Source organism: Salmo salar, chromosome 10 (genome assembly GCF_965601325.2).
Source record: "Salmo salar chromosome 10, fSalSal1, whole genome shotgun sequence".
NCBI lineage: Eukaryota > Metazoa > Chordata > Actinopteri > Salmoniformes > Salmonidae > Salmo > Salmo salar.
The window spans coordinates 43,435,220-43,507,308 of NC_138300.1; the positions used below are offsets into that span (position 1 = coordinate 43,435,220).

Here is a 72,089-nt window from a genome sequence, read left to right on the forward strand (position 1 = left end):
TAGATCCGGTGGAGGGCATAGGGAAACAGAGAAGACTGTCTGTCATGCTGAGTTTTGATGCAGTCTTTGCCAGATAAGGTCAAGGTAGGAAGTGTCAGTTATCCTGTGAGAGCTTTTGTTCTGAAAATACTATGGTGTTTTAGATGACAAGTTTATGGGTATGTTGCAGCAGAGTTTAGGAGGGAGATGCCTTGATGTGAGAAGTGTGCAGGAGGGCATGAGATGAGGGAATGTGTGGTATCAGTGGAGAAAGTTGTGTGTGCTAGTTATGGGGGTGCCCAGCGGGCTGGAGATTGGAGGGGTCCATTGAGAGAAAGGCAGATTGAGGTTGCCAGGGTTAGATTAGAAGAGAGAGTGTCATATGCCAAAGCAGTAAAGAGAGTGGTAGAGGAAGATGGGTACAGGGTGAGGGATCCTGAGAGGATTCCTGTGAGTAGGCAGAGACCAACAGAGAGTGATGGGAAGAATGTGTTTCAGTAAAGTGGGCTTTTTAGCATTTATAGCCATGGTTGTTCATTGTACTGCAGAAATGGATGGAAAGTCACAGAAAATAAAAGGCTGTGGTGGCAGCGGCAGACAAGTACTTGGGATTGTGAGGATTTACTGCAGAACAGCTGAGGGGGTGTTGAGTGGTAGTGTTATGTTGGTCTGGAGTAGGGTTAGATAGGGTTAAATAGTGGAATTGAGTGGTGTTTTTAAAATATATATATTTTAGAGAGGGCTAATAGTTGATAGTACAATTTTCCTTTGTCCCAATTTTGTATTACCGTAATACAATTTTGTATTACCATATTTTATGTAGGTAGGCCGTGAATGGCCTCACACACCAGTACACCAGTACAGTAGATGGCGGTGTATGCACCAAAAGTTTCATGCGCTCTGCCAACCAAATCCCCAAGAAGAAGAAGAAGAATTCTCATCAGCAGCCTATACTTTAGCCTAATGCACCAAATGAACATAGGCATTAATATTTAACAGACAATGAATAAGTTAAACTATATATGGGAATAGAAATTTCATTTAAGAAAATGTAGCCTATTTCAGAACAATGTAGCTGTCACGTTCTGACCTGTAAAGGTGTTATTTGTTAGTGTTTAGTTTGGTCAGGACGTGGCAGGGGGTATTTGTTTTATGTGGTTCAGGGTGGTTGTGTGTATGTGTCCATGTAGAGAGGGGTATTTTATTTATTAGTCCAGGGTTTTGGTTATTGTTCTGTTAGTTTATTTCTATGTTCTGTCTAGTCATTTGTATTTCTATGTTTAGTTAATTGGTGTTGGGGCCTTCAGTTGGAGGCAGCTGTCTATCGTTGCCTCTGATTGAAGGTCCTATAATTAGGGGTGTGTTTGTATTGTGGTTTGTGGGTAGTTGTATTCTGTTTTGTGCTTGGCACATGACAGAACTGTTAGTGTCGTTTCTGTTAATTGTATACGTGTTAATTTTTGTTTCTCCTTCTTATATTTTAAAAAGAGAAGATGAGTATACACTTCCCTGTTGTGTCTTGGTCCTCCACACACGACACTCGTTACAGTAGCCATTTTAATTCGCTCTAGAAATACATGGGAAAATGTAAATACCGAGGATATGGCTTTTGCAGCACCAACATCCTTCTCGAAAAAGTTGACATTCCCAAAATGTGCACATTCATTAATAACACACATGTAAAAACGAAGGTGCAGTCTGATAAAAAAAAAACGAAAGCGTCGGAAGAATGCACTGACACATAAGACCAATATGTTCTTCATGTTTCGTAGAAGAGCTGGCTGAAGACATTAAAGTTGTTCTGGCTGATACACTGTAGTTACAGGCAGTGAACTATTCAAGTGTCAGAATATCATTCAGAGTACCTGCACTTTTACGCTTGCTTTGTGGAGGCAGAGAAATGTATCCCTCCAGTATCTCTCCAAATACTGCGCCTTAACCAAGTTGGAGAAGTTGTTGGGTTGTAATTTCTACAGTGAATAAAAATATGCTAGCCATTTATGTTCTGAAAATAGTCAACATTTCCCCCTCTACATTTTCTGATATAAAATGGCAATCATACTCATATGTTCATAACTATGTGTTGATTGATGTGGTCTTGTTATTATACCTACACACTGAAGATGGCTGTGAAGCTGAAAGTATGTGTGCACTATCATTGAGTAATGAAGTAAGCTTTAAGCAACATATTTTTGAGTGAGGACCCATTCCACATTTTTGTTTGTCTGAATTTGCAGATTTTACGCACCAGCAAGCTTCTGGGAGAGCGCACTGGTTCTCTTCTGATTAGCTATATCCTCTACAACCTTCTACGGTGGAAGCATTCTTCTGAGACAGAAAAAAATGTTTTTTTTTATTTCCAATGGCTGTCTATCCTGTCTTTGTGTTCATAATTTAATGTTTAATTTAAGGTTTTGATGAATACTTGTCTGAAAAGAGCATCCCAGTGCGGTGTTGGGGGTTCTTTTTTCAAGCGATATTTTGATTTGAATTTTTTTCGGGTTGGATTCATAGCCTCTCCCCTTTAACTGTCCTAATTGCCCCATTGTTATAACCTTTGATGGTCAGGGATTGAGTCTGTTGGAGAGGATCAGCTTGAGCAAAGTGAGGTGTAGAATCACTGACCTACAAATACAGTAGTATTCCCTTCCAAATATTAGGTTTTGTGCAATTAAGATTTGTATGCTACGCCTCAGTATTAGGCAACCGCCCCCCACACACACAACTCTTTAAATAAGTTCCTCATTGCTTTAAGCCACACCCAAACAAGAGCATACGTACAGTACAGTACCTCAAAGTCCGTACAAGAACGTTCAACAACATTTTTGGGAAATGTGTTGTTCAGTACAAACCGTTCCACAACGTAGCAAACCAAGCGAACTGAACACACCACAGACATTGAATGATTGATTGGAGACAGCTTGTTAAAGAACATTTCTGCCTGCAGTAAACCCAGTGGATAATGCTGGAAATACCGGTCAAAGAAAATACCCCCAAAAAACGACCAAAACGCCTGGCACTAGTCATGTAGTAGCCTCAACCTATCGATGTTACATTGAGCTGGGTGAATGGAATATGTATGACAGTCATCCAATATGATCATCATTTTTTTTAAATGTCATCGCTAATCTTGAACTGCACTAACCACCACCGTATTATATGCATGTACTGTATGTGAGGGGCTGAAGGTAGTAGGTAGGCTACTTACCATAGTGTAGATATGTGAGGGGCTGAAGGTAGTAGGTAGGCTACTCACCATAGTGTGGATATGTGAGGGGCTGAAGGTAGTAGGTAGGCTACTCACCATAGTGTGGATATGTGAGGGGCTGAAGGTAGTAGGTAGGCTACTCACCATAGTGTGGATATGTGAGGGGCTGAAGGTAGTAGGTAGGCTACTCACTGTAGCAGTGGTGTAAAGTACTTAAGTAAAAATACTTTAAAGAACTACTTAAGTCATTTTTTGGGGAGTATCTGTACTTTACTATTTGTATTTTTAGACCGCTTTTACACCATTACAATTCTAGAAAATCTGTACTTTACTCCCATACATTTTCCCTGACACCAAAAAGTACTAGTTCCATTTGTAATGCTCAGGCAGGACAGCATGGTCCAATTCACACACCTAGGAACCTTACGCCTCGTCATCCCTACTTCCTCTGATCTGGTGAACTCACTAAACGCAAATACTGCATTTGTAAATGATTTGACTGTTGGAGTGTGACCCCGTCTGGCCGTATATAAAATAAATGCAAAAATGGTGCCGTCTGGTTTTCCCTTATATAATGAATTTGATGTATAGCATTTAAATTGTACTTTTACTCAAGTATGACAATTGTTTTGCTTTTTCCACCACTGTACTTAAGTACATTTAAAACCAGATACTTTTACTCAAGTGGGCTCCCGAGTGGTGCAGTGGTCTAAGATACTGCATCTCTATACAAGAGGTGTCACTGCAGTACCTGGTTCAAATCCAGGATGCATCACATCTGGCTGCGATTGGGAGTCCCATAGGGCTGTGCACAACTGCCCCAGTATCATCTGGGTTTGGCTGGGGTAGGCTGTCATCGTAAATAAGAATTTGTCCTTAACTGACTTAGTATTGACTAGTAAAAAAGTTGTATTTTAACGCTCCCGTCAACTCATACGCCCTGCCTCCACACGCAGCCCTTCTAACCTGGGAATTGACGCCCACTGCCCCACCTGCTTCTACACCAGCGACTGACCTTATGAGCTAATTGTCTGTAGCTCAGTGTCAGACTAACGCTGTCAAACCAGGAGAGTCGGAATTTAATATTCAACACTATTAATATGAACACTATCATCACTTTTGTTTTGGAAGTTAATTGTTGTGTTTCCATTTTCCAAACATGCATATCATGCATGTGAACCTCAAACAAAATGTCAAGGAATTTAGTTCTTACACAGTTACTGTTTTGTTAGGAGGTTAATATTTATTGTCATGAGTTTTGCTCTGGAGTCAGCTCTGCGGAGTGGTCACTAGCTGGCACAGCAGTCACTAGCTGGCACAGCAGTCACTAGTTGGCACAGCAGTCACGAGCTGGCACAGCAGTCACGAGCTGGCACAGCAGTCACGAGCTGGCACAGCAGTTACTAGCTGGCACAGCCACAAAGTCCTAAAATCAGATGTTAAATCTAACCTTAACCACACTGCTAACTAATGCCTAACCCTATCCTTAAATTAAGATTAAAAAGATCATTTTGTGATAGACAATTTTGACTTTGCAGCTGGCCCATCTAGCGGAAACCGCTCAGTTCTACCTTCAGGGGAAGACTCATGACAATAATCGCCAACCTGCATTTTGCTACTCAGAGACACCTACCAACAAACTGAAGGCTGTAAAGCAGAAACGTCTGTGTATGATATCCCTGATGCAGTGAAAATAATATAACAAATCAAAAAATGAACTAAGCTGTGTGAATTTTTTTTAACTTTATGCGAAATAGAGTCCAGACCTATTACATTTGTTTACTCAGAGGTTCACTATAATTAATCATGTATATGGCCTTCGTCTCTCTCTTTGGTAGATGTCCAGTAGTATGTGTTCAGAACATTCTGTTCAGTCCAGTTCCCTGTCCTGGAGATGTCTGTTGCAGACTGTGACTTTCGGTCCCTATGCATGCTGGGAGAACTGGTCCAGGAAGTGCAGGTGGAACGAGCCGAGGCGTGCCAGGACCTTCTCTAGAGTGGCAGAGGGGATCAGCACGCACAGTCTGGGAGGGATGACGCACAAACAAACATTTTAATTTACACACACTCAGGGGTGTCTTGCACCACAAAAATCTGAGAAGGCAAATCGTAGGCCCCATGTCCATAACTTTTTTTTGCGTTTTTCAAACAAACACCTGAAACGTTTTTTTTTTCTTCAATCTAGAGCCATAATCATTATGCTTAATTATATGTAAAAAATAATATATTTATTTTTCTGTATATCTAAGCATAGCTCTTGAGCTCTCTATATCGTCCTGACTGGTGGTTATGTTGTTAAAGAAACTACAAATCTGGGTAAAGAATGAAAGGACTGAGTCTTATTCAGTACATTTAGAAATTGCTTGCTTTTCTAAAGTCTACCAACCTTGCCAGCAGGAATGCCAATTAAGATAGTTATACAAGCTGTCTAACTTTATTGATAGCCTCAAGTGTCTTCTTTGTAGCTAGTTATGAGGTTGGGAACCTATCTGGGCTAGCTAAAGACAACTTCATACAATTACTAGGTGGCAAGTAGTATTACAGAGAGAAATATACAGTACCAGTCAAAGGTTTGGACAAACCTACTCATTCAAGGGTTTCTTTATTTTTGCTATTTTCTACACTGATTGTGTAACATCTCCTTCTAACTGATTCACAAACACTGAACGCAGCTCACTCTCCAGATCCCAATCAATTGAATTCTAATCACCTGTTCACACACCTGTATGTCATTATCACACACTATTTAGTTCAGTTTTTTTGCACTGCATCCCTGTGAGGTATTGTTTGTTTTGTGACACTTTTTGGAGTGCTGTTTCTCCTGTGTTTACGCCTCCCGTGTATGATAGTGAGGCAGGCAGGCAAAAACTAACGGTGCCTTTTGCCTATACTTTATTGGATTTCCCGTTATCTACCTATTGCCTGATCTCTCGGACTACGTTACTAGCCTTTTCTAGCCTTTTCCCTGCCTGTACTGTTGCCCTTTTGGATCCCCTGTGTATGACCTTCTGCCTGCCCCTGGACCCAGCTACCTGCCTCCTCCTGTGGTCCTTTGCAACAAACACCTGCTGCGCCCTGCGCTTGACACCAGCTCCGTCTCCCCTCGTGTTCATTACAGATTGAGCCAATCAGTTGTGTTGTGACAAGGTAGGGGTGGTATACAGAAGCTAGCCCTATTTGGTGAAAATACCAAGTCCATATTATGGCAAGAACTACTCAAATAAGCAAAGAGAAACGACAGTCAATCATTACTTTAATAAGACATGAAGGTCAGTCAATCCGGACATTTAAGAACTTTGAAAGTTTCTTCAAGTGCAGTCGCAAAAACAACCAAGCGTTATTATCAAACTGGCTCTCATGAGGACCACCACAGGAAAGGAAGACCCAGAGTTACCTCTGCTGCAGAGGATAAGTTCATTAGTGTTAACTGCACCTCAAAATTGCAGCCCAAATAAATGCTACAGAGTTCAGAGGACACTGCTTGAATCAGGCCTTCATGGTTGAATTGCTGCAAAGAAACCACTACTAAAGGACACCAATAAGACACCTGGAGGTATGTTGGGTCATTGTCCTGTTGAAAAACAAATGATACTCCCACTAAGTTCAAACCAGATGGGATGGCGTATCGCTACAGAATGCTATGGTAGGCATGCTGCTTATGCTGAGCACTATTGTTTAACAAAACAAATCTGAGGGGCATGTGCCCCTGTGGGCATGGTGCCTCTGCACACACTCACAATTACCTGATGTGGTATTTGTCCTCTCTCTGCCCATGCTCACACCCTGCTCCCACACACACACCCTCCTCATCGAGTAGGGTCTGACTGTATAGCACATCTGCCTCCAGTCCGTCAGACTACAAAGAGAGGGAGCGGAGAAAAAATGTAATTAAAAAAAGAGGGAGATGAAGACTACTACCTGTAACCAATCACTGTAAGACGAATGTGACACTTGATAAAAGGCAGCTAATGTCACGTCCTGACCAGTAATAGGGGTTATTTGTTATTATAGTTGGGTCAGGACGTGGCAGGGGGTGTTTGTTTCATGTGGTTTGGGCTATGTATTTAGATAGAGGGGTATTTGTTTTATATGGTTCGGGGTGTGTGTGTATGTAGAGGGGTGTTGGATTTATGTGTTCTGGGGTTTTTGGTTTATGTTCTTGTTTTGTATTCTAGGGTTTCTATGTTGTGTATTTCTTTGTTGGCCTGGTGTGGCTCTCAATCAGGAACAGCTGTACATCGTTGTTTCTGATTGAGAGTCATACTTAAGGAGCTTGTTTTCCACCTGTCCCTTTGTGGGAGATTGTTTTTGCACTGCTGTGTATAGCCTGCGAAACTGTCGTTTATAGTTTTTTCGTGTTCTCATATAAAATAATGATGAGCACGCAACCCGCTGCGCCTTGGTCTAATACCTTTGACTATCGTGACAGCTAACCTAACATAATTTGACAACCTGCAGGTTAATACTGCAATATTAGTTTTACTGTTGTCATGTGTAGGTCGGCAGTGTATTGGTGCTACAGAGGGGTATAGTGGAAGTCTATGTGCCCACCTTGGCCTGTTCCACTGCCTCAGGGGGAAGGCTCAGATGGGGGTAGATAAAAATACCTCCCGTCACTGGCTGACAGCTCACCCCCGGAAGACCAATCAGAAACTCCCAAGCCCGCTGAGCATTCTGGGCCAGGGTGATCCGATTGGTCAGAATCTCCTTTAGTGGAGACAGAGAGAGCAGTAACTAACACATCACACCTTAACACAGTTAATATATAATACTGAACCTGTGTAATGATTACCTCCTAACATTCGAGTGACTATGAGACTAAGAATTATAGGAGACTACTGTGACTAATGCAGGAATTCCTTACTCATAAGTACCTGTGTATACTTGTTATGGGAGGGGTCTCCAGGTCTGGGAGGGTTAACCATTATTTCTAGGGCGATCTGTCCTATGACGGGAGTACTGATGTCAGTACACAGGAGGGTCTCAGCAAACACCATCACTGCTGGGTCCACATTCACCAGCTCCATGTACCCTGCACGCAGCCCACACCTACACACAGCCAGGGGGAACAGGAGGCAAAGGGCATGGGGCACATAGGGGACACAGAAGTTTAACAGGGCAGAAAAGCTACAATGATTATAAATCATCAGAAGGGTTAGGGCTAAGCATTTGCCTTTTACTTTAATTTGTAAACATTTTGGTATTTCATTTAATAAATCATCTCCAGACATTGATCACTTTTTGACATGGCCAACTATAGTATGTGGATGAAGTGGATCTACTGCAAGACTCACTCTCCCATGATGCCATTGGATATGGAGTGAAAGGAGGCCAGCTCTACCATCTCAGAGTACTGCTGACCCATTTCAAACAGGACCCTCTTATAGGACACAAACTCCCTGCCCTCCCCATACACACAGTCCTGATACACCTAGACAGAGCAGGAAGGACAAGTAAAGAGATGAAGGCTGGAAAAGTGAGAAACAGTGAAATAGTGAAAAAAGCCATCAAGCCAATTCTCTCCCTCTGCTCTTCCTAATGTGTTACAGGTGTTCAGGCAACTGTAAAGTAGACCTACCAGTTGTTAATTTCATGCACTACCAAACCAAAAGTGTAGTTCTGATATTTGGACATCCTGTGTAACCTGCACCCACAGCCTAACCCCCAGGACCTCATTTATAAACTATGTAAATACAAAAAAGACCCCAAAACATGTTTGTGCCAGTTCACACAAAAGCTGGCATTCATAAAACTTTATGTGACAATGTGCTCACCTTCCCGCAAACTTAGACCATGCATACGCACAGTTTCTAGTGGTTGAGGTAACGCATTGAAAGCACTCAAGTAGATTGGTATTTTGTGAAAATGGGGGATAGCCTATGATGGACACACTTACTCATAACAATATACAGGTTAATAACAAGATGCAATCATTTGCTGTTAGTGAGAAGAGAGAAAATCCATTTTGTTTATATTTGCATTTTTTAAATAATTAGAAAGGCATCTACTGTATTTCCCAGGCTATTATTTATTTCCATGATCATTGCATAATACATTCATCACCTTTTCTGTGATGGTTTCAAATTCACGAGGTAGCACAGGCCTACAACAAAGATAATATTCGTCCCATCTCTCGTTTAATTGGACCCCCTTCACAGTAGCAAATAGATAAGCCATTTCAAGTACTTTTCTCTATGCCATCTGATCCGGAGTGCAGCTTATTAAAGGTAGATCGTCTGAATACTGTAATTTCAAATTTTACCAGGAAACAATATTGCATTCATACACATAATACATATTTTCATAACCATTGCAGAATAAATTATTCACCTTTTCTGGCAATGATGGGTTCATATTCCCGAAGTAGCCTTAGCCTACAACAAATTACCATGTCATCTCTGATTTAATTGGGCCTATTAGATACGCTATTATTTCAAGTATGTTGCTCTACGCATCAGAAAGGAAGCGTGGTTTATAACATACAGTAGAATTTAACAGGTGAACAGACAGTTGATTTGTGTGTAGGCTGCCACTATAAGTAGACAATGTTTTAGGATTCGCCCACTGCAGCATAAGTTGGATAAAAAGTAAACTCATAACATTAGGCCCTATTAAATTCAAATGATCTGTTTACAGGTCCACAGCAATTTGCAAATGTGGTTGTCTTTCATAAACTTTTTGTCTGTTAGATAGCCTAGGCCTACAGCAAACGTCACTGCAAAAGTTGAACATTCTTCCATCACCTCCAAATAAATGTAGGCTATTTGATCAAGTTTGCTATTGCCTTTAGAAAACTACATCGGCCTAATTCGAATACTTCCAAAGTATACAACAAATAATGGCATTATTGTTACCATGAAAGGGGAATGATCAGCATTTTAGTGCTCGTTAACGAGCCACAGTTTCAGGACAGGTCTGATTTATAACAGGGAAAAATGCATATGTATGGCCTGCACCAAGATAATAATTCTCAATATTTTTGTACTTGTGCAGTCCATTCAGAAATGGCGCATGCAGATACTTAGTGTGCAATTTACGCAACGGTTATAAATGACCCCCTGATCTCCAATAATTATCAATATCACCTCATTGACCAATAGGAAGAGCCTCTCTTCTGCAGCAAACTGAATCACCCATTCTATAGATTTCCTGCTCTGTACATGACCTGTTAGGAGGGAAAATGACAGTATGGTGAGATAGTGATAATATCATCTTAAAGATAAAATGTCACAGGAAACTTTCAAGGGCATGTTGCCAAAGAAAACACCTAGCTATCACACAATACCAGGGCTGGCTCGAGGAATAAGTGGCATAAGTGGTTGCTTAGGGACCCTGGCCGCTTACTGTTGAGAGTTAGAATAGTTGGGGCCCTGACCTCCTGGGGCCCCCCCATTTATTTTGTTAGGCACTCACTCAGATATCATGGTTTAAGTCATGTCAAAACGTGTAGAATTGCAGGAAATTTGCTTTAGAACGACAAAATATGTATTTCTACCCCATTGCAAAATGAGTAGAATTGCATGAAATTAGTTATAAAATTGCAAAAACCTATCCCCGCCTCATGGCAAAATTTGTAGAACTGCATAAAACATGCTTTAAACCTGCAAAAATGTCTAAGCCGCATGGCAAAATGTGTGAACTACAGGAAATTAACTTACATTTTTCCCTCCAATGTCAACCGAATCTTGCTTAAGGCCCCCAAAAGGCTAGAGCCCTGCATGCTACGATTAAAATGTGATCTATAGAAAGACCTATGGGCTCAAGACTTTGTTAAACTTCAAACTATTTGGCTAAGTCAATTTAATAGCTTATAATTTAATAAAATCTATTTCAAAGCATTACACACAATGACATCCAAACTTGACTACAGACCAGTGGGGTTACCAGGGTTGCTGATGTAGAGCGCTCTGGGCCTGCAGTGTCCTCTAGAGGCGGTGAGGGCTCGGTGCAGCTCCCCCAGCTCCAGGGCCCAGCCCTGCTCCTCTCTCAGCTGGTAGGGCACCAGGACAGCCCCTACCTCCTCCAGCAGCATGGGCAGGGTGTGGGGGCAGGGCTGGGGGGTCAACACACCCGTTTGGGACACACCCTCCCCTCTCACCAACAGCTTTACCATCACCTGTAGAAGGGTCGTGGGGAGGATGGGGAATTATAAGGGCATCATAAATGCTCATCACAAATCTTACTATGCATTATAACTGCATCATAGTGCATTATACCTGCAGGCTGTACAATCTTACCAATATATCTATTGAAAATAGAAGTCTACAGTAGACATCTGGTTGGTATGGTCGTACAGTTTAGAGTGAAGGGGTTGGGGTTGTTATATTCTTACTTTCAGAGCTGTCTGTGAGCCAGCAGAGATGAAGATGTTGCGGGGATAGGAAGGCACTCCTCCGTCTCGCCCAGTGATGAACTCTGCAACGCTGCGCTGAACATGAGGCAGCCCACAGGAGTCTGTGTATGAACCTTTTACAAAACAGCCAATTAATGAATCAACCAACCAGATTGATCACTAAAACAAATAAAACCTTTAACAGAATTTAAACCAAATATACCATAAGTTGGCCTACTGCTGTATTCACTGCCTAAGTGATGAGATGAGAGTATGACGCATAAACAACCAACTTACCCACACTGCCCCCATCACACTCTCCCAGCAGCCTCTGGGCTCTCTGCCTGACGTCCCCAGGAAGTGTGTCATCATGCAGGAGCTCAGGGTACAGACAGACCGACAGGACCTGACAGACAGCACACAGACACAGAGCTGAAGACAGAGACTGCAAGATACTTGGTCATAGACAGATATCCACAGCGAGAGCAGAAAAGAGTGAGCGTGAGTGAGCAAAAGAAAGGGCAGAAGAGCAAGTGTGCGTGAGAGGGAGTGAGACAGAGAGAAAGATAGAGACCACACCTGTCGCACAAAGGAGATTGGTTTTATCCCGGTCTTGTGTGAATCACCTGAGCTAATGTCAATAACTTCCTTGAATGGTTTCTGCTCTCCCTGTAGAGAAGACAGAAAGGGGACTACATGGAACAAAAATATAAATGCAACATGTAATGGGTTGGTCCCATGTTTCATGGGTTGAAATGTCCATACACACAAAAAGCTTCTCTCAAATTGGGCACAAATTTCTTTACATCCCTGTTTGTGAGCATTTTTCCTTTGCCAAGATAATCCATCCATTTGACACGTGTGGCATGTCAAGAAGTGGACTAAACAGCATGATCATTACATTGGTGTATCAGTATACAACAGTATGACATGACTAAATCTATCCTTCAACACGTTATATGCAGTTTAATCATTTTGGAGAAAGCTAATATTTAACAGAAATTAAATTAAATTAAAACCCACATCCTGGTTTGGTAACCTGAATATAAAAAAAATATTTATGGTGTGTGCAGGGCCGGCCCCAGGCATAAGCAACATAGGCAATCGCCTAGGGCCCCTGGCTGCTAGGGAGCCCCCAACTCCAACAAAACTCAGTTGGGGTCTCAACTTACTGTTGAGAGTTTGACTTACTATTCTCTCTCACGCAGATGTCATTAATATGACATAAGTCATTTCAAAATGGTTAGAAAACTGCAAGTTGTTTCTCTTCCCTATGGCAAAATTAATAGAATTGCATGATGTGTTATACAGTACAATAGCAACATTCTCTCCTCACCATTGCAAAATGTGAAGAATTGCAGAAAACATGCCTAAACAAATATTTCTTAAAAAAAAAAATAAGTATGTGCGTGATGACAGTGCACAAAAATTACTTGTGGTTAAATTCCCATGTAATGATCTTTTTTTTTAATGGGTTTCAATCACATTTTCAACTCTGATGGTTGTCACAAAAACTGTTGCATTAAAACCTTTTAGGGCTAGTTGTCCCGCTAGCGGAACTGGAGCGCGCCCTCCAGTGGAACCCACGTGGGTGACTGAAAGATGAACGAGGTCAGTGGCGGTAATGCACCTAATTTATGAAAGTTGCCAATTGCATTATAAAGTCAAGAGAAGAAAAAGCCTGAAAGGAGAAGAGATGACCAGAAACGATTTGTTTGACCGTTTTGTGTGTGGATTAATTGTCGGAGTAGAGGACTTTGTGCATTTCACGTAAAATAACAACAATGTTTATATCAAAGGACAAATTAGCTAGCAACAGGAAGCTAGCTAGCTAAATTGCCATAAATGTTTAATGCTTTTCGACCTGTCCCCAAATTACTGTAATTGGTTCAGAGTTTGTTTTGATATTTTAACCTGCGTGTCGTGATCGCGTTTGGTGTGGGAGGACAAAATATATTTATGCACGATGGCGCGCGATGGCTTTAAAATTGTTTAACTTGGGTCAAACATTTCAGGTAGCCTTCCACAAGCTTCCCAGAATAAGTTGGGTGAATTGTGGTCCATTCCTCCTAATAAAGTCTGGTTTGCAGGCCTCCTTGCTCGCCCTCGCTTTTTCAGTTGTGACCACAAATTATCTATAGGATTCAGGTCTGGCTTTGTGACGGCCACTCCAATACCTTGACTTTGTTGTCCTTAAGCCATTTTGCCACAACTTTGGAAGTATGCTTGGGGTCAATGTCCATTTGGAAGACTCATTTGCGACCAAGCTTTAACTTCCTGACTGATGTCTTGAGATGTTGCTTCAATATCCACATAATTGTCCCTCATGATGCCAGCTATTTGGTGAAGTGCACCAGTCCATCCTGCAGCAAAGCACTCCCACAACATGATGCTGCCACCCCAAAAAGTACGATCTTTGTCCCCATGTGCAGTTGCAAACGTAGTCTGCCTTTTTTATGGCGGTTTTGGAGCAGTGGCTTCTTCCTTGCTGAGCGGCCTTTCAGGTTATGTTGATATAGGCCTTGTTTTACTGTGGATATAGATACTTTTGTACCCATTTCCTCCAGCATCTTCACAAGGTCCTTTGCTGTTGATCTGGAATTGATTTGCACTTCTCACCAAAGTACGTTTATCTCTAGGAGAGAGAACACATCTCCTTCCTGAACGGTATGATGGCTGCGTGGTCCCATGGTGTTAATACATGCGTACTGTTGTTTGTACAGATGAACGTGGTGCCTTCAGGTGTTTGGAAATTGCTCCTAAGGATGAACCAGACTTGTGGAGGTCTACATTTTTTTGTCTTGGCTGATTTCTTTTGCTTTTCCCATGATGTCAAGCAAAGAGGCACTGAGTTTGAAGGTAGGCCTTGAAATAATTCCACAGGTACACCTCCAATTGACTCAAATGATGTCAATTAGCCTATCAGAAGCTTCTAAAGCCATGACAATTTTCCAAGCTGTTTAAAGGCAGTCAACTTATTGTATGTAAACTTCTGACCCACTGGAATTGTGATACAGTGAATTATAAGTGAAATAATCTGTCTGTAAACAATTGTTGGATACATTACTTGTGTCATGCACAAAGTAGATGTCCTAACCAACTTGCCAAAACTAGTTTGTTAACAAGAAATTTGTGGAGTGGTTGAAAAACAAGTTAATGAGTCCAACCTAAGTGTCTGTAAACTTCCAACTTCAACTGTATAACTGTCTTATATCAGTTGAAAGCTTTAATTCTTGTTAATCTAACTGCACTGTCCGATTTACAGTAGCTATTACAGCGATAGCATGCCATGCGATTGTTTGACGACAGTGCCCCACATCAAAATATTTTTCCACCGGCACAGGTTTCTTAAATTCACAAATTGTGATCTGATCTGTGTCCCTGTTGTCACGTCCTGACCAGCAGAGAGTGTTGTTGTGTAGTTTTGGTCAGGACGTGGCAGACTATGTCTGTGTATGTGTGTTCTGGGTGTTGTATTTCTATGTGGGTCTGTGTGGCTCCCGATCAGGGACAGCTGGTTATCGTTGTTCCTGATTGGGAGTCATATAATTAGGAGTATGTTTGTCACTTGGGGTTGTGGGTGGTTGTGCTAACACTGCTTGTCTTTTGGTATGTACGTAGCCTGTTAGCCTGTTGTTAGTCGTTTTTGTTTATTGTTTTTTTTTCCCGTGGATACTTTGCTCTTATATATTAAAAAGATGAGTATCTACATTTCACCTGCTGCAGTTTGGTCTCTTCAACACGGCTGTAATTATGACACCTGTACTAAAACTGGTATTTCTTAGTTTTGGAAGTTACAAGCCTGAAACCTTGGACAGACTGCTGACACCCTGTGGAAGGAATTGCATCCAGCGAGCTAATTTTCAAAATTACCTCATATTTGAGGATGGTCTCTCTCAAAAGAAATTCTGGTTGGTTTTTCTTTGGATTTTCTCCTACCATATCTATTGTTATATTCTCCTACATTATTTTTAAATTAATACAAACTTCTAAGTTTTTTCTTTCCAATGGTACCAATTATATGCATATCCTGGCTTCGGGGCCTGAGCAACAGGCAGTTTACTTTGGGCATGTGATTCAGGTGAAAATTGGGGAAAAATGGGCCTAGCCCTAAGAAGTTTTTAAATAGCCAATGTGCCCACTCTGGTCTTGGAATGTGTGCTCTAGCCAACAGCTCGCAGATACAGTGCGGGTTGGCTAGTCTACATGAGATTTTCATTTGTCAAACTACAACGAAGCATCACCAGAATAAGACCCTTGATATTTATTGGAAAGGAACATCAAGCACTTTGCACTTTCACCACCCTGTGAAGTTCATCATAACTTATTTATTCTCTAGCCTAATACTGCATGGTTTCCTGAGTTGTAGTGGGAGTACCACACAACATATCGCGTGACTCCAAGTTTAATTCGATATGATGGTTATTATATCAATATTTGCTCATAAAGGTGTTTCCACCGACCATTTATCGCATAATACATTTTACAGATAAAAGATTCCACCAAAATGTATAGAATTTTACCGACATTTCCTGTTTCAGCCTGGTCGTGACTTTCTTCATGCGTTAAGTAATTCTTCCTCATTAAATGGTTGGATGGAAACATGGTTAGTGACTCACCTGTTGGAGTAGTGCAGTGATCTGTTCTGAACGTCTCTGTAGCGCGCTCTGTGGTGAGACTCTGATCCTTCTCACCATGGGGTTCACATTTCTCAGGGAATACATCCCTCACCACACAGGACCTCCAAAGCCTCAACTAGCACCGTCTATAGACCAGAAACCCCCAACTAGCACAGTCTATAGATCACCAAAGCCTCAACTAGCACCGTCTATAGACCAGAAACCCCCAACTAGCACAGTCTATAGATCACCAAAGCCTCAACTAGCACTTTCTACAGACCTCCAAGCACTTTCTACATTGACAGAAAAAAAGTAGTCTCTTTCTGTCTATGTACACCCAAAACCCTCAAGTAGTCTACAACTGTCGGTGTTGACCTCCAAGGACTCAAGTAGCACTGTCTATATTCCAAACCCTCAACTTGTCTAGAACGGTCTATACAAGCTGAAACTTGGCACAGTGTTTAGTTTTTGGATAATGGTTCATTTTCAAGTCTAATTTTTCACTTTAGGATTGAGACAGATCTATACAGTACAACAACCATATAAAGACTTGGCACTTAGTCCTGGAAATAATACATTAACCAAGCTCCTTCAGTTAGTTTCAGCTGCAACATAACCATTTCATTACACCTTGTTTGAAATGATTAATAATGTTCTGAGTATTTTGGTCATTCTCAGCTACATTTTTACATATCTCAGACACAGCACAGGGGAAAGGTTAGAGCTATCCCAATTCTGGACTTTGGGTGTGCGTCTCGGGTCTGGGAGCTTGGACAGGGTAGTATGACAGACTGAGGCTAACCAACCAGCCAGACAAATGTTGAATTTCCTGAAGATAATTACCTAGAAGTACAATAACATCTTTAGCAAGAAATAAATTGAATGTGGTTTTGGAGGAAGTTCATATGAAACAGAACCTATGTAAAATAATAAATTTCCCCAAATGAATAGTGATTACACCCGTATGCTCTTATATACACAGCAACATATGCACCATATTGCCCCACAGAGTAGTGTTGTGGGCACACAGAAGGATGGCATAGATAATAATTATCTGACAACATTTTCCAGGAAGACCAATGCCCCCTACATTTGAGATCATTGTGAGGGGAGGTAAAATCCCCTCACAATGATCTCAAATGTGTTTTTAATACACAATGAAATTTAACAGACTACCACTTGGTAATCAGTAAACTCTCAGGTATGTTTTGATGGACTGCCATTACAATAATTTCACGGTAACCTGGTAAAATTTATGTATGTAGTGTGGATAGCCACTGAATGGCTCTAAATTCACTGTCTCAAATCATATCCTGATATTGACAGCAGATGGGAGTTGGTTAGTTTAGCTAGCTTCTTCGGGCGAAAGGGCAGTATTTTCACGTCTGGATGAAAAGCGTGCCAAAAGTAAAATGCCTGTTACTCAGGCCCAGAAGCTAGGATATGCATATGCATGGAAGTATTGGATGGAAAACTCTAGAGTTTCTAAAACTGTTAAAATAATGTCTGTGAGTATAACAGAACTGATTTGGCAGGCGAAACCCCGAGCACAATCCATCCAGGGAAAAGATTTGAGGTCATTGTGTTTTCCAATGTTTTTTCTATGGGAAACCTGGTTTATTAGGGCCCAGATTGCAGTTCCTATGGTTTCCACTAGATGTCAACAGTCTTTAGAAATTGTTCGATGTTTATCTTTTGAGAAATTAAGAAGTAGTCCTATTCTTTCCATGTGTCACTCAGATGGACTCAAGTCTTTTGGTGCGCGTGAACAGGAGCGCGCTCCTCGTTATTTTTCTCCAGTATTGGACATTTTACGATTATTTACATTTTAGGGTACCTGAGGTTGGATTAGAAACGTTGTTTGAAATGTTTGGACCAAGTGTACAGGTAACTTATTAGATACTTTGTAGTCATGTTGGGTGAGTTGGAACGGGTGTATTTCTGAATCAAACGCGCCAAATAAATTGACATTTTGGGATATAAAGAAGGAATTTATTGAACAAAACGACCATTCATTGTGTCACCGAGACATTTGGGATTGCAAAAAGATGAAGATCTTCAAAGGTAGGGCATTTACTATATCGCTATTTCTGACTTTCGTGTCACACCTGCCTGGTTGAAAAATTACTCATGTTTTTTATGCAGGGCGCTGTCCTCAGATAATTGCATGGTGTGCTTTTGCCGTAAAGCCTTTTTAAAATCTGACACCGCGGCTGGATTAACAAGAAGTTAAGCTTTATTTTGATGTATTACACTTGTATTTAAATGAATGTTAAATATTTATATTTCTGTAGTTTGCATTTGGCGCTCTGCAATTTCACCGGATGTTGTCAAATCTATCTGCTAACGGGATTTGAGTGTTAAGGGATCCCTAAGAGGCTCTAGCTAACAAACATTTAGAGAAAACAAGTTGTATTAAAAGGTCTGCAGCCATTTTTATCTCAATATGAAATCATTTCTGGGTAAAAATGAAGTACCTTACTAGGATTGTTTCAATTAAAATAGTAAAAAAGAAACAAATAGCTTCTTAGCAAAGTGCAATTTCTCAAGCAAGAATTCCAAGCTTTGAAACTATTATTGGTATATTACACAATTAACCGCCTGGTGATGGACAGGTTTGTCACCAAATGCTGGATGTAACTAGGCAGGCCAAAACTTTCTAACCAAAACAGGCCAAAATTTATTTTCAAGCAGCTCTTACACTAAAAGGGTACAATTTCACAGTATTATTCCAACCTGTGTGGAAATCTATATAAAACATAGGAAAATCAAGTTGACTGCACTGGGCCTTAAGTGTCTAGCTAGATAGCTAGAATTAGCAATATTTGGTGATCAATGAGACTGTTCTCTAGCTCAGCTTGTTAGCTAGTGCTCAATGTAACAAAAGTCTAATTTCAGATTCTAAAAATACTCATCAGCAGGCTCTGTATTTCAGGATTTATACCATCAAGTACTCTTTGTGCACTGTTCATTTAATTAGCCATTACATTTTTTAAAGAAAATTACATTTTGTAACTGGCTTTCATCTGTTTCAAATGTGAGCTTGTCCAAGGTGGAATCGACAGTTGCTATCCATTGGCGCACTGCGATTGGTTGTCCAACATTCTGGGGCTGGGCTTAGCGAAGGGTCAATCCTCAGCCACTAGATGATGGCAATGGGGAGACTCAGCAGCAGCAGAGCTCAATCCCATAGTTCTGCTACACAGGCTCTTCTCACAGCAGCCGGGTAAACATTATAGTAGTTACTGGTCAGACAAAGGACACGCACAAAGTAGCTACAGTTAAATAGGAAGTTTACATACACTTAGGTTGGAGTCATTAAAACTCGTTTTTCAACCACTCCACAAATTTCTTGTTAACAAACTATAGTTTTAGCAAGTTGGTTAGGACATCTACTTTGTGCATGACACAAGTCATTTTTCAAAAAATAGTTTACAGACAGATTTCACTGTATCACAATTCTAGTGGGTCAGAAGTTTACATACAATAAGTTGACTGCCTTTAAACAGGTTCGAAAATTACAGAAAATGATGTCATGGCTTTAGAAGCTTCTGATAGGATAATTTACATCATTTGAGTCAATTGGAGGTGTACCTGTGGATGTATTTCAAGGCCTACCTTCAAACTCAGTTCCTCTTTGCTTGACCATGGGAAAATCTAAAGAAATCAGCCAAGACATCCTTGGGAGCAATTTCCAAACGCCTGAAGGTACCACGTTCATCTGTACAAACAATAGTATGCAAGTATAAACATCATGGGACCACACAGCAGTCATACCGCTCAGGAAGGAGACGTTCTGTCTCCTGGAGATGAATGTGCTTTCAATCCCAGAACAACAGCAAAGGACCTTGTGAAGATGCTGGAGGAAACAGGTACAAAAGTGTCTATATCTGTCACGACTCCTACCAAAGGTGCCCCCCCCCCCTCCTGCTCAGGTGGTGCTCGGCGGTCGTCGTCACCGGCCTACTAGCTGCCACTGATTCCCTTTTTTGTTTTCCCCCTTTTCATTGTTTGGTGCACCTGTTCCTAGTTGGGCTGATTACCCGGCTTTATTAGCCAGCAGGCCCGCTTGCTCTTTGTGCGGGATTGTTTCTGTTGTACACTTTGTTTTGTAGTGCGCTCTGAGCACCGTTTGGGTTGGCTTGTTGTTTTAGCTATTGTGCCTAAGCCAAAACCCTGCATCGCTGCTTCCTGCACTTGATTCCTCGTCAGCTACACCCACGCCTTACAGAATCCCGCACTATTATGGAGTCAGCAGGAGCAGCTGACAACCCCCTTCCTTCGATGGAGGAACGTGTGCTTCATCACACCTCAGTCCTCCATCGGATTGGTTCCGCGATGGACCAAATGATGGAGAGGATGGACCGATGGGAGAGGAGTGGTCTCCTCTCTCACCCTCCAGCTCCTCTGACTCCGCCACCTTCTCATCCCACTGCGTCCGGCTCCGGCGCGCTTCGTCTTGCGCCCCCGAGGGAGTATGATGGAACGGCAGCTGGGTGCCAGGGATTTCTGCTCCAGCTGTACCTGGCTATCGTGAGACCTGCTCCCTTGGGGGAGGAGAGTGTGAGTGTCCTCGTTTCCTGCCTGACGGGCCGAGCTCTGGTGTGGGCCAATGCCATCTGGAATGGTCCGGACTCGGCGAGGGACCACTATCCGGAGTTCACCCGCCGCTTTCGGGCCGTGTTCGACCACCCTCCGGAGGGAAGAGCGGCGGGTGAGCGGCTGTTCCACCTCAGGCAGGAGACGAGGAGCGCACAGGACTTCACGCTGGATTTCAGGACCTTGGCCGCTGGGGCGGGGTGGAACGACAGGGCCCTGATAGACCATTACAGGTGTAGTCTCCGGGCGGACGTTCGCAGGGAACTAGCGTGTTGGGACACCGCTCTCTCTCTTGATGAGTTGTCCGACATGTCGATTCGACTGGACAATCTGTTGGCTGCCGCGCGCGGGCGTCCGGAAAGGGCCCTGTCCGTCTCACCTCCGTGCACTCCCGCCCCTACCCCTATGGAGTTAGGGGGGGGCCGTACCGAGGGGTACCGGAGGAGGTGGCTCCTCCTGCAACAGCTGTGGTCGGAGAGGACACATGGCCGACCGGTGCTGGGGGAGTCAATCTGGGAGTCGAGAGGGCAGGCAGAACACTTCTCGGTCACCCCAGGTGAGTCAGCACCAAACTCACCCAGAACCCCCTGTTGGTCACATGTTCTTATTCATTTTGTTTTCTGATTTTTCTCCCTCTTCCCAGCATAAGGTGCTAGTCGATTCAGGCGCAGCTGGGAACTTTATGGATCGCGGACTCGCCATCAAGCTGGGCATTCCGCTATTGCCGATAGATTCCCCCTTCCCCGTGCACTCCCTAGATAGCCGGCCATTAGGGTCAGGGTTGGTCACGGAGGCCACGGTTCCACTGGACATGGTAACGCAGGGGAATCATAAGGAACGGATTAGTCTCTTTCTTATCAATTCACCTGCGTTTCCAGTGGTGCTGGGGGTTCCCTGGCTGGCTGATCACAATCCCCGGATTTCGTGGAAACAGGGGGTTCTCCAGGGGTGGTCAGAGGAGTGTTCAGGGAGGTGTATAGGAGTTTCCATAGGTGCCACGTCGGTGGAGAGTCCAGACCAGGTTTCCACCGTGCGCATTCCCCCTGAATATGCCGATTTGGCGATCGCTTTCTGTAAAAAGAGTGCGACTAAATTACCACCTCATCGACAGGGGGATTGTGTGATAGATCTCCAGGTAAATGCTGCGCTTCCAAAGAGTCACGTGTACCCATTGTCACAGGAGGAGACGTTGGCTATGGAGACATATGTCACGGAATCTCTGGGACAGGGGTACATTCGGCCCTCCATTTCACCCGCCTCCTCGAGTTTCTTTTTTGTGAAGAAAAAGGAGGGAGGTCTGCGTCCGTGCATTGATTACAGAGGTCTAAATTCTATCACGGTGGGGTTTAGTTACCCGCTACCTCTCATCGCTACGGCAGTGGAATCATTTCACGGAGCCAGATTCTTCACAAAACTTGACCTCAGGAGCGCGTATAACCTGGTGCGTATTAAGGATGGAGACGAGTGGAAGACAGCATTTAGTACCACATCGGGCCATTATGAGTACCTCATCATGCCGTATGGGTTAAAGAATGCTCCAGCCGTCTTTCAATCCTTTGTAGACGAGATTCTCAGGGACCTGCACGGGCAGGGCGTGTTGTCTATATCAATGATATTCTGATATATTCCGCTACCCGCGCCACGCATGTGTCTCTGGTGCGCAAGGTGCTTGGGAGATTGCTGGAGCATGACCAATACGTCAAGGCTGAGAAGTGTGTGTTCTCCAAACGAGCAGTCTCCTTCCTGGGTTATCGCATTTCCACCACGGGGGTGTGGATGGAGTGTGACCGAGTTAAGGCCGTGCGTAATTGGCCGACTCCAACCACGGTGAAGGAGGTGCAGTGGTTCTTAGGGTTTGTCAATTACTACCGGAGGTTTATCCGGGGTTTTGGCCAGGTAGCGGCTCTCATTACCTCACTGCTGAATGGGGGGGCAGTGCGTTTGCGGTAGTCGCCTGAGGCGGACTGCGCATTCAACAGGTTGAAGGTGCTGTTCACCGAGGCACCCGTGTTGGCACACCCGGACCCCTCTCTAGCATTCATAGTGGAGGTGGATGCATCCGAGGCTGGGGTGGGTGCCGTGCTATCACAGCGCTCGGGTGTGCCGCTGAAACTCCGTCCCTGCGCTTTATTTTGAAGAAGCTCAGTTCGGCGGAGCGCAACTATGATGTGGGGGACAGGGAGTTGTTAGCGGTGGTAAAAGCCTTGAGGGTGTGGAGACACTGGCTTCAGGGGGCTAAGCACCCCTTTCTCATCTGGACCGACCACCGGAACCTGGAGTATATCCGGGCAGCTAGGAGACTGAATCCGCGTCAGGCAAGGTGGGCCATGTTCTTCACCCGGTTTAGGTTCACCATTTCCTATAGACCAGGCTCCCTTAACATGAGGGCCGACGCGCTGTCACGCCTCTATGAGACGGAGGATCGGCCCATCGATTCTACTCCCATCATTCCGGCTTCTAGGTAGGTGGCACCGGTGGTATGGGAGTTGGACTCGGACATCGAGGGGGCGTTAAAGGCGGAGCCCGCGCCATCACAGTGGCCCACGGGCCGCATGTACGTGCCGCTTGGTGTCCGTGATCAATTGATTCGGTGGGCCCACACACTACCCTCTTTGGGTCATCCTGGTGTAGCGAGGACAGTGCGAGGTCTCAAGGGGAAGTACTGGTGGCCCACCTTGGCTAAGGACGTGAGGTTCTACGTCTCTTCCTGTTCGGTGTGCGCTCAGAGTAAGGCTCCTAGGCATCTCCCAAGAGGGAAGTTACAGCCCCTCCCCATTCCACAACGGCCATGGTCTCACCTGTCAGTGGACTTCCTGACCGATCTCCCTCCGTCTCAGGGGAACACTACGGTTCTGGTCGTTGTGGATCGGTTTTCAAAGTCCTGATACGTCTCCTCCACTTGCCCGGTCTCCCTACGGCCCTGCAGACTGCGGAGGCCCTATTTACCCACGTCTTCCGGCACTACGGGGTGCTGGAGGACATTGTTTCTGATCGAGGTCCCCAGTTCACGTCCAGGGTATGGAAGGTGTTTATGGAGCGTCTGGGGGTCTCGGTTAGCTTGACCTCCGGTTAACACCCCGAGAGTAATGGGCAGGCGGAGAGGGTGAACCAGGAGGTGGGCAGGTTTCTGCGGTCGTATTGCCAGGACCGGCCAGGGGAGTGGGCGAGGTACATTCCATGGGCTGAGTTGGCCCAGAACTCACTTCATCACTCCTCCACTAACCTGTCACCTTTTCAGTGTGTGTTGGGTTACCAGCCGGTCCTGGCACCATGGCACCAGAGCCAGACCGAGGCTCCTGCGGTGGAGGACTGGGTGCAGCGCTCCAAGGAGACCTGGAGAGCCGTCCAGGAATCTCTGAAGCAAGCCAGTGGATGGCAGAAGAGGAGTGCTGACCGCCACCGCAGTGAGGCCCCCATGTTTGTACCGGGGAACAGGGTCTGGCTCTCGACCCGGAACCTGCCCCTCTGCTTGGACTGCTGGAAGCTGGGGCCGCAGTGTGTGGGGCCCTTCAAAGTCCTGAGGAGGATAAACGAGGTGTGTTATAGGTTACAACTCCCTTCCTATTACTGTATTAACCCCTCGTTTCATGTGTCTCTCCTCAGGCCGGTGGTAGCTGGTCCCCTGCAGGAAAGTGAAGTGCCGGAGGTCCCTCCGCCCCCTCTGAACATCGGGGGCTCCCCGGCGTACAGCATAAGGGCCATTCTGGACTCGAGACGCCGGGTGAGGGGCCTGCAGTACCTCGTGGACTGGGAGGGGTACGGCCCGGAGGAGAGGTGCAGGGTACCGTTGGAGGACGTCTCGGACCCGTCCCTGTTGAGGGATTTCCATCGCCTCCACCCGGAGCGCCCTCGAGGCCAGTGTCGGCGCGCAGTGGGTGGCTAGCCCTGTGGTGCGTGTCACCAGTCTGGCGCCTCCAAAGTCAGCCCCACGCACCAGGCCTTTAGTGTGTCTGCCCAGTCCAGTATGTCCTGTTCCTGCTCCTCGCACTAGCCCTGTGGTGCGTGTCACTAGTCTGGCGCCTCCAAAGCCAGTCCCACGCATCAGGCCTTCAGTGTGCAGTCCCCGTCTAGAGCTTCCGGCGACAGTGCCCCGTCTAGAGCTTCCGGCGACAGTGCCCTGTCTAGAGCTTCCGGTGACAGTGCCCCGTCTAGAGCTTCCGGCGACAGTGCCCTGCCTAGAGCTTCCGGCGACAGTGCCCCGTCAAGAGCTTCCGGCGACAGTGCCCCGTCCAGTGCTTCCGGCAACAGTGCCCCGTCCAGTGCTTCCGGCGATGGCCCACAGTCCGGAACCGACAGCGACGGCCCACAGTCCGGAACCGACAGAGACGGCCCACAGTCCGGAACCGACAGAGACGGCCCACAGTCCGGGACCGACGGCCCACAGTCCGGAACCGACGGCAACGGCCCACAGTCCGGAACTGACAGAGACGGCCCACAGTCCGGAACCGACAGAGACGGCCCACAGTCCGGAACCACTTTCCAGAGCCTTCAGCGGTGGGCTACAGCCCTGAGCCTTCAGCAGGGGTGGACAGGTTAGAGTGGGGACTACGGCCGGAACCAGAGCCACCTCTGTAGGGGGGAGTATTGGGGTTTTTGTTGTGGGTTGTTGTTGGTGTCTTATGGTTAAGGTGCATTCGGTGTCTGCACCTTTGGGGGGGGGGGGGGGTACTGTCACGTCCTGACCTGTAAAGGGGTCATTTTGTTATTGTAGTTGGTCAGGACGTGGCAGGGGTGTGTTTGTATTGTGTTGTTGGGTTTTTGGTTTATGGACACTTACCACACTGCGTATTGGTCCGATATTTCTTCCTCCTCAGAAGACGAAACTTATGACAGTCAAGGTATTGAAGTGGCCATCACAAAGCCCTGACCTCAATCCTATAGAAAATTTGTGGGCAGACCTGAAAAAGCGTGCGCGAGCAAGGAGGCTTACAAACCTGATTCAGTTACACCAGATCTGTCAGGAGGAATGGGCCAAAATTTGTTTGTGGAAGGCTACCCAAAATGCTTGTGGAAGGCTACCCAAAATGTTTGACTCAAGTTAAACAATTTAAAGGGCAATGCTACCAAATACTAATTGAGTGTATGTAAACTTCTGACCCACTAGGAATGTGATGAAAGAAATAAAAGCTGAAATAATTCACTACTATTATTCTGACATTTCACATTCTTAAAATAAAGTGGTGATCCTAACTGACCTAAGACAGGGGATTTTTACTAGGATCAAATGTCAGGAATTGTGAAAAACTGAGTTTAAATGTATTTGCTAAGGTGTATGTGAACTTCCAACTTCAACTGTATTTACTTTATGACGGAGTACAAGAAAAACAAAATGTTAAATATACATACTTCGATGATTTAATGATTTTGTATTTTATGTCAGTGTCATACACCATAACGTGCCCAGCCCATATGGGGTCACAAGACACTGTTCATCAAATACTATGGGATTTGGTGTGGCTGAAGATTAGCACACCTTTTTCACCTCAGCAGCAGTCTTCAGTTCCAACACATGACAAATATGTCACAGACACGGTCCTCTCCACGATTGCAGGTGTAACATAGTAGTTCACTGGGTTTGTCACCAAATGCTGGAACATAAGTGACGAAAACAATTGCTAGTTGTTGTAAATGTCATTCTGTGGTGACAACTAAACTTTTTTACACATGAATCAAATGTTGTTTTTAATGTGCATTATAACTGCATGGTTCCAATAAAATATATACTCTTACTGTATGTATTGCATGCACTAATTTGCTTATACTGGTGCGGTTGAGGTTGCTCTGAATTTGTGCTGCCCTGCAACCATAGTCTTTCCTGATCAGTCACTGATACAGACACTATGGACATTCCTGATTTTGACTGGGAGAGCCTTTATGATTGATGTTCTTACCATGGGAGGGTGTCTTTGTTGCAGCCTGTAGAGTGCCAGATGAGCGAAAGTATCCCAAGTGTAGTGAGTCATTGAATGTTTCATTCAGTAAAGGGCGGCCGTTTGCGAGGTTGGTAGCATCTTGGTAATTCTTGAGAGAATATCCTAATGGAGAGATGACATAAAACACCAAATGGAATTAATAATGTATATTAAACATGTATCAGGTTTGACATAGAAAACTCATTTTTTTCAATTATTATATACATTTCTGGGATACTGTACGTTTATGTTAATATACTGAATGTTTGAAGTACTTGACAGCACACAAAATAAATAAATACATTTTCATTAATCTGCTTACCTGGAGGATCTTCAACACTTGTTGTAGCTGAACATACAGTGCTTTCAGAAAGTATTCTGTGCCTCGACAATCCTGTCTCCGAGCTCTTTGGACAATTCCTTCGACCTCATGGCTTGGACATGCACTGTCAACTGTGAGACCTTATATAGACAGGCGTGTGCCTCTCCAAATCATGTCCAATCAATTGAATTTACCACAGGTGGACTTCAATCAAGTTGTAGAAACATCAAGGATGATCAATGGAAACAGGATGCACCGGAGCTCAATTTCAAGTCTCATAGCAAAGGGTCTGAATACTTTTGTAAATAAGGTATTTCTGTGGATTATTTTTAATACATTTACATATATTTCTAAAAATCTGTTTTCACTTTGTCATTATGGGGTATTGTGTGTAGCTTGATGAGGATTTTGTTATTGAATACATTGTGGAATAATGCTGAAAAGTAACAAAATGTGGAAAAAAGAAAAGGGGTCTGAATACTTTCCGAAAGCACAGTATACACTGAGTGTACAAAGCATTAAGAACACCTGCTCTTTCCATGACATTGTATGGTGGAAAAATTACAAGATTATGTTATAATACTTTTATTGCTTCAAATGGTTGTTTTATGCAACAGAATAGAGTATTCTATATATTGTGTGTTTGTTCTACTGAAGATGGGCCTCTGGGAGATAACACTGACAGGAGATTTATTATGTTTTTTGGGGGGATAAAACCTAAAGAGCATTCCAGAGCATGAGTTAATGTTTCTGTTCTATACGGGGCCAGACACTGGTCTCTACACAATGAAAACTGTTGACACAGCAGATACTGTCTGCTATGTATTATAGGTATCTTTCATACAAATCTTAACCTTGTGACCCATTCAATATATCTGTTGTTCGTCATGTCAAATCAAAGTTTGTCACGTGCTCCGAATACAACAGGTGTAGCCCTTACAGTGAAATGCTTACTTACAGGCTCTAATCAATAGTGCAAAACATTTATTAGGTGAACAATAGGTAAGTAAAGAAATAAAACAGTAAAAAGACAGTAGCGAGGCTATATACAGACACCGGTTAGTCAGGCTGATTGAGGTAGTATGTACATGTAGATATGGTTAAAGTGACTATGCATATATGATGAACAGAGAGAAGCAGTAGTGTAAAAGAGGGGTTGGCGGCACACAATGCAGATAGCCCGGTTAGCCAATGTGCGGGAGCACTGGTTGGTCGGCAGAAATTGAGGTAGTATGTACATGAATGTATAGTTAAAGTGACTGTGCATATATGATAAACAGAGAGTAGCAGCAGCGTAAAAAAGAGGGGTTGGGGGGTTGGAGGGGGGGGGGTCACACAATGCAAATAGTCCGGGTAGCCATTTGATTACCTGTTTAGGAGTCTTATGGCTTGGGGGTAAAAACTGTTGAGAAGCCTTTTTGTCCTAGACTTGGCACTCCGGTACCGCTTGCCATGCGGTAGTAGAGGGAACAGTCCATGACTGGGGTGGCTGGGGTCTTTGACAATTTTTAGGGCCTTTCTCTGACACCACCTGGTGTAGAGGTCCTGGATGGCAGGCAGCTTAGCCCCAGTGATGTACTGGGCCGTACACACTACCCTCTGTAGTGGCTTGCGGTCAGAGGCTGAGCAATTGCCGTACCAGGCAATGATGCAACCAGTCAGGATGCTCTCGATGTTGCAGCTGTAGAACCTTTTGAGGATCTCAGGACCCATGCCAAATCTTTTTAGTTTCCTGAGGGGGAATAGGCTTTGTCGTGCCCTCTTCATGACTGTCTTGTGGTGTTTGGACCATTCTAGTGTACGTATGTATGTAGTGTAGTCTACGAGCTCACAGAACAGGGCTCCGGGCAGCCGAGCGGAAATGGAGGAAAACTCGCCTCCCTGCGGACCTGGCATCCTTTCACTCACTCCTCTCTACATTCTCCTCTTCTGTCTCTGCTGCTAAAGCCACTTTCTACCACTCTAAATTCCAAGCATCTGCCTCTAACCCTAGGAAGCTCTTTGCTACCTTCTCCTCCCTCCTGAATCCTCCTCCCCCTCCCCCCCCCCCTCCTCCCTCTCTGCGGATGACTTTGTCAACCATTTTGAAAAGAAGGTTGACGATATCCGATCCTCGTTTGCTAAGTCAAACGACACCGCTGGTCCTGCTCACACTGCCCTACCCTGTGCTTTGACCTCTTTCTCCTCTCTCTCTCCAGATGAAATCTCGCGTCTTGTGATGGCCGGCCGCCCAACAACCTGCCCACTTGACCCTATCCCCTCCTCTCTTCTCCAGACCATTTCCGGAGACCTTCTCCCCTTCCTCACCTCGCTCATCAACTCATCCTTGACCGCTGGCTACGTCCCTTCCGTCTTCAAGAGAGCGAGAGTTGCACCCCTTCTGAAAAAACCTACACTCGATCCCTCCGATGTCAACAACTACAGACCAGTATCCCTTCTTTCTTTTCTCTCCAAAACTCTTGAACGTGCCGTCCTTGGCCAGCTCTCCTGCTATCTCTCTCAGAATTACCTTCTTGATCCTAATCAGTCAGGTTTCAAGACTGGGCATTCAACTGAGACTGCTCTTCTCTGTGTCACGGAGGCTCTCCGCACTGCTAAAGCTAACTCTCTCTCCTCTGCTCTCATACTTCTAGACCTATCTGCTGCCTTTGATACTGTGAACCATCAGATCCTCCTCTCCACCCTCTCCGAGTTGGGCATCTCCGGCGCGGCCCACGCTTGGATTGCGTCCTACCTGACAGGTCGCTCCTACCAGGTGGCGTGGCGAGAATCTGTCTCCGCACCATGCGCTCTCACCACTGGTGTCCCCCAGGGCTCTGTTCTAGGCCCTCTCCTATTCTCGCTATACACCAAGTCACTTGGCTCTGTCATATCCTCACATGGTCTCTCCTATCATTGCTATGCAGACGACACACAATTAATCTTCTCCTTTCCCCCTTCTGATAACCAGGCGGCGAATCGCATCTCTGCATGTCTGTCAGACATATCAATGTGGATGACGGATCACCAGCTCAAGCTGAACCTCGGCAAGACGGAGCTGCTCTTCCTCCCGGGGAAGGACTGCCCGTTCCATGATCTCGCCATCACGGTTGACAACTCCCTTGTGTCTTCCTCCCAGAGTGCTAAGAACCTTGGCGTGATCCTGGACAACACCCTGTCGTTCTCCACTAACATCAAGGCGGTGACCCGATCCTGTAGGTTCATGCTCTACAACATTCGCAGAGTACGACCCTGCCTCACACAGGAAGCGGCGCAGGTCCTAATCCAGGCACTTGTCATCTCCCGTCTGGATTACTGCAACTCGCTGTTGGCTGGGCTCCCTGCCTGTGCCATTAAACCCCTACAACTCATCCAGAACGCCGCAGCCCGTCTGGTGTTCAACCTTCCCAAGTTCTCTCACGTCACCCCGCTCCTCCGCTCTCTCCACTGGCTTCCAGTTGAAGCTCGCATCCGCTACAAGACCATGGTGATTGCCTACGGAGCTGTGAAGGGAACGGCACCTCCATACCTTCAGGCTCTGATCAGGCCCTACACCCAAACAAGGGCACTGCGTTCATCCACCACTGGCCTGCTGGCCCCCCTACCTCTGAGGAAGCACAGTTCCCGCTCAGCCCAGTCAAAACTGTTCGCTGCTCTGGCACCCCAATGGTGGAACAAGCTCCCTCACGACGCCAGGACAGCGGAGTCAATCACCACCTTCCGGAGACACCTGAAACCCCACCTCTTTAAGGAATACCTAGGATAGGATAAAGTAATCCTTCTAACCCCCCCCCCCCCCTTAAAATATTTAGATGCACTATTGTAAAGTGGTTGTTCCACTGGATATCATAAGGTGAATGCACCATTTTGTAAGTTGCTCTGGATAAGAGCGTCTGCTAAATGACTTAAATGTAAATGTAATGTAGTGTGTTGTTGATGTGGACACCAAGGAACTTGAAGCTCTCAACCTGCTCCACTACAGCCCCATTGATGAGAATGGGCGTGCTCAGTCCTCCTTTTCCTGTAGTCCACAAGCATCTCCTTTGTCTTGGTTACATTGAGGGATAGGTTGTTATTCTGGTACCACCCGGCCAGGTCTCTGACCTCCTCCCTATAGGCTGTCTCGTCGTTGATCAGGCCTACCACTGTTGTGTCGTCTGCAAACTTAATGATGGGATAATGGTATTGATGTGAGCCATTACCAACCTTTCAAAGTACTTCATGGCTACGGACGTGAGTGCTATGGGTCTGTAGTCATTTAGGCAGGTTGCCTTTGTGTTCTTGGGCACCAGGACTATGCTGGTCTGCTTGAAACATGTTGGTATTGCAGACTCAATCAGGGACGAGCATCGGAACCGGTGTAGTATGATTCAATCTTAGCCCTGTATTGACGCTTTGCCTGTTTGATGGTTCGTCGCAGGGCATAGCAGGATTTCTTGTAAGCTTCCGGGTTAGAGTCCCGCACCTTGAAAGTGGCAGCTCTACCCTTTAGCTCAGTGTGAATGTTGCATGTAATCCATGGCTTCTGGTTGAGGTATGTACTTACAGTCACTGTGGGGGCGACGTCCACAATGCACTTATTGATATAGCCAGTGACTGATGTGGTGTACTCATCAATGCCATCGGAAGTATCCTGGAACATGTTCCACTATTCCATGTAGGTTGAAAGGGGTGTATCTTGTCTATAAAACACCTTTGTACTTTTGTTTCGGGGCTCTCAACGAGTCATCTGACTGTGAATCGTCGACCAGCCATCATTATCGTAGAGCACTCAATCGATTCACTTTATATGTGTGCGTTGTATTGACCTGCTCCCTTATTAATAAGTAATTAAAGATTTAGTTTAAGTATAACTCTGACTTGTGTGATAAGTTTGTCTCTCCTCATTTGATAGTAAAGAAATTAACCACCACAATGGACTGACCAGGTGAATGCTATGATCCCTTATTGATGTCACTTGATAAATTCACTTCACTCAGTGTAGATGAAGGGGAAGAAAGATTTTTACACCTTGAGAAAATTGAAACATAGTTTGTGTATGTGTGCCATTCAGAGGGTAATAGGGCAAGACAAAATATTTAAATGCCTTTGAACAGGGTATGGTAGTAGGTACCAGGCACGCCATTTTTTGTCAAGAACTGCAACGTTGCTTGGTTTCATGCTCAACAGTTTCCCATGTGTATCAAGAATGGTTCACCAGCCTAAAGACATCCAGCCATTGGAGTCAACATGGGCCAGCATCCCTATGGAATGCTTTCAACACCTTGTAGTCCATGCCCTGACGTTGTTCGTAATGTTTGTATATCCTGCACTACAATTCTGCAAGGTTGGGTTTGTACATTTTGAGTCTGATTCTGTGTCATCCTCACAGTAGTAGCATATCAGCATGTCCGCTGTAAAACATATCAAATAATTAAAGCACACAAATAAAAGTTGAAACAAAGAAAAGTGAAAAACATGTGATAGATGTGCCCAAATGATTGTCAAACAAACATTATACTTTTATTTGAAACATCACTGTAACATTTTGTCCCCAAAGGCCTTCGATAGAATGAAAGTAATTAGAATGTGTTACCTGTGTGGAGCAGTGCATGGGTGAGTCAGGATGAGCCTCATGTGGGTGAGAGAGTCAGGATGAGCCTCATGTTGGTGAGAGAGTCAGGATGAGCCTCATGTTGGTGAGAGAGTCAGGATGAGCCTCATGTTGGTGACCGGCCAGGTGAGCAGTAAAATTCCTTCGACCTCATGGCTTGGTTTTTGCTCTGACGTGCACTGTCAACTGTGGGACCTTATATAGACAGGTGTGTGGCTTTCCAAATCATGTCCAATCAATTGAATTTACCACAGGTGGACTCCAAAAGAGTTGGAGAAGCATCTTAAGGACGATCAATGGAAACAGGATGCACCTGAGCTCAATTTCGAGTCTCATAGCAAAGGGTTGTAAATAAGGTACACTACCAGTCAAAAGTTGTAGAACACCTGCTCATTCAAGGGTTTTTCTTTATTTTTACTATTTTCAACAATGTAGAATAATAGTGAAGACATCAAAAATATGAAATAACACATATGGAATCCTGTAGTAACCAAAAAAGTGTTCAACAAATCAAAATATATTTTACATTTGAGATTCTTTAAATACCCAGCCTTTTCCTTGATGAAAGCTTTGCACATGCTTGGCATTCTCTCAACCAGCTTCCCCTGGAATGCTTTTCCAACATTCTTGAAGGAGTTCCCACATACGCTGGGCACTTGTTGGCTGCTGTTCCTTCACTCTGTGGTCTGACTCATCCCAAACCATCTCAATTTGGTTGAGGTCGGGGGATTTTGGAGGACAGGTCATCTGATGCAGCACTCCATCACTCTCCTTCTTGGTCAAATAGCCCTTACACAGCCTGGAGTTGTGTTGAGTCATTGTCCTGTTGAAAAACAAATGATAGTCCCACTAAGCCACAAACAGCGTCACCAGCAAAGCACCCCCACACCATAACACCTCCTGCTCCATGCTTTACAGTGGAAAATGCAGATGTGGAGATAATCCGTACACCCTCACCGCGTCTCACAAAGACACAGCGGTTGGAACCAAAAATCTCAAATTTGGACTCCAGACCAAAGGACAAATTTCCAACAGTATAATGTCCATTGCTCATGTTTCTTGGCCCAAGCAAGTCTCTTCTGCTTATTGGTGTCATTTAGTAGTGATTTCTTTACAGCAATTCGAACACGAGGGTGTGATTTACACAGTGTCGTCTGAAGATTTAATGTTGAGATGTGTCTGTTACTTGAACTCTGTGAAGCATTTACTTGGGCTGCAATTTCTGAGACTGGTAATTCTAATGAACTTATCCTCTGCAGCAGAAGTAACTCTGGGTCTTCCTTTCCTGTGGCGGTCCTCATGAGAGCCAGTTTCATCATAGCGCTTGATGGTTTTTTCTCTTTGCTTATTTGAGCTGTTCTTGCCATAATATGGACTTGATCTTTTACCAAATAGGGCTATCTTTTGTGCACCCCCCCACCTTGTCACAACATAAATTATTGGCTCAAACGCATTAAGAAGGAAAGAAATTCCACAAATTGACTTTTAAGAAGGCACATCTGCTAATTGAAATGCATTCCAGGTGACTACCTCATGAAGCTGTTTGAGAGAATGCCAAGAGTGTGCAAAGCTGTCATCAAAGCAAATGGGTGGCTATTTGAGGAATCTCAAATATATTTTCATTTGTTTAACAGGTTTTTAGAAATTGTAGCAAATTTATTATAAATAAAAAACAGAAATACACTACCGGTCAAAAGTTTTAGAACACTTACCCATTCAAGAGTTTTTCTTCATTTTTACTATTTTCATTGTAGAATAATAGTGGAGACATCAAAACTATGAAATAATACATATGGAATCATGTAGTAACAAAAAAGGTTTTGTCATTATGTTATTTTGTGTAGATTGCTGAAATTTTTATTTATTTAATCCATTTCAGAAGAAGGCTGTAACGTAACAAAATGTGTGAAAAAGTCAAGGGGTCTGAAAACTTTCCAATGCACTGTTAATATACTGAACAAAAATATAAACGCAGCATGTGAAGTGCTGGTCCCATGCTTCATGAGCTGAAATAAAAGATCCCAGAAATGTTCCATATGCTCGAAAAGCTTATTTCAAAAAAAAAAAATGACATCCCTGTTATTGAGCATTTCTCCTTTGCCAAGATAATCCATCCACCTGACACGTGTAGTATATCAAGAAGCTGATTAAACAGCATGATCATTACACAGCTGCACCTTGTGCTGGGGACAATAAAAGGCCACTCTAAAATATGCTGTTTTTTCACACAACACAATGCCACATATGTCTCAAGCTCTGAGGGAGCGTGCAACTGGCATGCTGACTGCAGGAATGTCCACCAGACTGTTGCCAGTTAATTTAATGGTATTTTCTCTACCATAAGCTTTCTCCAACTGAATTGTTGAGAATTTGGCAGTACGTCCAACCAGCCTCTCAACTGCAGACCACGTGTAACCATGTCAGCCCAGGACCTCCATATCCAGCTTCTTCGTCTGAGACCAGCCACCTGGACAGCTGATAAAACCTAGGTGTATTTATGTCTGTAATGAAGCCTTTTTGTTTGGGAAAAATTCATTCTGATTGTCTGGGCCTGGCTTCCCAGTGTGTGGGCCTATGGCCTGCCAGGCCCACCCATGGCTGCTCCCCTGCCCAGTCATGTGAAATCAATAGATTCGGGCTTAGTGAATTTATTTCAATTGACTGATTTTGTTATATGAACTGTAACTCAGTAAAATCGTTGAAATTGTTGCATGTTGCATTTATATTTTTGTTCATTATAGTTTATACTGTCCACTGTCAAACCAAATGTACAGTTGGCTTGGCAAACTATATCTGCTGGTGCCATTTACCAGCATCATTTTAATGCACAGTATATTTTATTTACGCCAAAAGCATGTGTATGTGTTATTTACACAAAGCTTGCTTTCATATAATTTTTTAAAAGGTATTGGAATGGGATTAGTGTGGTGTGTGAAGAATACAATACTTTAACTTGTATGCAATACAAATCACATTGTTGTGGGAGCACCTCCTCTAAGAGTATGAATTAGGCTGTTTGAGAAGGTTTGAATACTAAGCAACCTGCATACACATTGTTTGAAGTACAATATACCAACATTACTGCTGTAGTAGGTCAAAGCTGTTTGCTGGAAAACCTTGGTAGAGTGGGCATTGTGGTGTTTGTGAATTGACTTTACTTTTCAGCTTCAGACCAATGCCTACTTCTCACTTATTTTCAATTTTTAGTAGAATTGATTGTTTCCTGATTTCTGTTAGGTTGAATGTCCTGCATTATTTTATAAGATGCATAATAGAATGAGTCTCTAGTGACCTCTAACGGTGAGTGCACACAGTTCAATGCCCAAATCAGTTCACAATACCTCATCTTTGCGTGAAACTACTGAGACCATGGTCCTTCATTAATTATATTAAATCTTTAAAACATATATAGTGTAAGGAGCAGCAAGACATGTTTATTTGAAAATATCTGATGTTGTGTACAGACCGGGAGTAGAAGAGACGAGTAACAGGCATGATACTTCAACACCACTAGAGAGCAGTATGTTATTACAGTAATATCCTGGAGTTCAATCAGCCATCTCCATCTCTCAGGCACGCCTAAAGACCCACCTCTTCATCACGGACTAACCCCCCCATCCACACACACACACACACACACACACACACCACCTAGGAAAAGTAAAGGAAATATGGTAAAAGAAGAAAGTTTATATAAGGGTCGTGGTTAGGGTAAAGTAAAGGTAAAGTAAGATTGCTAAAGACTTAAGGAATTAAAATGAAAACAGATTTAATCTACATCAATTTTGAGATGTTGCCACAGATGCTATTGAAGAAATGCTGTGCAGTCATTATGTAACCCCTTTTCCCCGGAAAAAAACTATGCACAAAGGGGAAGGGTATGAACTCTGGGTTGTTATGTTAGTAGGTCACACCTAGTTACATGGGCAAGCATGAACACACACAACTGTGGTTATCATGACATTACCTTGGAAGCAGAGAGATAGGGAGCAGGTTACAGAAAAACCATTAGCAAATTCATTCCTATGTTAAGTTTCTGTGTGCTTTTTTGAGTCAGTGTCATTTGCAGTAAGATGAGCAAATTACTGCACTCTTCTATCTTGGAATGGCTGGACATTAAGACTATTTCGATTTTCCTCTGTGTTTTTTTGGTACTTGTCGACCTCCTGAAAAACAAAACTCCAAAGAATTTTCCTCCTGGACCTTGGTCATAGTCTTCGTTGGCAACATGTTTCAGTTTGATCCTGCTAAGATACACCTTCAGTTGGAAGAGGTGGGTTTACTAAACGCTAGCTCGAGTGCCAGTCTGTTAGTACTATCATCCCAACTCCTTGTCACACATTGTCCTGCCAAACAATTGTTTGGCTTGTCAATGAGCAATGGCGTTGGTAAGAGCATAATCAGATCTGGGACCAGGCTAACTAAATGCTCTTTTTGAGTAAACAATGTGACAAACTGTATTTCTTATCATTATTCTTGTAGTGTGCAAAAATAAATATGGAAAAATGTTCAGTCTTCGAATTCCTTCGGCAAACCAAGGGCCAAAGTGGGTTGTCCTGAGTGGATACGAGATGGTGAAAGAGGCCTTGGTCAACAATGGTGACAGTTTCGCGGATCGGCCCTCCCTTCCCTTATTTGAAGATATATATATATATATATATATATATATATATATATATATATATATATATATTGGAAGTCAAGCATCGGGAAGTAAAGGTAATTAGGTGAAGGCTATTATGATTCAATTATGGTGCTGGATGACTTGTTTTTATTGGAAAGGCAGGACATTGTCCTTACCTTACAGTATGTCTATTGACTGATAATTGATGTGACCATATTGGTAATAATTATCCCTATCTCCGTGCAGTATATAATTATCCCTATCTCCGTGCAGTATCGAAGAGCCCTCACTGCTGCTCGATCAGCCTATTTTTCCAACTTAATTGAGGAAAATAAGAACAATCCAAAATTTCTTTTTGATACTGTCGCAAAGTTAACTAAAAAGCAGCATTCCCCAAGAGAGGATGGCCCTCACTTCAGCAGTAATGAATTCATCAACTTCTTTGAGGAAAAGATCATGATCATCAGAAAGCAAATTACGGACTCCTCTTTAAATCTGCGTATTCCTCCAAAGCTCCGTTGTCCTGAGTCTGCACAACCCTGCCAGGACCTAGGATCAAGGGAGACACTAAAGTGTTTTAGTAATATATCTCTTGACACAATGATGAAAATAATCATGGCCTCTAAACCTTCAAGCTGCATACTGGACCCTATTCCAACTAAACTACTGAAAGAGCTGCTTTCTGTGCTTGGCCCTCCTATGTTGAACATAATAAACGGCTCTCTATCCACCAGATGTGTACCAAACTCACTGAAAGTGGCAGTAATAAAGCCTCTCTTGAAAAAGCCAAATCTTGACCCAGAAATTATAAAAAACTATCGGCCTATATCGAATCTTCCATTCCTCTCAAAAACTATAGAAAAAGCTGTAGCGCAGCAACTCACTGCCTTCCTGAAGACAAACAATGTATACGAAACGCTTCAGTCTGGTTTTAGACCCCATCATAGCACTGAGAATGCACTTGTGACGGTGGTAAATGACCTTTTAATGACGTCAGACCGAGGCTTAGTGCTGCTTTTGATACCATTGATCACCACATTCTTTTGGAGAGATTGGAAACCCAAATTGGTCTACATGGACAAGTTCTGGCCTGGTTTAGGTCTTATCTGTTGGAAAGATATCAGTTTGTCTCTGTAAATGGTTTGTCCTCTGACAAATCAACTGTAAGTTTCGGTGTTCCTCAAGGTTCCGTTTTAGGACCACTATTGTTTTCACTATATATTTTACCTCTCGGGGATGTCATTCGAAAACATAATGTTAAATTTCACTGCTATGCGGATGACACACAGCTGTACATTTCAATGAAACATGGTGAAGCCCCAAAATTGCCCTCGCTAGAAGCCTGTGTCTCAGACATAAGGAAGTGGATGGCTGCAAACTTTCTACTCTTAAACTCGGACAAAACAGAGATGCTTGTTCTAGGTCCCAAGAAACAAAGAGATCTTCTGTTGAATCTGACAATTAATCTGGATGGTTGTACAGTCGTCTCAAATAAAACTGTGAAGGACCTCGGCGTTACTCTGGACCCTGATCTCTCTTTTGAAGAACATATCAAGATTGTTTCAAATACAGCTTTTTTCCATCTACGTAACATTGCAAAAATCTGAAACTTTCTGTCCAAAAATTATGCAGAAAAATTAATCCATGCCTTTGTTACTTCTAGGTTGGACTGCTGCAATGCTCTACTTTCCGGCTACCCAGATAAAGCACTAAATAAACTTCAGTTAGTGCTAAATACGGCTGCTAGAATCCTGACTAGAACCCAAAAATGTGATCATATTATTCCAGTGCTAGCCTCCCTACACTGGCTTCCTGTTAAGGCAAGGGCTGATTTCAAGGTTTTACTGCTAACCTACAAAGCATTACATGGCCTTGCTCCTACCTATCTTTCGGATTTGGTCCTGCCATACATACCTACACGTACGCTACGGTCACAAGACGCGGGCCTCCTAATTGTTCCTAGAATTTCTAAGCAAACAGCTGGAGGCAGGGCTTTCTCCTATAGAGCTCCATTTTCATGGAATAGTCTGCCTACCCATGTGAGAGACGCAGACTCAGTCTCAACCTTTAAGTCTTTACTGAAGACACATCTCTTCAGTAGGTCCTATGATTAAGTGTAGTCTGGCCCAGGGGTGTGAAGGTGAAAGGAAAGGCTGGAGCAACGATCCGCCCTTGCGGTCTCTGCCTGGCCGGTTTCCCCTCTTTCCACTGGGATTCTCTGCCTCTACCCCTATTACGGGGGCTGAGTCACTGGCTTACTGGTGTTCTTCCATGCCGTCCCTGGGCGGGGTGCGTCACTTGAGTGGGTTGAGTCACTGACGTGGTCTTCCTGTCTGGGTTGGTGCCCCCCCTTGGGTTGTGCCGTGGCGGAGAACTTTGTGGGCTATACTCGGCCCGGGATGGTATGTTGGTGGTTGGAGATATCCCTCCAGTGGTGTGGAGGCTGTGCTTTGGCAAAGTGGGTGGGGTTATATCCTACCTGTTTGGCCCTGTCCGGGGGTTTCATCGGATGGGGCCACAGTGTCTCCTGACCCCTCCTGTCTCAGCCTCCAGTATTTATGCTGCAGTAGTTTATGTGTCGGGGGCTAGGGTCAGTCTGTCACATCTGGAGTATTTCTCTTGTCTTTTCCGGTGTCCTGTGTGAATTTAAATATGCTCTCTCTAATTCTCTCTTTCTCTCTTTCTTTCTTTCTTTCTCTCTCTCGGAGGACCTGAGCCCTAGGACCATGCCTCAGGACTACCTGGCTTGATGACTCCTTGCTGTCCCCAGTTCACCTGGCCGTGCTGCTGCTCCAGTTCCAACTGTTCTGCCTGCAGCTATGGAACCCTGACCTGTTCACCGGACGTGCTACCTTTCCCAGACCTGCTGTCCCAGACCTGCTGGAACCCTGACCTGTTCACCGGATGTGCTACCTGTCCCAGACCTGCTGTTTTCAACTCTCTAGAGACAGCAGGAGCGGTAGAGATACTCTCAAAGATTGGCTATGAAAAAGCCAACTGACACTTACTCTCATGTTACTGACTTGTTGCACCCTCGACAACTACTATGATTATTATTATTATTTGACCATGCTGGTCATTTATGAACATTTGAACATCTTGGCCATGTGCTGTTATAATCTCCACCCGGCACAGCCAGAAGAGGACTGGCCACCCCTCATAGCCTGGTTCCTCTCTAGGTTTCTTCCTAGGTTTTGGCCTTTCTAGGGAGTTTTTCCTAGCCACAGTGCTTCTACACCTGCATTGCTTGCTGTTTGGGGTTTTAGGCTGGGTTGCTGTATAGCACTTTGAGATATCAGCTGATGTAAGAAGGGCTATATAAATACATTTGATTTGATTTGAATAATATAATATTGTGGAAATATTACATCCTTGTACCTTTGAGTGTATTAGAGTGTCTTAAATTGGACGTTTAGGGGTTCGATCCCCGGTCTACTCATACTAAAGGCAAAACATTTGACCTGGTGCCTATTTTCTTGGATTGGGGTGGTAAGAAGCCTGCGACAAATAGCATCCTATCCAGGAGGTGTACCTACTTGAACATCAAGCTGCCTCACACTACAGAAACAGGGAATGGGCCGTTCTAACTCAGACAAGGATATTTGTCCAATGCTTTCTTAGTTACATTTGAGTGTATGGTACAAGTTTTTGCTTCTTCACTGATCACTGAAAACTTTTCGTACACTTAAGTGTGATTATGTCGAATGGGTATCCATGGAAGCAACAGAGGAGGTTTGCACTCTCTACACTGGGGAACTTTGGACTGGGCAAGAAGAGTCTGGAGCCATCCATCCAGATCGAAGCACAGTGTTTGAATGAAGCCTTTCAGAGTGAACAAGGTACTTGATATGCTTACAGTTCAATTCAAATGTTATTGTCCCCACAAGAAAATTTGTGTACTTTTCAAAACAGATTTGAGTATACACTACACTGACATTGTTATTGTTAAGTTTACACTTGAGAGGCCTCTGTTTTGGACGTAAAAAACACGCATCGATAAATAATGTATTGATTTATATGGTGACAGATTCAGTTGAGATCAGGAGTGCTCACACCAATAAATATTTTTGGGACAAAACTGTATAAGCTATGGTGCTTACCCAGAAAAATTATTTCAGACTGAAGTTCAGTGTAAGGATATGACTCACACAAAAAAATTATGTTTGTGGTGAGCCATGTTGCTTTTGTCCCATGCAGGAAAACCCTTTAACCCCCAGATGCTGATTAACAACGATGTCTCCAATGTTATCTGCTGTCTTGTGTTTGGTGACCGCTTTGAATACAGCAACGGACAATTCCAAACCCTCATGAAGACTGTCAATGAGATTATGTATTTGGAAGGAGGCATTTGGGCTGAAGTAAATCTCTCTCTCCTTTTTCTTAACATTAATTTATATTATATTATATTTAGAATAATCATTAACCTGTTAGGGCTAGGGGGCAGTATTGACACGGCCGGATAAAAAACGTACCCGATTTAATCTGGTTACTACTCCTGCCCAGTAACTAGAATATGCATATAATTATTGGCTTTGGATAGAAAACACCCTAAAGTTTCTAAAACTGTTTGAATGGTGTCTGTGAGTATAACAGAACTCATATGGCAGGCCAAAACCTGAGAAGATTCCATGCAGGAAGTGGCCTGTCTGAGAAGTTGTGTTTCATCTTGGCTCTTTTTATTGAAGACTGAGGATCTTTGCTCTAACGTGACACTTCCTATGGCTCCCATAGGCTCTCAGAGCCCGGGAAAAAGCTGAACGATATCGAGGCAGCCTCTGGCTGAAACACATTATCGCTTTTGGCAAGTGGCCGATCAGAGTACTATGGGCTTAGGCGCATGCCCGAGTCGACCCCATGCTTTATTTCCTTTCGTCTGTTTACCTAAACGCAGATTCCCGGTTGGAATATTAGCGCTTTTTTATGAGAAAAATGGCATAAAAATTGATTTTAAACAGCGGTTGACATGCTTCGATGTACGGTAATGGAATATTTAGATTTTTTTTGTCACGAATTGCGCCATGCTCGTCACCCTTATTTACTCTTTCGGATAGTGTCTTGAACGCACGAACAAAACGCCGCTGTTTGGATATAACTATGGATTATTTTGAACCAAACCAACATTTGTTATTGAAGTAGAAGTCCTGGGAGTGCATTCTGACGAAGACAGCAAAGGTAACAACATTTTTCTTATAGTAAATCTGACTTTGGTGAGTGCTAAATTTGCTGGGTGTCTAAATAGCTAGCCCTGTTATGCCGGGCTATCTACTGAGAATATTGCAAAATGTGCTTTCACCGAAAAGCTATTTTAAAATCGGACATATCGAGTGCATAGAGGAGTTCTGTATCTATAATTCTTAAAATAATTGTTATGCTTTTTGTGAACGTTTATCGTGAGTAATTTAGTAGATTCACCGGCAGTGTTCAGTGGGAATGCTAGTCACATGCTAGTCACATGCTAATGTAAAAAGCTGGTTTTTGATATAAATATGAACTTGATTGAACAAAACATGCATGTATTGTATAACATAATGTCCTAGGGTTGTCATCTGATGAAGATCATCAAAGGTTAGTGCTGCATTTAGCTGTGGTTTGGGTTTATGTGACATTATATGCTAGCTTGAAAAATGGGTGTCTGATTATTTCTGGCTGGGTACTCTGCTGACATAATCGAATGTTTTGCTTTCGTTGTAAAGCCTTTTTGAAATCGGACAGTGTGGTTAGATTAACGAGAGTCTTGTCTTTAAAATGGTGTAAAATAGTCATATGTTTGAAAAATTGAAGTTTTTGCATTTTTGAGGTTTTTGAATAACGCGCCACGGGATTACACTGGCTGTTACGTAGGTGGGACGATTTGGTGCCACCTACCCTAGAGAGGTTAAATATGATTGAACTAGACAGGCGTTCATATTAGCATTGACCCTAGAAGAGGACTGGCAACCCTTCTGAGCTGGGTTCCTCTCTAAGTTTCTTTATAGATTCCTTCCTTCTAGAGTTTTTCCTGGCAACTGTGTTTCTACTTCTGCATTGATTGCTCTTTGGGGTTAAGGCTGGATATCTGTAAAGCACTTTGTCACAACTGCTCATGTAAAAAGGGCTTTATAAATAAATGGAATTGAGTGATTGATTGTCTGTCCTCAGATGTATAACATGATGCTGTGTGTCATGCGTCAGGTTCCTGGTCCTCACAGAAGGATCTTCTCTGGCTGGGAGGAGGTCATCTCCTTCATCAAGATCAGGATTCAGGAGCACAAGAAGGACTGCTTCCTCAACGAGATAGAGAAGATGATGGGGATGATGATGATGATCGTGATGATGCTGAGGATGATGATGACTATCACTGATGTAGTGGTAAAAAAAAGTAGTCGGGTAAACACTGATGCCGTTCACAGTGAATATAGTAATTCTCCAGATATTATTATTATTTTTTATAATTGTATAATTTTTTTATAATTGTATTTTAGTGTATAGAAAATACACAAATATACATATACAAAGATAATAGACATTTAACATTTGACAAACATAGATCCAGTAAACTAAACATGACGTTGGCAGGGACTTTCAACATAGAGAAAAAAGATGAATAAAGACAAAAAACACCAACTCAGAAGTACATGAACTTCAACAAACATTAATGACATCACACTTGCTCAGACCCACATGCTCCCACCGTATTCATACCCATCCTGTCCCATCTCACAATAACATCCTTTCCCATTTCTCATCTTGTGGATATCTCCAGTACTTGTAACACTTTATGCCATATGGCTTCAAATTGCACTATTTTGTTTTTCTCTCTAGCCAACATTTGTTTAATATTTAAATACTAATGCATTTGATTCCTCCAATGTCTTAACAATGGATGATCATTTGATTTCCAGTTCTCAAGTAGATCTTTTTTTTAATGATTGATGACAAAAGTATGGTCCAACCCATATTTTCTCCCTATATTTTCAATGCCTTTTGTATGTTTACCCTCCACTACACTGCTGATGATGTTGATGATGATGATGTGGGACTGGAGAAGAGTTACATAAAAAATGTGTATTAGGGAGTACTTTTAGATAAGCAAGTAGTTGTACTATTAGAATATTTTAGGCTGCAGGCCGGGCACACTCACTGTCACACTCTTCGTCGTCTGATAATGAGAAATCACTGTCGGACCAATATGCAGCGGGTTGCGTGCTCAACATCATATTTATTAAATACGTTGAACACGGAAAAAACAAGAAATGCAGAAAACACGACAGGAGACAGTTTTGCAGGCTATGACAACTAGCAGTGCAAAATCAACTACCCACAAAACCCCAGGTGAAAACAAGCTCCTAATATATGACTCTCAATCAGGAACAACGAAGTAAAGCTGTTCCTGATCGAGAGCCACACAGACAACAAAGAAATACACAAACCAGAAAACCCCTAGACAACCAAAAACCAGAACATACACCCAAACCTCGGAACACATAAATATAACACCCTTCTAACCTACACATAACCCCCGGACCACATAGAATAAATACCCTCTGCCACGTCCTGACCAAACTACAATTACAAATAATCCCTAATACTGGTCAGGACGTGACACTCACTATCCAAATAATGGGGATTCAAAGCTATTATTTGTATTGCAGTACATGTCCATATTTTTGTATCACATTTTCTTCTTGACACATTGGTAAATCTGCTTCAGCATCATCAATAAGTTAAATTGTTAAATATTTTTATAAAGTATCTAGTTTGTTGTGTTTTGTTGCACAGTGGGAAGATGACACAAGGGCTGGGTTTAACTTGGAGAACTTGTCCTTCTGCACTCTGGATCTATTTGTATGGTGGTGGCAGCATCATGCTGTGGGGATGTTTTTCATCGGCAGGGACTGGGAAACTGGTCAGAATTGAATGAATGATGGATGGCGCAAAATACAGAGAAAGTCTTGAGGGAAACCTGTTTCAGTCTTCCAGAGATTTGAGACTGGGATGGAGGTTTACCTTCCAGCAGGACAATGACCCTAAACATACTGCTAAAGCAACACTCACGTGGTTTAAGGGGAAATATTTGAATGTCTTGGAATGGCCTAGTCAAAGCCCAGACCTCAATCCAATTGAGAATCTATGGTATGACTTAAAGATTGCTGAACACCAGCAGAACCCATCCAACTTGAAGAAGCTGGAGCAGTTTTGCCTTGAAGAATGGGCAAAAATCACAGTGGCTAGATGTGCCAAGCTTACAGAGACATACCCCAAGAGACGTGCAGCTGTAATTGCTGCAAAACGTGGCTCTACAAAGTATTGACTTTGGGAGGGGTAAATAGTTATGCATGCTCAAGTTTTTTGTTTTGTTGTCTTATTTCTTGTTTGTTTCACAATAAAAAATAAATTGCATCTTCAAAGTGGTAGGCATGTTGTGTAAATCAATTGATATGAACCCCCCAAAAATCTATTTTAAATCCAGGTTGTAAGGCAACAAAATAGGAAAAAATGCCAAGGAGGATGAATATTTTCGCAAGCCACTGTAAGCCAGGCAAAATCAGCATTATCAGCTCATTGTTATGGATGTATCCAAATGAATGTCAATAGAAAATGGCTACTATCCTCTTACTTTGGCTGCAGAGATTGTGACTGTGTTATCTGTAGCTAGCTAGATAAGAACATTGCCAGTGAGCATGGCAATGGAACATAAAGAACGAATAACTGGGTCGCGTCCATAAATATAGAACTAATCGAGTGAACGACTGGATCGCGGGTCTATGGCAAACCAAAAGTTGAGAAAGTATGAATTTGCTTACATAAATGAAACTATCAACGGAAATGTTTTATTTCTACCGGTAAATGTGTGCTTAGTCTTGTTTTCTTTGGCAACTGTGGTATAAGCAGGATAAACAGCTAAAACAAATGTGACGCAATAAACTTTGCTTTTATTCTGGCTGCAGAGGTTGTGACTATGTAGCCGTAGCTAGTAATCTAACTAGCAGCAAGCAAGGGATAAGAACGTTGCCACTGAGGAGGGCAAAGGAAAAATCGATTTGATTTATTAGGATCCCCATTCGCCGACGCCAATGGCGAGAGTTAGTCTTACTTGGGTCCAACACATAACGAAAAATACATTACAAACCAAAGACTTTACTATTTACATCTATTTAAAAACGTGAACATGTAGTGTGTGTGTGTGAGTGCGCATCTATCAGTTCCACATAAATGTCAGTGCATGCACACAACAAGTAGGTCACATGGGGGAGAGGAGTTGTGCAGTGAGGTGTTGCTTTATTTGTTTTTTAAACCAGGTTTGCTGTTCACTTGAGCTATATGAGATGGAAGGGACATCCATGCACTCTTGGCTCAACATAAAACTGTACTTTTCCTTGAATTTCATCTGGACCTGGGGGCTGTGAAATGTCCCCTGGGAGCATGTCTGGTGGGGTAAGTGTGTGTGTCAGTGCTGTGTGTAAGTTGACTATGCAAACAATTTTGAATTTCAAACACATTAATGTTTCTTATAAAAAAACAAGAAGTTATGTATTCAGTCTTTCCTCAACTCTTAGCCAAGAGAGACTGGCATGCATAATATTAACATTGGCATTCTCATTACATTGGCGAGCAAGACGTGCAACTTAACTAGATATTTCTTTGCAGCACTTGACCCTATGACTGGACAATAATCAAGATAAGATAAAACTAGAGTCTGCAGGACTTACTTTGTGGAATGTAGTGTCAAAAAAGCAGAGCATCTCTTTATTACGGACAGACCACTCCCCATCTTTACAACCATTGAATCTATATGTCTTGACCATGACAGTTTACAATCTAAGGTAACCCCAAGTAATTTAGTCTCCTCAACTTGTTCAACAACCACACCATTCATTACCAGATTCAGCTGAGGTCTAGAACTTAAGGAATGATTTGTACCACATACAATCCTCTTAGTTTTAGAGCTGTTCAGGACCAGTTTATTACTGGCCACCCATTCCAAAACAGAGTGCAACTCTTTGTTAAGGATTTCAGTGACTTCATTAGCTGCGGTTGCTGATGTGTATATGATTGAATCATCAGCATACATGGACACACATGCTTTCTTTAAAACCAGTGGCAGGTCATTGGTAAAAATAGAAAAGAGTAGAGTGCCTAGAGAACTGTCTTGCGGTGCACCACACTTTACATGTTTGACATTAGAGAAGCTTCAGAAAACCCTCTGAGTTACACAATCGTTAAAAAGTTTGGGGTCACTTAGAAATGTCCTTGTTTCTGAAAGAAAATAAAAATGTTGTCCATTAAAATAACATCAAATTGATCAGAAATACAGTGTAGACATTGTTAATGTTGTAAATGACTATTGTAGCTGGAAACGGCTGATTTTTAATGGAATATCTACATAGGCGTACTGAGGCGCATTATCACCAACCATCACTCCTATGTTCCAATGGAACATTGTTTTAGCTAATCCAAGGCTCAAAATGGCCAGAAACAAATAACTTTCTTCTGAAACTCGTCAGTCTGTTCTTGTTCTGAGAAATGAAGGCAATTCCATGCAAGAAGGGAGTAGTACACAGCGTTCTACGAGATCTTCAGTTTCTTGGCAATTTCACGCCTGGAATAGCCTTCATTTCTCAGAACAAGAATAGACTGACGAATTTGAGAAGAAAGTTATTTGTTTCTGGCCATTTTGAGCTTGTAATCAAACCCACAAATGCTGATTCTCCAGATTCTCAATTAGTCTAAAGAAGGCCAGTTTTATTGTTTCTTTAATCAGGACTACAGTCTTCAGCTGTGCTAACATAATTGCAAAAGGGTTTTATAATAGTTTTAGTGTTATTTAATAGTGGTATTTCATTTTTTTGATGTCTTCACTATTATTCTACAATGTAGAAAATAGTAAAAAATAAAGAAAAAACAATTAAATGAGTAGGTGTACTAAAGCTTTTGACCGGTGGCGTACGTTTTCTCAACAACAGATTATGGTCAATAATATCAAAGGCTGCACTGAAATCTATTAGTACAGCTCCTACAATCTTCTTATTATCAATGTATTTCAACCAATCATCAGTCATTTCTGTCAGTGCAGTACATGTTGACTACCCTTTTCTATAAGCATGCTGAAAGTCTGTTAATTTGTTTACGGTGAAATACCATTGTATTTGGTCAAATGTATTTTTTTCCAACAGTTTGCTATGAGCTGGCAGCAATCTGATAGGTCTGCTGTTAGAACCAGTAAAGGCCGCTTTACCACTCTTGGGTAACGGAATGACTTTGGCTTCCCTCCAGGCCGGTAGACAAAGACTTTCCTCTGGACTCAGATTAAAGATACTGTATGACATATCGGAGTGGCTATAGAGTCAGCTACCATCCTCAGTAGCTCTCCATCTAAATTGTCAATGCCAGGAGGTTTCTCATTATTGATTAATAACAATAATTTCCCCACCTCTCCTACACTAACTTTACAAAATTCAAACTTACAATGCTTTTCTATCATATTTTTTTTAATTTTTCTGCATGAGTACGATGGCTCACTGTTCAGTGTTGGCATTTCCTGCCTAATTTTGCCCACTTTGCCAATGAAGTAATCATAAAAATAACTGGGAACATCAAATGGTTTTGTGATGAATAAGCAATCTGATTCAATGAAAGATGGAGTTGAATTTGTCTTTCTGCCCATAATTTAATTTAAAGTACTCCAAAGTTTTTTGAACTTGGCTTCATAAAACAGATTCTTCTTGTTTTTGTTTGAGTTTAGTCACATCATTTCTCAACTTGCAGTAAGTCAACCAGATGTGCAATCAGACTTATTTGCCACTCCTTTTGCCCCATTTCTTTCAACCATGCAGTTTTTCAATTTCTCATCAATCCATGGAGCCTTAACATTTCTAACAGTCAGTTTCTTAAAACAGGGGCATTTTTATCAATAATTGGAAGAAGCAATTTCATAAATTCATCAAGTGCAGCATCTGGATGCTCCTTATTAATCACATCAGACCTGAGCTGTATTGCAAAAAAAAAAGTGACAAATGGTATTATTTTATACTAATTACATTTCTCAGAGAAAGAGATTTGGTTTAACAAGTAATACCTTTTTTTAAGATAGGGGTCAAAATGATTGGATCCCCAGTTTTCAATACTCCAGCACCCTTCCCTTGTGAGGATAACGACACTGAGCCTTTTTCTGTCACGTTTGTCGTAGGATGAAGGAGCGGACCAAAGCGCACCGTGTGTAGTGTATCGTTCCACATTTTCTTTATTAAACTGTGAAACTATGCAATACATACAAAATAAACTGAATAAACAAAAACAACAAACCGTGATGAAGAGTTAACATACACGTACTCAAAAACAATCTCCCACAAACCCAGGAGGGAAAAACGCCTACTTAAGTATGATCTCCAATTAGAGACAACGATGACCAGCTGCCTCTAATTGGAGATCATCCCAAACAAAAACCCAACACAGAAATACAAAACTAGAACATAGAAAATCTAAACTGGAAATAAACCCTGTCACGCCCTGACCTACCATAGAAAATAACAGCTTTCTATGGTCAGAACGTGACAGTACCCCCCTCCCCCCAAGGTGCGGACTCCGAATGCACCTAAACAAACACGAAAAAAAAGCAAAAAAGGGAGGGTTAGGGAGGGTGACTAATGTCTATGACGGCTCTGGTGCAGTACGCAGAACCTTCTCATCCCGCAGATCCTCCAGCAGAGGAGGCGGCTCCGGTTCGGGGCGTAACCCCGCTCCGCCCGCTGATCCCTACGCTTTTGTGTCACCGGATCCTGGATCGTCGCCGAAGGACCCGGACCGTGGATCATCACCGGAGGTTCCGGACCTCGGATGGCCGCTGGAGGTTCCGGGCTGCGGGCCGTCTCTGGAGGTTCCGGGCTGCGGGCCGTCTCTGGAGGTTCCGGGCTGCGGGCCGTCTCAGGAGGCTCCGGACTGGGAACTGTCGCCGGAAGCTCCGGACTGGGAATGCACACTGGAGGCCTGATGCGTGGGGCTGGCACTGGTGGCGCCAGACTGGTAACACGCACCTCAGGAACAGGAACAGGACACACCGGACTGGAGAGACTCACTGGAGGCCGGGTGCGTGGAGTAGATACAGGTGGCGCCAGACTGGTAACACGCACCTCAGGGCAAGTACGGGGAGCTGACTCAGGTGGCACCAAATTGATAACACGTTCCTTTGGGAAAAATCTGTGCATCCTCCACCAACTCAACAACTCTCCCATATCTCTCTTCTCCTGGATTGGCTTTGGTTCCCTCCTCGGCTCCGCCGACTGTTCCATGTGCCCCCCCCCCCCCCCCCCCAAAAAAAATAATAAAATATTGGGGTTTCTGTGGCCTTCCTTCCCGACTTCATAGCTGTCCCTCCTTCGCTGCTTCCGCCTGCTTCCCTGGCAGGCTCTTGTCTCCTGCCACTATTCCTTCCAAAGTCTAGGATATACTCCTCCTAATCTCCTCAAAAGTCTACTGGTCCATACCACGCTGCTTGGTCATATTGTGGTGGGAGATTCTGTCACGTTTGTCATAGGATGAAGGAGTGGACCAAAGTGCAGTGTTTGTATTGTTCCACACTTTCTTTATTAAACTGTGAAACTATGCAATACATACAAAATAAACTGAATAAACAAAAACAACAAACTGTGATGAAGAGTTAACATATACGTACTCAAAAACAATCTCCCACAAACCCAGATGGGAAAAACACCTACTTAAGTATGATCTCCAATTAGAGACAACAATGACCAGCTGCCTCTAATTGGAGATCATCCCAAACAAAAACCCAACATAGAAATACAAAACTAGAACATAACAACAAAGAAAATCTATACTAGAAGAAAAAAAACTGTCACGCCCTGACCTACACTATCACAGAAAATAACAGCTTTCTATGGTCAGGACGTGACATTTTCTAAAATGTTTTATGAAACATTGGAAGAGATCCTAAACCATTCCTCCATATAGAATCTTTCCAGATACGTGATATCCTTTGTCTGCGCTTATGGACTGCCCTTTTCAATTCAAACCACAGGTTTTCAATGGGGTTCAAGTTCGGAGACTGAGATGCCATTGCAAAATGTTGATTTTGTGGTCATCTCACCATTTCTTTGTGGATTTTGATGTGTGCTTGGGGTTATTGTATTGCTGGAAGATCTGCTTGTGGACAAGTGTCAATCTCATGGCAGAGGCAACCAGTTTTGTGGCTGAAATGTCCTGGTACTTGATAAAGTTCATGATGCCGTTGACCTTAACAAGGGCCACAGAACGAGTAGAAGCAAATTCTCAGGGTTTTATCCATATACTGTACCTTTGATGTGGAAATGTCCAATTCACCTCCATACATTTTTTGGCCTGGTATCGGGTTTCCTTTAGATGAGTCCCGTGACACTTGTGGGGATCATAGAGAAAAACACCATCACGTTCGTGAGAGTCTCATCTTTCCATAGATGGGTCAAATTCGTTTGTAGCCCAAACCATTCGGACGCTACAGACGTTTTCTTGAGAATACCAATTTTCGGGATGTCTCTCTTTCTCTGAGCAATTGTATTTGTATAAAATAATATAATTATCCACATTTTTTGGAGCATATAATAGAACTTAGTATTTACAGTTTTTCAATACATGGAGCCTTAACAGTTCTAACAGTCAGTTTCAGTGTGATGCATGTTGGTGCATGTTTATCAATCATTGGAAGAAGCAATATCATAAATTCATCAAGTGCAGCATCAGGACGCTCCTTATTAATCACATCAGACCAACAAATATTTTTAACATCATCCACATAAGAGTCACAGCAAAATATTTTCTATGATCTCTTATATGCTTCTTTAGGTCCAGCTTTTGGGACTTTGGCTTTTCTGAATATAGCCACTAAATTGTGATCACTGCATCCAATGGGTACGGATACAGCTTTAGAACAAAGTTCTATAGTATTAGTAAAAATGTGATCAATACATGTGGATGATATTTTTTTTGTTATTTTTTTTTTTATTATTATTTTTTTTTTGCAGACGCTCTTATCCAGAGCGACTTACAAATTGGTGCATTCACCTTATGATATCCAGTGGAACAACCACTTTACAATAGTGCATCTAAATCTTTTAAGGGGGGGGGGGGTTAGAAGGATTACTTTATCCTATCCTAGGTATTCCTTAAAGAGGTGGGGTTTCAGGTGTCTCCGGAAGGTGGTGATTGACTCCGCTGTCCTGGCGTCGTGAGGGAGCTTGTTCCACCATTGGGGTGCCAGAGCAGCGAACAGTTTTGACTGGGCTGAGCGGGAACTGTGCTTCCTCAGAGGTAGGGGGGCCAGCAGGCCAGAGGTGGATGAACGCAGTGCCCTTGTTTGGGTGTAGGGCCTGATCAGAGCCTGAAGGTATGGAGGTGCCGTTCCCTTCACAGCTCCGTAGGCAATCACCATGGTCTTGTAGCGGATGCGAGCTTCAACTGGAAGCCAGTGGAGAGAGCGGAGGAGCGGGGTGACGTGAGAGAACTTGGGAAGGTTGAACACCAGACGGGCTGCGGCGTTCTGGATGAGTTGTAGGGGTTTAATGGCACAGGCAGGGAGCCCAGCCAACAGCGAGTTGCAGTAATCCAGACGGGAGATGACAAGTGCCTGGATTAGGACCTGTGCCGCTTCCTGTGTGAGGCAGGGTCGTACTCTGCGAATGTTGTAGAGCATGAACCTACAGGATCGGGTCACCGCCTTGATGTTAGTGGAGAACGACAGGGTGTTGTCCAGGATCACGCCAAGGTTCTTAGCACTCTGGGAGGAGGACACAAGGGAGTTGTCAACCGTGATGGCGAGATCATGGAACGGGCAGTCCTTCCCCGGGAGGAAGAGCAGCTCCGTCTTGCCGAGGTTCAGCTTGAGATCTTGTTCCTGCAGTGTTTGTAAACACCCTGGTAGGTTGATTAATAACCTGAACCAGATGACAGGCACTGGTTACAGTGAGAAGCTTCCACTTGAGTGGACAGCCTGATGAAAACCAGTCAATATTCAGATCCCAAAGAAAATAGACCTCGCTGTTTACATCACATACACTAGCAAGCATTTTACAAATATTATTTAGATACTGACTGTTAGCTCTTGGTGGCCTATAGCAAAACCCCAAAAGAAAAGGCTTTAGATGTGTGAGGGGAACCTGCAACCACAACACTTCAATAACATTTGACATAAAATCTTCTCTGAACATTACAGGGATATGGCTCTGACTATATACAGCAACACCTCCCCATAAGAACGAACGACTGTGTAGAGTCCGTAAATATCAAACTAATTGAATGAACAACTGGTCATGTCTCTAGCAACCAACAGATGAGAAAGTATGAATTTGCTTATAAAAATATCAATATCAACGAAAATAAAGTATTTCTACCAGTAAATGTGTGCTTTCATATTTTTTTATTTGGCAAATGTGGTATAACCGCGATAAATACCTCCGTTCTGTACATTACCTTGGAAAAATTAACTCAGCTGGGTCATCCATGACATTAATCCCTTACTTATCCACCTCATTTTCAAACGCTTTCAAAATATGAAAGTCAAACGTGGAAACTATGAATACAACTCCTCCACGCTGGTGCATTGCCATAGAAATCCCTGCATTAGCATGTTTCTGTTAGCTAATACATCATGACAAAATACACCATATTACTGTCCTGCTAATGTGCCTGGACCTTGTAGGCTAAATTGCTGAGAAAACCCCCATAACTGATCCAAATCTAGATGCACTTATTTCGAAATGAATATACATTCAAAACACCTAAAAAACTGAGCTTCAATTGACATACGCGATTCACTGCAGTTTACAGCCTAGGCTAGCCCTTACAAAACGATTGCAGTATTGAAACTGCAGCAACTGCCGTCGACTGTGGTATTTCGGACGTAGTAACTGCAGATTAACTGCAATGTATTGCAGTTGAACTGTTGTTATACTGAGCTGTAACTGCATTACTGCAGTAAAAAAAACTGTTATTTTGGACGCAGTATTTGCAGCATACTGCAGTTATACTGCACTCTGCACATTTTTTCTCTAAGGGAGAGTTTTGCACTCACTTGAAAAAAATAACATTCTTAATTGCATTGTGTTGTTGTAGCCTAGGCAGGACACATTTCTTGTCCCTAAAAAACTGAAACAATATGGATATTTTCGAGCTGCATACCCAGGGACTGTGAAGGAGCGCACTCGGGGCAGCATCCACGACGCACATAGGTTAGGCTACTGTTTTGTTATCTGATTAACCGTTAACTTATTTTCCGCTGTGTAAATTGACTGGTTATAGTCACTCCAGTATTAAGCCTAGCACTGAGTTTATGAATGATGGGCTAATATGCTTAGCCTGCGTTTCTAATTTAGGATATAGGCAACATCTCGAGCCTGCCTGTCTTCATTGCTCTGTTTCGCAATTACACATTTTATTTAGTTTACTAATAGCCTATTAGAAGAGAGATGCACGCTTGCTCTTGCTTGCTGAATGTGAAATAGTGTAGGAAAGGTGAAGGCCGACATTCCACGTCTCGTGATATCCCAGGAAAGTCTATAGGCTACAAAGCTAAAGAACATGTATTTATACTAGGCCTACTAGTCTATTTGGGGAACGAAGTTGGTTTGCTCTTGCTAATTGCTGGAGGTGAAACAGGCCTTCAGCGTAGAAAATGCATGTTGCACGGATGCATTGCAAATAGTTGCACAGGACATACAGTGATGATCACAGTGAAAAAGAAGACCCAAAGGAATTGACAACCATTAGACAAATGGAAATCACTTGCAAACCATTTGAGCAATGAGGCCATTACATGCTGTAAAATATGTGCAGGCCAAACAGTGTTTGTTGTTGAATTGCTACATTTAAATACAAGTTACTACATTATTTTTCATTAGACCTACATTTACATTGAAGTATTATTTGCAGTTGTCACTATGACAACAAACACATCCTGAAAGCACTGAATGGTTTGAATCAATATATATGTGTTAGAAACCTCATGAATGGTCTTGTGTTACCACATTATTCATAGGCAGAAGTAGGATGCATTGATCCGTTGATTGACATGTGTAGGACTGTAGGAATGTAGAACTGTAAAACAATAAACGATCAACTTTCCTCTAGTGTGGATGCTCAACAAAGTTTTATAGTTATGTAGCCTATATTTTATCATTACATGTATCATTAGGCTATAGTTATTGGCTTGGTGGACGGCCTGGGCCTTAATTAACTCTACCACAACACAACTAACTGTCACGTCCTGGCCATAGTAAGTTGTTATTTTCTACGGTAGAGTAGGTCAGGGGGTGTTTGTCTATGTTTTGTATTTCTATGTTCAGTTTCTAGTTTTGTATTTCTATGTTGGTTTTGTTTGGTATGATCTCCAATTAGAGGCAGCCGGTTGTCGTTGTCTCTAATTGGAGGTCATATTTTAGTTGATGTTTGTCCCACCTGTTTTTGTGGGTGATTCGTTTCTGAGTAGTGTGTTTTCTCTCTGCATCACAGTTTTTTTTTTTTGTGTATTCAAGTATTTCATGTATTGCATTTAGTTTCACGGTAAATAAAATATGTGGAACTACGAACACACTGCATTTTGGTCCGATCCTTTGAACAGCCGTGACACTAACATTATTAGCACAACAGAACTAGCCTACTAGTAGGTCTAGCTAATGTTAGCGAACTTGAATTAAATAAAAATAATATTACACATACACTTGTTTACATTACTTTATAAATTGACTCCTTCAAATAATTTACTCTGGCAGGTTTGCCACTGGAGTGCTGCAGTTTAGCAAATCCATCTGTCGAATCCATCACTTCCTTTGTTTGACTGTGTCCATAAGAATATTCGAAAAAGAGTTAGATACCACAGTGTTGTTCAATACTCGTTTCTGATTGGCTAAAAGGGCATTCTAGAATGGGCATTAAAACCAGATAACAAGACAGTTGGAAAAAAGATATCAGCATAGTTGGAAAAGATATCAGGACACTTTGAAATCATGACACAATATGCGCCTACACATAACCAGTAAATTTATGCTTGAGTATTGTTTTCTTTGACAACTGTGGTATAAGTGGGATAAACACTACCGTTCTATACATTATGGAAAAATGAACACCGCAAATGGACTCGGGAGCGTTGCCCATCATTTCCAAGGTAATGTACATACATAAAGCTTTGTTGCCATAAAACTGTGTACACTGTGTGCTAGTTGTATCTAATAAATAAAACAGTGAGTTAATGAGATCATGTCTGTTTTGTTGTCCCCTTAGAACACCATGGTGTTAGGTACCCTCCAGTCTGTCCTGTTTGATGAGTCAGTAGGAGACCCCTCACACCTTCAACCCTGCACACTTCCTGGATCAGGAGGGCAAGTTCAGGAAGAGAGACGCATTCCTTCCATTCTCTTTAGGTAATACTGTGCTACATTTATCCTACCGTTCTCTTTAGGTAATATGGTACTACATCTCTTCCATGTCATTTGACCCCAGATTGGTGCCAAATGATTCTGCCCTACAGGAAATAGCACATGTACAACTCATCTTCCTTACATAGTAATACCTGACTCGGTTTGACTGAAGTTGAATCATTGACTTGTCTCTATATCTAGAGTATGTTAGTTCTAGCATAGTTACTGTTCTATACTTTACACTGAGAGTTAGAGAAGGTGTTCTGTGATTGATTCTCCCCTCAGCTAAGAGGGTGTGTCCTGGGGAGCAGCTGGCTAAGATGGAACTTTTCCTGTTCTTCACCTTCTTGTTCTTCACCTCCCCGCTGCAGAGTTTCACCTTCTCCTCTCCCCCAGGGGTGGAACCCAGCCTGGACTTTAAGTTGGGGTCTACACACAGTCCCAAGCCCTACCAGCTGTGTGCAACACTTGGATGAGGCCCCCACAGCATTTTGCAGGGGTGTCAAACTCAATAGAAACTCCCTTCACCTGGTTGTCTGACACAAATTGTAAGGAAATAGCAAAAACCAAAGTGTAATTCTTTTATCACACCAAAAAAACTGAAAGGGCTACAGATAGAGAAAACACACTTATGTAATGATAATAGTACTAATACAATTAGGTAATGACACTGCATATACCACTAATAGCCTACATATCAAGGTCTCAAACCATGTTTTGTAGTCCTAGCTTGAACTTGATGAAGAAGGGAAGATTAGATTGATAATGCAGTAGTGTGTTTTAGACTTTCAATGTAAATAATGTACTTCATTTACAACAGGGATGGGCAACAGGCGGTGACCCCCATTTTGTAGGCCAGCGGACGAATAAAAAAAGATATACATGTATATACATTTTTTTTGTGGAACTCAGTCGGTGTCTCAACTTACTGTTGAGAGTAAGAATAATAGAATACGCAACTGTCACGTCCTGACCAGCAGAGGGAGTAGTTGTTTAGTATTTTGGTCAGGACGTGGCAGAGGGATGTTTGTTTTGTATGGTGGGGGTTTTGTGTGTGTTGTAGAGGGGTGTTTGATTTATGTGTTCCTGGGTTTTGGGGGTATGTTCTAGGTTAGTATGTTCTAGGTTGTATTTCTGCATTCTGTCTAGTTTAGGTATTCTATGTTTAGGTTTGGCTGCTGGACTCTCAATTGGAGGCAGGTGTTTCTCGTTGCCTCTGATTGAGAGTCCTATATATGGGTAATTGTTTGGTGTAGTGTTGTGGGAGATTGTTTGTTGTTTTGCATGTGTGAGCATGACAAGACTGTTTCGTTTTGTTATTTTGGTGTTCTCTTTGTTTGAAAATAAATACAAGATGAGCATCCACATTCCTGCAGCGTTTTGGTCCTCTATCCCCGACGACAACCATTACAACAATGTGCAATTTTGAAATTTGGTTGTGCATCAGCATTCACAATTTGCCAATGTCAGCTAAAGATTTTTAGATTGATAAGTTAGTATAGCGGACAGCTATCTTAACTTGTAGTAAGCAAGGTCGAATTACCGACCGAGGTGGGTCCCATTGATCATCAGTTACCATATTAAAAGCTGCAAACATTTGCCTCCATCCTATGACAAAATGTGTTTAATTGCATGAAATTAGCTATAAAATTGCTAAATATTCTCTCAGCAAACTTGCTTTAAAATGGCAAAATGTTCTCTACGCCCTATGGCAAAATGTGCAGAATTGCAGGAAAATATCTCTTGTTTTCAGAGAAAGGTGTGTGTGGGGGGGGGGGGGGGAGTTTAAATACACTAATCAGAATCCAAGGCAGGTTGGATAAAAGTCTGCGATGTTAATGTGGGCTAATTGTGGTCTCCTCCCTGCTGCCTTCAAGCTTGATTGAATTTAAGGCTTACAAAGCACTGTTAATTGGATATCCCTAATTAGTGTTAGACCACACTTCATATATTTTCATGAGTTTGGAAAAATAATTGTCCGTTCTCAATGTCAATGTGCAACACAGTAAAGATGCTGTGAGTGAATATTATCATTTTAAAACATTGACATTACCAATTCCCGAACCATTTCAAATAAAAGCCTGTAAACCTAAAGCTGATTAAGAAATAAAAAACTATTCTGTTTTGAATAGTTTTTGGGCAACTTTGATGGGGATGGGAACACAAAAAATCAGAACTCACTGCAATGGGATGTAGAGAAAATGTTGTTGTTTTAAAGCTAGCTTGCTGCAATTCTACACATTTTGCCATGGGGCGGAGAGAAGATTTTGGAATTGTATGACAACTTTAATGCAAATGTTTAAGTTTTGGTGTTAATTTGTGCAATTCTAATTATTTTGCCATGGGGTGGAGAGCAAAATGAGCAGTTTTACAGCAAATTTCCTGCCATGAGAAATGTTTGCAGTTGTTAATATGATATTTATTACGTTTTTTGGGAGGGGTAACACAATCAGAATGTGTTATCGGACAGCTAGATATACCTACTTACATTCTGGAAGCTAATAGACTGCATTTAGTTAAAATATTTTGCAATCAGAATACAATATTAACATCTGTAACTTGTGAAATCTCTTAACTCTGGAAATGTAAAACAAGGGAGAAATATAAATGTAATCAATAAGAAACTGACAAGGACTACTTCTTTTGATCTTTATTCTTGCTCAGCTTTTTGGACACACTGGAAATCACAGACTGCAAGGAGAGGGGACTAAGTGGTGAGGAAAGACTTGATCAAAAGCCTGGTGAAACTAGACCTTGTGCTTGATGTGCAGAGAATTTTCTTGCAACAATGGTACATGTAGAAATAGAATGAATAGAAAGGACTACTGTATTATGCTCTATTACTCATGAAATGCAATCTATGCATGGCATTTCTATATGTGACATTATGCAGCATCACTGTGCATTGCAGAAGTTACTGTTAAGTACACCATGATTTCCCCCAATGCATTTAACCATTAGAGGGAGCATACAGTAAAGCAGTAGAATAGGAGAGAGAACCCCCTTAGCTTTGAGGTCACCTTGGCAGCATGGTACAAACCACACACACACACACAACAGTAGCAGCTCTTAGCCCTTAGTAGTGAGGTAATACAGAATGAAAGGCTTCAAATATCATTGGGTGCATTTGGGACGTCTCCATTGCTATACATAATATTATAAAATATATCAGAACTGTAAGCTCTTGCTGAGATTGAAGATTGAAGTCACGGGGAGCATTTGGAAAGACACGGTACACATAGAAGTTATTCATCTGAAATATGTAACACGTGAAATAAAAATAAAAATGTGTGAAATACGCATGCACATGCACATCTTCATCATGTGTTTTTTTGTGTAATATAAATCGTAGTTTCCATAGAATGAAATGACCTTGGTTTCACCAGTTATGTGTTACAACGTCAAGAGAAAAAAACAAATATTGTCTCACCCTCATATTGTACCTGGAACGTTATGATTTTGTAGAGATCACATCTTGCTCATGGATAGGAGCTAAATTGAATTGATCGTCACTGCACTTCAACCACTACACTGTACATTTAAGACTGTGTGTGTGTGTGTGTGTGTGTGTGTGTGTGTGTGTGTGTGTGTGTGTGTGTGTGTGTGTGTGTGTGTGTGTGTGTGTGTGTGTGTGTGTGTGTGTGTGTGTGTGTGTGTGTATGTGTGTGTGTGTGTGTGTGTGTGTGTGTGTGTGTGCGCGTGTGTGTGTGTGTGAACGAGAGATTAGTCACAGTCAAATATTTGGATCACATTTAGAGAGTGCAATGTGTACAGGTAAAGGCTTACCAAGAACAAGCCACAATGATGAGTGACAGGATGGTGAAATTCAGAAAAAGAATCAGTCCACTCCAATTGTTAGTTATTCCTCTGAGAAAAACTAACTGTTTCAGATCATCCTCACCGTGATGATGAATCCAGTTCAATGTCAAACTTTTGCATCCAGTGCTGTAAAATTGTCCATCTCCTTTGTTTTAAGACTTTTCAATACTTTTTGTCCTCATTTTAACAACCTCATGACAAACATCAGACGATGCCACTGCTGTACTGTAATGGACAGTGGATATCGGTTTGTGATAGACTAGGTTGCTCCATTTATGAAGGAAACCCAAGCAAACTGTCTGTTTCCTTTCCCTCTTATCCGATATCAGATGACTGTTGTGTCCAAGGTTTAGGTCCCAGTGTGTGTATCCCGGGGCAGCTGTAACGTCTCGTCTATGGTCACTATCAGCTCTTCTGGTTGGGCAGTCGCCCCCAGGCAGTTACTGTGGTTACAGGTAATGTAGTTCATCTCTACCAACCGTGGCCTTTCGCTCATCTCACTCATCTCGTTCACGCTGTTGGTGATACAGTTTATGTCACTCTTACTCCTGTTGGTCACTCTGCAGCCACCAAACAACCTGCAGTCTAGAGGAGACAGAGAGAGAGAACATTTCTCAAGCCTCGTTTATTCATGGGACTAACATGCGTCCTTTGTCCTGATCTTATCCACATTCTGATTGTTCCCACATTTTCCGACATGTGTCTACACATGGTATTAAAATGTGTCTCATCCATCCACTGTGTCTGCATTGTGACCAGATTTCCTGGTCCCTTCCTTTATGTCAATTATTTTAAAGATATTATTTCAAAATAATATGCGTTTATTCATGTATAAATATCCACCATGGATTTTTAGTAGGATTTAAATGAATTTATTTGAGATATTTTTGTCACTGATTTACACAAAATACTCAATAATGTCAAAGTGAAAAGAAAATTCTATAAATGTTTACAGATTCATACACAATAAATAACAAAAATGTATTGGTGATATATGGTACGTATTTAACCCCTTTGTTATGGAAAATGCTAATTAGTTCAGGAGTAAAAAAATGCTTAATAAATCACATAATAAGCTGCATAGATTCACTCTGTGTGCAATAATAGAGTTTAACATGATTTATGAATGACTACTCTGTCTCTGTACCCTCCACACACAATTATCTGTAAGGTCCTACAGACTAGCAGTGATTTTCAAGCACAAATTGAAGCACAAAGACCAGGGAGCTTTTCCAAAGAAGGTTACCTATTGGTAGATGGGTAAAAAAATATATATATACCTTTGAGCATGGTGAAGTTACTAAGTAAGCTTTGGATGGTGTATCAATACACACAGTCCCTACAAAGATACAGGTGTCCTTCCAAACTGACTAATACTGCAACAACAAAAACTGAATACAAAGTGTTATGTTTGGGGCAAATCTAACACAACACATCACTGAGTATCACTCTCCATATTATTTGTATTTTATTTTTGTATTTTACCCGCTTTTTTCTCCCCAATTTTAAAGGGCAAATATTGCACAATCCAGGTGTGCAAAGTTCTTAGAGACTTACCCGAAAGGACGCACAGCTGTAATTGCTGCCAATGGAGTCTCTAACATCTATTGACTCAGGTGGGTGAATTCTTATCTAATAAAGACATAATAGTGTTTAATTTTTCATTCATTTTTAAAGAATGTTGGAATATTCTTCCACTTTGAAGAAACATTCCAACATTACATAGTATTTTGTGTAGATCATTGACAAAAAATGACAATTACAACCCTTGTAATCACACTTTGTAACACAACAAAATGAGAAGAAATCTGAGGGGGTGAATAGTTATGATAGGCACTGTACTGCTCACACTGCATGCTAATGGCTTCCAATACCACACACAGCAAACAAACACACACAAACTCCACACATAGCATTCATAGATGATGTGCTGCTGTGGACTACATGAGGAGTACAGGACAATAGGAAATGCCTGCAGCTGAATGTGAATGTGAGAAAGCCTTAAATTCATGACATTCAAAAGAACAAGACTGCAAACTTCATTTGACGCAGAGTTATGATTGCTTTACTATTCGTAATTCCATTAGAGGCAAAACACCATCAAATTGAGTATGACACAAATGGCACCCTATTCCCTATAAAGTGCACTACTTTTGACCAAACAATCTTGCACTATGTAGGGAATATGGTACCATTTAGGATGCAGTTTTTAAATTGTTTCTGGGGAAACGCCTCACCCGCCTGCCTGCCTGCCATTCACACACACCACACACCACCCCATCATGTGGGGGAGAGATCTTGATTGGAAGACATCAATCATTGGGGTGTCAGATAGGGAGCTGGAATTAAGGCAGACAGACAATGGAAAGAGCAGACAGAAGGATGAGTGTATTGTGAAATTGTGTTCTTCAACTCGGTCCCACACACTCGAACATGCATGTACACATGCATACGCACCACCCCACACACACACACACACACACACACACACACACACACACACACACACACACACACACACACACACACACACACACACACACACACACACACACACACACACACACACGTCTGACATACTGTTAGGATGTGCTGTAGGGTATTTGCCCTTGCTTTAGCAGACCCAGCAAACCGGAACATTCCCAGAACATTAGTTACGATTCCAATTAAGTTCAAGATAGGGTTTTATGTAACATTGGGATGATAACATCGCAAAAACATTTTTAAAAAGATTTTAAAAGAAATATCCTTTGAATGTTCTCCTAACATTCATAAAAATGTGCACAACATTTGTAACAAACACTACAGAACATTCCCCAAAAGTTCTCATTAAGTTTCCAGCTAATGTAGTACCACAATGTACCACTAATGTTTTCCCAGCAAACCAAAATTGTGACCTGATTCAAGAAAGTAGTTGTATGTCGCAAGTCACAACTTTACAGGAGAGCCACTTGAAAGTAAAAAGATTTTAACAAACTTGTATGCCATCTGTAAATACAAATAAAAATGTTAAATTACGAGCCTTGTTGGTTAAGCCACAGAAAAAGAGAGATAATGAGTGGGCTGGACATCCCGAAAGAGAAGTTCCGGATTGGTCTGCCATATATAAGGCTTCTGTCTATTTGAGCTCGTCAGTCTGTGTTGGTATTCCTGTCGAACGCAGCTTTTTTTAAATGCATTGTGTAGTGGAACTGCATAAGTGTTGCTCTCCACTTTCTGGGGATCAAATTTTGAAATCAGTGGAATTGGAGTATGATAGCTAAAGAGATGGAGAAAACACCTGTCTCTGGATTACATCTTCAAACTAAGGGCAACCGTTGTATGGCATTCCTGACAGGGAGATGCATCCATCATGCATGATGATGTATACAGGTAAGATAGTCTACCGTTAGCAAGCTACATTTTCAGATATTACATGTTTCTAATTTTGACAGAAAGGGATTTAATTTCAAGATAAAGGGTACTGTTAACTAGGTAGCTAACATTAGCTGGCTGGCTCCCTAGCTGACGTTATATATTAGTTTCCCAGAGCCATTTGCTTTTCTAGTTAGAGCCTAATGTTAGCTAGCTAACATTGTACCTGGTTGGTTAGCTCCCAGCACTGTGACATTGTTGGCACTTTGTTCATTATTGTTTAACTAGTTAACGTTAGCTGGCTGGCTCGTTAGCTAACGTTACGTGATGTGTGTAAACTTACACTTTGTTTACCTAGCTAAGTCCATTGTTTACCTAGCTAGCTAGCTATATGTCTTGAGCTACAGTGTACTGTTAGCTAGCTAGCTAACGTTACCTGGCTGGCTCACTAGCTGACGTTATTATTTGCTTCCCAGAGCCGTTTGTTTTTCTAGTTAGAGCCTAATGTTAGCTAGCTAACATTGAACCTGGTTGGTTAGCTCCCAACACTGTGGCATTGTTGGCATTGTTCATTGTTGTTTAACTAGCTAACGTTAGCTGGCTGGCTTGTTAGCTAACATTACATGGTGTGTGTACAACACCCGTTGAATATGGCCTTTGTCAGTAAACGTCTGCAAAAAAACGTAATGCAATTGTTGCCAGCAGAAATGGTTAGGCTGTTTTCATGTTATCCAGAGGTAAACAAATCATTGGCCAGAGTGTCAAGTGTGCGCTCCGAGGGCGAAACAAGATGGGTGGAGCTAAAGCTTAGGTGGTTGTGAACGATGCTGAATGAGAAAAGACAAAGAAGAACTCTTCACTAGATACCAAAACATTAAAAGGCGACTTTCTCAAAAGTGAGTTTACAAGTTGATCAACTTTAAAAGCAGAATTACTTTCCCATTGTTCCTCAAATGCATTGTATGATATACCATTTTGTAGCTCTGAGTCTGTACTTTTATCCAATCTAAAAAACCCAAATTCAAATTTTGCTACATAAGACCGAATCCAGGAGCCACAATTGGGTCTGTGAAAGTTCCCAGAACATTCGCTAGGTTGAAGCAAATGTTTTCATAATACAAAAACTGTCCAGTTGTGCTGATGATTATACAATGTTTGTATAAAACATTCGCCTGATGTTGCAAGAACTATCCAAGAACACATTTTGTCTGTTCTTTAAAGGTTCCCAGGATGTTTCATTAGATTGTGAGAACAGTTTGGTGGGAACATTTCGGGGACATCACAAAAGATATGTTCTCAGAACATAAAAACTGTCCAGTTGTGCAGGTGATTATACAATGTTTCTTTTAGGTTGCAAAAAAACATTCACCTAATGTTTTTGCACTATTGGTTAGAGCCTGTAAGTAAGCATTTCACTGTAAGGTACCTGTTGTATTCAGCGCACTTGACAAATAAACTTTGATTTGATTTGAACATGTTCTTTTATGTTCTTTAAAAGTTCCTAAAACATTTATTGATGTTGTGGGAACATTGTGGGCATATGACAAGAGAACTGTCCAGTTGTGCTGACATTCAGATAATGTTTGTGTCAGTGTAGGGGCAGCGATAGCTTAGCTTGAGGCTGTATGGTAGACGTGCATCACTCACTCTAGTTAAACAACCACGGACTAAATACTTAATTCCACAGATTTCCAGTATGTAAAGGTATCCACAGATTTTAAGGTAAACTAAAGGTAAATAGCTTCAGGTAAGTACAAATATTTCCACAGGGATAACAAAGTTAGGACACGGTCAAAAAAACGTATGGCTCCCCAGCCTACGACTGACAAAAAGTGACAGTTACAACTAGCATTCTAAATTTGTTCAAATTAGAGTGAGCACAAGCCGCTGCATCATCTCTTAAAGAGACTATATCCAATTACAAAAAAGAATGAGACAACTGAAACAATGTAGCCTATTGTAACAAAATGTAACGAGGTTAACCAATAAATGTATCCTGTACTACAAATTTTGGCAAAATCCTAAATTGGCTCCCACAACCAGGGTGTACAAAACATTCCTTTGATATTGCAAGAATGTTGACAGAACAGCCTTTCTGAGTTCTTTAAAGGTTCCCAGAACATTTAATTTGGTTGTGAGAACAGTGTAGGTACATTACAAGAGATAGGTTTCCAAAACACAAAATATGCTCAGTTATGATGACATTCATCGGTGTCCCTTCAACGGGACGGTTGAGCTAACGTAGGCTAATGCGATTAGCATGAGGTTGTAAGTAACAGGAAAATTTCCCAGGACATAGACATATCTGATATTGGCAGAAAGCTTAAATTCTTGTTAATCTAACTGCACTGTCCAATTTACAGTAGCTATTACAGTGAAAGAATACCATGCTATTGTTTGAGGAGAGTGCACAATTTTGAACATGAAAAGTTATTAAATATACAAATTAGGTACATTTGGGCAGTCTTGATACAAAATGTTGAACAGAAATGCAATGGTTCATTGGATCAGTCTAAAACGTTGCACATACACTGATGCCATTTAGTGGCGAAAATCTAAATTGCACCTGGGCTGGAATAATACATTATGGCCTTTCTCTTGCATTTCAAAGATGATGGTACAAAGAAATACAAAAGAACGTTTATTTTTTCTTTGTATTATCTTTTACTAGATCTATTGTGTTATATTCTACTACATTCCTTTCACATTTCCATAAACTTCAAAGAGTTTCCTTTCAAATGGTACCAAGAATATGCATATCCTTGCTTCAGGGCCTGAGCTACAGGCAGTTAGATTTGGGTGTGTCATTTTAGGCGAAAATTGAAAAAAAGGGCTAATCCTTAAGAGGAGTGCATTACCGCAACCAACTGGACTGGAGTGTGGACCTTGTTCATCCTTCAATTACCCACGTGGGTATATGCTCGTAAAAACCACTGGGTAATGGGAGAAGCGGGACTTGAGCGCAAAAGCAGTTTGGATAAAATTAAGTTAGGTTGAACAGGACATTCCATTAATATTGTAAGAATGTTGGCAGAGCACCTATCTTTCAAGGTTCCCAGAACATTTAATTAAGTTATGGGAGTTGTCTGAGATGTTGCAAGAATATTCTTGTGATATTTAGGAAGGCTATACAGAACATTCCCACAATGTTGCATGATGTTCCACAATTTCCAAATAAGTACATTTTTATGACATTCATAGCATGTTTGCTTTAGGTTTAACATAATATTAAAATCAAATCAAATGAGCGTATATAGTGTGTGTGTGTGTTGGAGTGTCAGTGTAGTAAGTGTGAGTGTGTGGGTAGAGTCTAGAGAGTGTGCATCGAGCCTGTGCAAAAGAGTTAGTGCAAAAAATAAAGATATAAAAATAAATATTAAAAGGGGGTCAACGTAAATAGTACATGTAGCCATTTGATTAACTATTCAGCAGTCTTATGGCTTGGGGGTAGAAGCGCACCGGTGCGTCGGTGCGTCAATCAATTCTAGGGGGTCTTACTCACATTGGCTACTGAGAGCGTGATCATACAATTGTCCTAAACAGCTGGTGCTCTTAGGCATGGTTCAGAGTTGCTTGCCTCAAAACGAGCATTGATTGTCTGGTAGGCTGGCATCACTGGGCAGCTCTCTGCTGGGCTTCCCTTTGTAATGAGTGATATTTTGCCAGCCCAGCCACATCCGACGAGCATCACAGCCAGTGTAGTAGGGTTCAATCTTTGTCCTGTATTGACCCTTTGCCTGTTTGATGGTTTGTCTGAGGGCATAGCGGGATTTCTTATAAATGTCTGGATTTGTGTCCTGCTCCTTGAAAGCGGCAGCTCTAGCCTTTAGCTCAGTGTGGTTGTTGCCTGTAATCCATGGCTTCTGGTTGGGATATGTACGTACGGTCACTGTGGGGACGACGTTGTCGATACACTTAATTGTGATGGAGAGCAGCCTTTCCCAAAACCCATTCCGCGGCATATTTGTCTTAAATATGATTGGTTGTTTTTTTTGGGGTCCACGGCATATTTGATTCAAATAAATGTTTGTTACAGGCCTACTTGCGCAATGTGCTGAACTATGCATGCTGCCATAAACAAATTGTGTTGAAATGACGAAGTATAGCTACATCACAGACAGAAGGGGAAACCCAGACACGTCACAGGGGCTATAAAGTGTAGAGAGGAGCAGGAAGGAGGCAGTCGCAGGTTTAGAACTAATGAGATTATTAAAGCACTATATATATAAAAGCCGGATGAAACCCAAAGCGCAAAATAATAAAGTACTCAGAAAATAGTAGGAGAGATTCCTCTCAGGAAAACAAGCAACATTTACAATGACCGACAAGGACAAATGACAGAGGGAGTATATATACAGTGATAGAGTGGGGATTGGAACCAGGTGTGTGTAATGATGACGAGACAAGTCCATGGTTGATGAGTGAAGGACGTTTGCCAGCAGCAGCTTCTGCAGCAGCTAGGTCGGCGACGACGAACGCCTGAGCTGGACAGGAGGGGGTGCCAAAGCGAAGGCTGCTGTGACATGAAGCATCCGTTTAGAATGTTTTCTTACGACCAAATGTGGTTGTGAGAGGAAGTCCAGTTGCGGTTAGTGGGAGAGGATGGAGCTAGGTGAAACTGGGCCGATAATCTACTAACTTTCTCATTAATAACTTTCTCATCAACATCTGATCTCAATACATTTTTCTGTCCCCAAAACTAAAATCTGTGACGAACACAGAGCACTACGTTTTATAAACTTGACGAATTGTGTTGTTTAGAAGGAGTGCAAGGTTGAATTGAGTTTGTGCACATGCGCACTTAAGAGGTGTTCCCTAACGGAAATATGTGAATTCATGCTGTAACGAGCCAATAGGATCTCTCTAGCTCGTGCTTAGCTTTGCCCACCTCCTTGCTTGTTCTGCCCACGATGCTTCATTTGTTCCCCCTGTAAACAACACAGATTAACTATCTTGTGTTGGTTATAAATATCTTTGACCAAACGCACACACAAGCTAGCCCTGCTGCGCAGCCTGCACGCTGTCTCGCTCTCCCTGTTAGCTAACCAAACAGCCAATAGCCATGTCCTGCTCTAAACAAAAGCGACTCGATTTTTATTTTAATGTGAAAGAAGTGGACCAAACAAATTAATCTGAGGCAAAATTAACAAACAAACCTAGGGCTCCCGAGAGGCACAGCGGACTAAGGCACTGCATCTCAGTGCTAGAGGTGTCACTACAGACCCTGGTTTGATTCCAGGCTGTATCACATCCGGCCGTGATTGGGAGTCCCATAGGTTGGCGCACAATTGGCCTAGTGTCTTCCGGGTTAAGGTTTGGCCGGGGTAGGTCGTCATTGTAAATAAGAATTTGTTCTTAATTGACTTGCCTAGTTAAAAAAAAACCAGTATTGTCCATTCACTTGTAAGTACAATCCATGCTACATCAAGTTTGGATTTCTTTCAAATAACAGCTGCCCTCCTAAATTTGTCTGTGTGATATTTCAGACTTGCCTCAGCAACGATTGGTCATCACTAGATAACAAAGCCACAAAGTCAGAAGGCTGCCTACTCGACCAATCAGATGAGGGAGTGTGATGAGATGTATGCTAGTTTACAGTTCGTGGAACCGACCAATCAGATGAGGGAGTGGGGTGACCGTATGCCAACTGGCTTGGAGGGGCAGACAAGAGACATGTATTTCTTTTATCTAGTGCTCCATCAATGATTTGGTTATTGATTAGATATATCAAAACCAACTGTTATAAATGCAAAGTGTTATTCAAATTCAGCTTGCAAGCTTATTATGATGTTTACCCTTACTGATTGTTACTTCTCTTAACCCAAAATAGGTTTACACCAATATCTACATTGTTTTTAAAATGGCATGTACACAAACAAATGGACAAATCTTGAGTTTATTTTTTAATTTACAAAATCCTCAAGTAAAACATACAGTTTCACAAAAATGTTCACAGAAATTGGCTGATTTTTGGCTGATTTAAGATGAAAACTTCACCCCTGTTACTTTATTAATATTACTTTACATTTAGGATTCTGAGTGGCCCAGCGTCATCTGGGTTAGGGGAGGGTTTAGCCGGGATAGGCCGTCATTGTAAATAAGAATTTGTTCTTAACTTTTTAAGGTATAGGGGGCAGTATTTTCGATTTCGGATTAAAAGAATTCCCAGAGTAAACTGCCTAATACTCGGGCCCAGAGTCAAATATTTGGATAGATTTGGATAGAAAACACTCTGAAGTTTCTAAAACTGTTTGAATGATGTCTGTGAGTATAACGGAACTCATATGGCAGGCAAAAACCTGAGAAAAATCCAACCAGGAAGAGGGAAATCTGATGCTTGTAGTCTTTTCAAGTCATTGCCTATCTAACACACAGTGACTTAGGGTTAATTTTGCACTTCCTAAAGCTTCCACTAGATGTCAACAGTCTTTAGAACCTTGTTTCAGGCTTTTGCAGTGAACAGATAGCGAACAAGAAGGCCGGGTGGTTGGTGACTCAGAAAATGACATGAGTTCAGTGGCGCGCATTCACGTGATGAGGTAGCTGTGTTCCATAAAATTTTTCAAGACGTTGGAATATCATTGAACTTTTATGTTACAAAGGCCCTAAATATTGATGCTATACAACGTTTGACATGTTTCTACGAACATAAATATAACTTTTTTGACTTTTCGTCGTGAAATTTTCAGTAGCTTACTGAACGCGCAAACAACAAGGAGGTATTTGGACATAAATTATGGACTTTATCGAACAAAACAACATTTATTGTGGACCTGGGATTCCTTGAAGTGCCTTCTGATGAAGATCATCAAAGGTAAGTGAATATTTATAATGCTATTTATGATTTTAGATGACTCCAAAATGGCGGGTATCTGTATTGCCTGATGTATTTTTCTGAGCGCCGTACTCAGATTATTGCAAAGTGTGCTTTCCCCGTGAAACTTTTTTGAAATCTGTCACAGCGGTTGCATTCAGGAGATGTTTATCTATAATTCTTTGAATAACAGTTTAATATTTTATCAGCGTTTATGATGAGTATTTTTGTAAATTGTTGTGTTGATTCACCGGCAGTTTTGGAGGCAAAATATTTGCTGAACATCACGCGCCAATATAAAATGGGGTTTTTGGATATAAATATGAACTTTATCGAACAAAACATACATGTATTGTGTAACATTGAGTCCTAGGAGTGTCATCTGATGAAGATCGTCAAAGGTTAGTGCTTAATTTTAGCTGTATTTCTGGTTTTTGTGACCCCTCTCCTGCTTGGAAAATGGCTGTGTGGTTTTTCTTGTGTTGGCACTGTCCTAACATAATCTAACTTTATGCTTTCGCTGTAAAGCCTTTTTGAAATCGGACAATGTGGTTGGATTAAGGAGAGGTGTATCTTTAAAATGGTGTAAAATAGTTGTATGTTTGAGAAATTTGAATTATGACATTTTGTTGTTTTGAATTTGCCGCCCTGATATTTCACTGGCTGTTGAATAGTGTGAACCGTGGGTGGGACGGTAGCGTCCCACATAGCCCTGAGAAGTTAACTGACTTGCCTAGTTAACCTGTTGGGGATAGGGGGCAGTATTTGCACGGCCGGATAAAAAAACGTACCCGATTTAATCTGGTTACTACTCCTGCCCAGTAACTAGAATATGCATATAATTGGCTTTGGATAGAAAACACCCTAAAGTTTCTAAAACTGTTTGAATGGTGTCTGTGAGTATAACAGAACTCATATGGCAGGCAAAAACCTGAGAAGATTCCTTACAGGAAGTGGCCTGTCTGACAAGTTCTTGTTCATCTTGGCTCTGTTTATTGAAGACTGAGGATCTTTGCTGTAACGTGACACTTCCTACGGTTCCCATAGGCTCTCAGAACCCGGGAAAAAGCTGAATGATATCGAGGCAGCCCCTGGCTGAAACACATTTGCGCGTTTGGATAGTGGCCTGTCAGAGGACCATCAGACTGGGGCTCGTGCACGGGGGCACGAGATGTTTTTATTTTCTCTCTCTTTGAACGTAAACACGCTTTCCCGGTCGGAATATTATCGCTTTTTTACGAGAAAAATTACATAAAAATTGATTTTAAAAAGCGGTTGACATGCTTCGAAGTACGGAAATGGAATATTTAGAATTTTTTTGTCACGAAACTCGTCGGGCGCGTGACCCTTATTTACCCTTCAGATAGTGTCTTGAACGCACGAACAAAACGCCGCTATTTGGATATAACTATGGATTATTTGGGACCAAACCAACATTTGTTATTGAAGTAGAAGTCCTGGGAGTGCATTCTGACGAAGAACAGCAAAGGTAATAACATTTTTCTTATAGTAACTTTGGTGAGTGCTAAACTTGCTGGGTGTCTAAATAGCTAGCCCTG

The 72,089-nt window shown here is 42.3% G+C and overlaps 1 protein-coding gene and 1 pseudogene across 2 annotated transcripts; one reads left to right on the forward strand and one right to left on the reverse strand.

Moving 5' to 3' along the window:
- Positions 1–4,915: 4,915 nt before the first annotated feature.
- LOC106560421 (alanine aminotransferase 2) lies at positions 4,916–16,635 on the reverse strand. 2 transcript variants are annotated; one of them, XM_014123313.3, is made up of 11 exons: positions 16,139–16,635; positions 12,099–12,188; positions 11,817–11,925; positions 11,520–11,653; positions 11,072–11,303; positions 10,273–10,352; positions 8,482–8,618; positions 8,062–8,236; positions 7,739–7,894; positions 6,931–7,043; positions 4,916–5,211 (listed from the first exon to the last, which is right to left on the reverse strand). In XM_014123313.3, exons 1-11 carry the CDS (start codon positions 16,241–16,243, stop codon positions 5,112–5,114), a joined length of 1,431 nt encoding a protein of 476 aa, XP_013978788.1. In that variant the 5' UTR covers positions 16,244–16,635; the 3' UTR covers positions 4,916–5,111. The 2 variants fall into 2 exon arrangements, with proteins under 2 accessions (XP_013978788.1, XP_013978786.1); XM_014123311.3 differs by having other exon boundaries at positions 11,060–11,303.
- A 19,981-nt stretch (positions 16,636–36,616) lies between these two features.
- LOC106560412 (cytochrome P450 2J1-like) lies at positions 36,617–57,019 on the forward strand (annotated as a pseudogene).
- Positions 57,020–72,089: the final 15,070 nt, after the last annotated feature.

Coding starts and splice junctions, on each gene's coding strand:
- LOC106560421 (XM_014123311.3), bottom strand. CDS start 16,243: ATGTATTCCCTGAGAAATGTGAACCCCATGGTGAGAAGGATCAGAGTC. Junction 11,926..12,098: donor CAATCTCCTTTGTGCGACAG/GTGTGGTCTCTA, acceptor GCTGTCTGTCAG/GTCCTGTCGGTCTGTCTGTA. Junction 7,044..7,738: donor AGGCAGTGGAACAGGCCAAG/GTGGGCACATAG, acceptor CTCTCTTTGTAG/TCTGACGGACTGGAGGCAGA.